We start from the raw sequence: 64,415 nt of genomic DNA, 5'->3' as shown, positions 1-64,415 counted from the left end.
AGTGTGGCTATAGTATGGTTATATAGTGTGGTTATAGTATGGTTATATAGTGTGTGGCTATAGTATGGTTATATAGTGTGTGGTTATAGTATGGTTATATGGTGTGGTTATAGTATGGTTGTATAGTGTGGTTATAGTATGGTTGTATAGTGTGGTTATTGTATGGTTGTATAGTGTGGTTATAGTATGGTTGTATAGTGTGGTTATAGTATGGTTATATAGTGTGTGGCTATAGTATGGTTATATAGTGTGGTTATAGTATGGTTGTATAGTGTGGTTATAGTATGGTTGTATAGTGTGGTTATAGAATGTTGTATAGTGTGGTTATAGTATGGTTGTATAGTGTGGTTATAGTATGGTTGTATAGTGTGGTTATAGTATGGTTATATAGTGTGGTTATAGTATGGTTGTATAGTGTGGTTATAGTATGGTTGTATAGTGTGGTTATAGTATGGTTGTATAGTGTGGTTATAGTATGGTTATATAGTGTGTGGTTATAGTATGGTTATATAGTGTGTGGTTATAGTATGGTTATATAGTGTGGTTATAGTATGGTTGTATAGTGTGGTTATAGTATGGTTGTATAGTGTGGTTATAGAATGTTGTATAGTGTGGTTATAGTATGGTTGTATAGTGTGGTTATAGTATGGTTGTATAGTGTGGTTATAGTATGGTTGTATAGTGTGGTTATAGTATGGTTATATAGTGTGTGGTTATAGTATGGTTGTATAGTGTGGTTATAGTATGGTTGTATAGTGTGGTTATAGTATGGTTGTATAGTGTGGTTATAGTATGGTTGTATAGTGTGGTTATAGTATGGTTGTATAGTGTGGTTATAGTATGGTTATATAGTGTGTGGTTATAGTATGGTTGTATAGTGTGGTTATAGTATGGTTGTATAGTGTGGTTATAGTATGAATGTGGTGTGTGAGTGACTGGTGGAAGTTTCACTTCATTCAGTCTTCTCGGGGCAGCAGAATGGTACTGAATATATATTGGCTGAATAAATAATGTTTTGCAAAGTGTTTTGGGCATCTTGAAAGGCTCTTTATATAATTTCATTTATCATCTTTAAATGCCTTTCAATATAACTCAGTAGGCTTGGATAACCACTGATGTACAAGCTCAAATGGCCCCAATTTTCTGCAGCCAGTTGCTTTAATAGTAGATGGTAAATGTATGCAAACATGGACACCTGTTTTATAACATTAAACATGTCTGGATGTAGTTTTGCTTTCAAGCTTTTACACTGAGTGCCACAGGGCCAGACTGTGGACCAAAGCGTTTGTCTGCACTTCTACTTATGTCTCCATTTCTCCTCATGTCTCCATTTGAAGGCTTGGTGGAGTCTGCTGAGAGCTGTTTTGTTGCATTCAGATGGCTTTATTTTCCATTTTCAATCCCCTCTGAAGGGGAAAGTCAGTGTTGTTATCGCAGTCCGTGTACTTTTCAATAAACTACACAATTTAGCAGCCGTATTCTGGGTTCTGTCAGAAAGTACTCATTACCATATATATGAAATCATGAAAAATAATCATATATGCTGTGAATTTAATCAACAGCAACTTGAGAACCTTGAAATGTGATTGCCGGGCAACTTTGAAGTTTAAGAATTTCAAAGCATAATCATGAGTGTGCTCTGTTTAATCTGATAACATTTGGTTAGGAAGCTGGTTTTTTGCAGTCATACTCAGTATACAGTCTTATTGTGAAGTAATAAGTATGTACACATTGTTAATAATTTATTTAGGTTGCAGTTAATGTGAATAAGAGAGAATAAATAACATGACTTTTTAATCCATTTTAAATTCTGCGATTGTAAAGAGATTTTATCGGTTTGAGTTGCTGTATACTGCAGTATTAATTCTGGACTGTGCCACAAGATCTGGCAAGATTAAATTGCCACAAGATTGTGCCCCCGAGAAAGGGGGGAATTTTTCCCCCCACACGTGTGTGTGCTTGGACAAGAAAATGTTTCCTTCAGAAGCTGTAGTTCCAAAAAGCAGTGTTACAAATAATTACAAATTTTTGAACCAAACCAAACAATTTATGTCAAAATCTCAGTTTGTCTGGTTCTCGTGGACTTTATCTTGTGTCTCATCTTGTGTCTCATCTTGTGTCTCATCTTGTGTCTCATCTTGTGTCTCATCTTGTGTCTCATCTTGTGTTGTGTCCCTATTTTTTGCCACATTTTCACATTCAATCAATTGTGTTTCCATGCATTATTTTAAATGTGTGCAGCAGGTTTAGTGTCTTTTGAGGGACACATTTTCCAGACCAACGTTTGAATAACCTCTTCGGACACATGACTCTGTGCAGCTTATGATATTTTTCCCCTTTTTTTCTTTTCTCCTTCAACCTTTCACAGTAAGTAGAAAGTAAGTAGAAGTTCCCCCACTGAGCTTTGACAGGCAACAGCTGCCTGTGATCCCTTCGAGCGCTGCGGTGAAGGGCCCTTAATATTCATCTGGCTCTGGGAAAAAAGATAATGTACCCTGTCTTCAAGATGGATACTTGAGCCTCGCGTGTGATATAAAGTCATTGAATTAAACATGTGTGAGGAAAAAAACACATGTTCACCGTTGTAAGTGCTAACACTCTTGCACAACCTCCAATTACACAGGCAATCTACAAAAACTGTAATCATTATCTTTGTCTTCCAGCTCTAACGTATTGTCTCCTTTGTATTTCCACTATTATGAAAAAATAAATACATCTTACATTAGAACACTGCAGTCACGATAGATAGCAGGACCAGTGCCATCACCGTACTTTGAGTTTGTACTGTCAGTAATTATTTATCCACTCCAAAACCCTTAGGCAGGTTACACAACAAATTCATCATGTTCTTAATATTTATAGCAACAAAAGTGAGTGCTTATTGTGAGCTACTTCCAACCCACAGCCGACGGAGGTACTGTTTCATACCATTAATGACAGAAAAAAGCCCTTTATGATGTGTTCTTTAACTTGTGTGAACTGCATTGATCATTTTAGAATATATTTGATTATTCACACACAATGGAGCTGGAGCTGCTCTGGAGCTGGCCTGGAGCTGGCCTGGAGCTGGCCTGGAGCTGGCCTGGAGCTGGTCTGGAGCTGGTCTGGAGCTAGTCTGGAGCTAGTCTGGAGCTGGTCTGGAGCTGGTCTGGAGCTGGTCTGGAGCTGCTCTGGAGCTGCTCTGGAGCTGGTCTGGAGCTAGTCTGGAGCTGCTCTGGACCTGGACTGGAGCTGGTCTGGAGTTGCTATGGCGCTGCTATGGAGCTGCTCTGGAGCTGCTCTGGAGCTGCTCTGAAGCTAGTCTGGAGCTAGTCTGGAGCTAGTCTGGAGCTAGTCTGGAGCTGGCCTGGAGCTGGCCTGCAGCTAGTCTGGAGCTGGCCTAGAGCTGGTCTGGAGCTGGTCTGGAGCTGGTCTGGAGCTGCTATGGAGGTGCTATGGAGGTGCTATGGAGCTGGTCTGGAGCTGGTCTGGAGCTGCTCTGGAGCTAGTCTAGAGCTAGTCTGGAGCTAGTCTGGAGCTGGTCTGGAGCTGCTATTGAGCTGGTCTGGAGCTGCTCTGGAGCTGCTCTGGAGCTGCTCTGGAGCTAGTCTGGAGCTGGCCTGGAGCTAGTCTGGAGCTGGCCTGGAGCTGCGATGGAGCTGGCCTGGAGCTGGTCTGGAGCTGGCCTGGAGCTGCTATGGAGCAGCTATGGAGCTGGCCTGGAGCTGGTCTGGAGCTAGTCTGGAGCTCCAATTTTGACACATTGAGCGAAATATTAATTTCAGATGTTTTCATGACACTATTTCTTTCTGATAGAAGAATCATTCATATTTCTTTAAATTAAATTGAATGTCAGAACCCTATTTAACCAATTTAACAATTCAAAATAAATAGGTTTTATAATGCTTTACTGAAAGCAACTTAAGTATTTAGTATTTATTTATGAAACAATCTCTCTTTTACATGAAGACTTCAAACTATCATGAGTTCTTCAAACAAACCCTTTTTAGCAAGTAATAAAATAGACACACAAGACTCCAGTGACAGTCTGTGATTTTTATTCTGTTGTTCCATTTAACATTGAGACAATCTTAACTCTGCAGTTTATTAATCCACAATTGAAATTATTAAGTGCATTTGAAGAAAACACTGAGGTGTACATTTAGCAGGGGACATTCAAATTCATACACATTGACAATGAAATAAATATAGTTTACATCTTAAATTACAGCATTGTCACATATGCTTGACAAACAATATAGTATTTACAATAACACATTCAAGTCCAGTTTGTAACTAGTCCCAGGCTAGCAGAAATAAAGGATTGGGTTGGCAGCAGCATCCCATTGCAAAAACCCATGGCACAGTTGGAAAGTATAATAATATATATATAATACTACTACTTCATACATACTGTAAAATTGTATGTACTAAAAGGATTTTGAACTGACCTATTAAGTCTCCATTTAGCGCACATCGACTATGAAGTCTATGGTCAGCTCTAATAAGTAAGAGTAAAAAAATAAGAGTAAAAAAAACATCAAAGTTGTTAACAGAAAGTGGTCCAAATGTGCCACGACGACTGCCCATCACAGGACTACACCTCCAGTTTATTCATTCTCTCTGGCCAATACTTTAAAGACAGGGCTCAGGTTCTCCTGTTTTTCTAATTAAGAATTCATTTGGAAGGATAGCACATGTGACATTTTTTTTATATTAATTTTATTTCCATTTGATTTGCAGTTTGTGAAGAAGTTTTGAAAAATAAAAGTTTAAATTTACAAGAAGTGGAGCTGACTTCTAAAACAGACTCCCTCTGTGATGTCATCAATATGCGACGTGCCATTGAAAACACAGAAACGATTTGCACTCACTTTTCCAACAGTTTAAACGATCAGTCAACAATATAAAGGCGTTGTATGGTATTATTGTTCATCATAACCTTTCTGTAATTGATATAGATTTAAGCTCTTGTTTACAGTCTTGTTGCTTGGTAATAGTTGTGGAATTACTTCTACCTATGTCTGCTGCTCATGTCACACCTCATACAATTATAAATTTGACAAAAAATGGTCAAACAACAAAATGTTTAATAGAATCTGAAATATAATTGTGTTACGTTTTAGTGAAATGTGTAGCTGCGCGACTTCACGCCTGACGTCACCTGTATCGATTCTAAACAACCAAATTCTGCTGATTGGTCAAGTTATGTTAATCTTAATCAGTTGAGCTCTTTGTTACTAGGGATTCATGTCATCCATAACAACAGATTTGCTCAAGAAAGACCAGACACTATGGTTTGATGAATTACCTGTGTAAATGTTTGCTAACACAAATAATAGGAAAAATGGCAGGAAGTTTGCCAAAACAAACATGTAACATCAGCTTTTAGGAGGGCTAACAACAACTAATCTTACTGCAAGTTTTATTAAATGTTGTTAAATACCGGACTCAGAGATCTTTTTCCATTGGTCACATAAAAATCCAGACTCTCTGGGATAAAAGCACATGAATGCAAACAACACCCAAACGTGAACGCAGCACTATGTGGAAGTAACTGTTAACTAGCAACCATATTTTAAACAATATATAGACAATACTGCATTTTTAATGACATTTTGTGCATTGACGACATAAAGAGATTTCTGTTTAGAACTTAGTGCTTGCTCCTTCTTGTAATTTTCAACGTTTTTCAGCTATTCTTCATGACCTGCCACCTGATCAATATTCAACACATGGCTTTACTTGGTATCCCACCAAACAAAGTCATAATTAGAAAAGAACATGAAAACCTGTCATATGCACTTAAAGCTTGGACAGTGGGCGCTTTCATGAGCTGGACTTCCTTTATGCTAAATTATTAAAGTCACTGAGCTCAGTAAGCTGTCATATTGCATTATTTAACCAATCATGGTTCCCTTTCAATGAAGACATCTTATGAAATTATGTCACTGGGTGAGAAGTGGAGGATGTGACTTTGCTGAGCCACAGTAAAAGTTCCTTTGCTTCAAAATGCCACATCCACACTTTTGACAACTTCAGCAGACCTTCATTTCAAGTCAAGTTCGTGCACCTTCAGTTAAATGTATTACACTGATGGGTCAACACCATCGCTGTTAGCAGTAAAATAGTGAATCATTTAAGTTACAATAAAACATATTTTGGCATTACACTACTTCACTACTTGTTTTGCCCTGCCATGGACAGTCATTTAGGATTTTATTGGAAAGTGATCCATGTTTGTACTGACAAACTCTGAAGATGTTATTTGCTATTTGGCGACAACTTACTGCAAAAGGCAATAGGATAACACATAACAGTAGGACAATAATTACTACATACTGACAACTTCAATGTCCTAAAAAGAAAAACTGGTCTCATCTTTCCCTCTCACTTCTCCGTCCTCCACTTCCACCACAGCCGCCCCGTTGCTGAGTGGGGCCTCGCTCAGGGTGCTTCGGACAGTAACCCGGGTAACGCTGAGGGAGTGTTTCCTTGGGGTCATGTGACGCGCTCTTTTGCACATGACCTCCTTGAACATCTCCCTGAAGCGAGTGGACATCAGGTTGTAGAGGATGGGGTTGACGGCAGAGCTCAGGTAGAACAACACGCCGGAGATGAGGTGCACGTACTGGAAAATCTCCAGATGGCTGTCGGTCCAGTTGTTGATGAAGCTCCACATGAGGCGGTCGGTGTGGAAAGGGGCCCAGCAGATCCCGAACACCACCACCAACACAACTGCAGACGCACAAGACCAGATGTTGCAATCAAAATGGTGCAATTCATCTTCAACACTATTTCAAAGCTGGGAGACTTTTCCGGTGTTGGGTCTACCTGGTGGTCTCCATAGAGATATCATTGTTTTGCCTTAAATGTTCAACACTATGGCATTGAAAATCTTGAAAACCACACATTCTCACTGCGAGTGGTGTGTCCGCTCTGCAGATCTTGTCACTTGGCCTAGAGCGTCACCCGTTTATTTTTAGGTTTAATACCATATACGGGGCGGCAGCAGCTCAGTTAAGTGCTCGTTCTCTGATTTGAAGGTTGACAGTTCAAATCCCGTTCCCGGCATGAAAAGCAATCCTCGATAGTGCCCCCAGTGTCTATGTAGACTGATGAATATGTGTGTGAATGGGTGAACGCTTTAAAAGTGAAAAAGCACTATATAAATGAGATGATTTAGTTACATAGTGAGAAACATGTCGAGGCTACGTTCCCACTGCAGGTCTTGATGATCAATTCAGATTTTTTCACCAATGAAATTTTCAGTTTTTCATGTGTGAACATGTCAGCCAGAAGTCAAGACAAATGTGATCTGTGCGTTCAGACTGCTGTCACTTTGCAAAAGATCAGACTTTAACCAGATTTAGTATCACATGTGAGAATCAGATTAGTAATTAATTAGTTGATAATAATGATAGTGTCTTACTATTTTAATGTGCTTCACAGGCTTGACGAAGCCTCTGAAAGCACTTACTCGGTGACGGTAAGCTATTTCTGTATCCATTAATGCCGGTTACGTGCCATGGTAGATTGACAGAAGCAGGCGGCCGATCTGTGCCATCGGCCCCTCTGACAACCCCCGACCGCAGATCTGTTTGTGTAGCGTTTGTTTGGATTTGTCACCAAATTGACAGCTGTTCTGTATGATGGACGAGCTCTAACATTTGTCTGTTGCTCTTTAATGTTTGTACATTTTCAGCAGTTGCACACGGGGCAGCACGTGAAACAAGCCAAACTAAAAAAAGGAATAAGTTGCAGAGCTGAATGGAACGTTTTACATAGGCCTCATAATTCCTATTGTGCCCATAACTGTTCCCAAACCTAGATTAATGAGGAAGAGTAAAAACATGTCCAAAGTCACTGGCGGAATCACTGCACACAGTAATCTGATTACCATGGCAACTCTGAGCTAATACTATGATAACATACTGCAGCAAAATTTGTGTTATGACGAGCCTCCATTTCAATTTCCGTTTTGCCAAAAATTTTATTAGTTATTAGTATTTTACAAGCTGCTCATTGATCATTATTGCGAACACAGAAGATGGACTTATACATGGTCCTATAAATAAAATCACAAGGAGGGAAGATTAGAAAAGCGACTTTGAAGGTCTGATTATACATTCTTGAGCGGCTTTGGTCAGGTCTCTCAAAGCATGTAAATCAATGTCACAGCTTTGCTTTGAGAGACCTGGGTACCTCATCGTTATGCAGCTTTAAAGTCATTTGCAAATACATGAGAGTTCACCTCGCCTTGACTTGCCCATATCACAAACAGCTTTGATAAACAAGTTGGAGAGACCCAAGGTAAGTGTTGAAGATGATCATGTTTCTAATGATGCCACAAGAGGTGCAAAAAGTACCTGCTTGAATGATTGATGACTATAGCAAGGCCAACAAATTTGATGTAAAGTTGTTTGAAATAATAATGTACACAATTGTAAAGCAACTTTGAGTGTCTATAAGGGCACTGCAAGACAAATGCATTATTAATACATTTCATAAGTTGTAGTAGAAAAAGCTTCAGTTGTAGTCATCTGGACTCAGTTTGAAAAAATAGACGTTTCGACTCTCATCCAAGAGTCATTGTCAATAACAGAATTTAGGTCGAGAACTCCGATATTAATACTGTTCTGTGGTAAGACCCGCCCATTGGGAGGAGCCTTCCTGAAGTAGAAAGAGTTGTTTGTTTCAACAGAAACTCCCCCTTGTATCTACCGAGCTAGCCTATTCAGAATCTTAATGGGCTATTAGAAACCTCTTTGTCTTTGTGAGACCCTGGCTCAACCACCCTGAGTACCTGATTAGCATCTGAATGTCCTTTACCTTTCCAGGGGTTCAGAATCCCATTATAAATAACAGGAAGATGAAACCTAAGCCTCCATTTCTGTTTAAAGAAGGTCTTTCTTTTTTAACAAAAATAGCTTCCTTGACTCCTCTTTCAAACCATCTTTTCTCCCTGCTTAAAACCTTCACCTCACCGTCTTCAAACGAGTGATTAGAGGCTTCAAGGTGGAGATGCACGGCGCTCTGTGGTCCTGAACTTGTATTTCTTCTGTGTTGATAAAGCCTCTTGTGTAAAGGCTGTTTCGTCTCACCTATGTAACGTTCTTTACAACTTTCTTCACTGCATTGGATCGAATAAACTACATTGCTCTGTTTTTGAGTCTGCAACTTGTCCTTTGGGTGAACCAGTTTTTGTCTTAAAGTGTTTCCTGGTTTAAAATAAACAGGGACTTCGTGTTGTCTAAAAATTCTCTGCAGTTTTTCCGACAGGCCAGACACATAAGGGATAGAAACACCCTTCCTTCTCTGTTCAGTTTCCCTTTTGTCCTGCTTCTTGGTTCTCTTCACTCTGTTGAGAGCCCAAGCGGGGTAACCACAGGCTAAGAGGGCATTTCAGACATGTTTTTCCTCTTTCTTCTTGCCCTCTGAGCTGGTGGGCACACCTTGAGCTCTGTGTTGTAAGGTTCTGATCACCCCCAGCTTGTGCTGTAGTGGGTGGTTGGAACCAAAGAGCAGATACTGGTCCGTGTGTGTAGGTTTCCTATATACTTCTATTTGGAGTTTCCCGTCCTCTCCTCTGATCGTGGAACAATCAAGAAAGGCCAAGCGATTCTCCTTAGCGTCTTCTCTTGTAAACCTGATATGTGGGTCCACCGCATTGATGTGATCAGAGAAGGTTTCCAGCTCTTGTTTCTTGATTGTTACAAAAGTATCATCGACATAGCGGAGCCACAGTTTTGGAGCTATGCCTGAGAATGAGGACAGTGCCTTCTTCTCAAAGTGCTCCATGTACAGGTTGGCCACTATGGGAGAGACGGGCGAGCCCATGGCACAGCCATGAATCTGTCTGTAAAATTGTCCCCGGAATTGAAAGTAAGTGGTGTTCAGACAGATGTCCAACAGTTTACATATGTGTTCAGGTGTCAGTTTGGTCCTTTCCTGTAGGGTGGTGTCTTCCTGCAGTCTGATCCTCACTGCTGCTACTGCATCAGTGGTCGGGATGCAGGTGAACAGGGACACAACATCATATGAAACCATGAGGTCATCTGGGTCCAGTTGGAGATGTTTCACTTTATCCACAAAGTTGTGCGTGTTTTCCACATGATGTTCCGAATTCCCCACAAGCGGAGCCAATATAGTTGTTAAATGCTTGGCCACATTGTAGGTGATGGAATCTGTGCTGCACACTATGGGTCTGAGTGGAACCTCCTTTTTGTGTATTTTTGGAAGGCCATAAATGCAAGGCATGGCTTCACCAGGATACAGTCTGTAATACAGAGGCCGGTCTATCGCTTCCTCTTTTTTTCCAGCCTTTGTAAACAGTCTATCACTTTCTTCTTGTAGCCACTGGTCGGATCTCTTTTCAAGCGCTCGTATGTGGTCATGTCCTCGAGGAGGGTGTGGACTTTGGCTTCGTAATCAGCTGCGTTGAGAATCACAGTGCAACGTCCCTTGTCTGCTGGGAGGATGTTGATGCTATGATCTTTTTCCAGTGCTGAAAGTGCTTTCCTCTCTTCAGCTGTGATATTTGAAGGCGGTGGTTTGGCACTCTTCAGGGTCGCTGTGACACGTAACCTCAGGTCTGTAGCCTCCGATTCAGTCATTTTGTTGTTCCTAATTGCAGTTTCAGTGGCTGTGATGTAGTCCTCTGTCGGGACATTCTTTTGAACAAAAAGAATGCAGATGAGGTCGAGCTAGACATTAGGACTGAGACAGACAAATTAGCGACCAGCAAAAACAATTGGATTAAGAACCTATCAGATCGTGTTCTGACACAGGCAGAAAAGGAGGTGCTCTCTAAAAGGTTCAACTTTTCTGTCACCTCTAAACACATCCCTACAGAGGACTACATCACAGCCACTGAAACTGCAATTAGGAACAACAAAATGACTGAATCGGAGGCTACAGACCTGAGGTTACGTGTCACAGCGACCCTGAAGAGTGCTAAACCACCGCCTTCAAATATCACAGCTGAAGAGAGGAAAGCACTTTCAGCACTGGAAAAAGATCATAGCATCAACATCCTCCCAGCAGACAAGGGACGTTGCACTGTGATTCTCAACGCAGCTGATTACGAAGCCAAAGTCCACACCCTCCTCGAGGACACGACCACATACGAGCGCTTGAAAAGAGATCCGACCAGTGGCTACAAGAAGAAAGTGATAGACTGTTTACAAAGGCTGGAAAAAGAGGAAGCGATAGACCGGCCTCTGTATTACAGACTGTATCCTGGTGAAGCCATGCCTTGCATTTATGGCCTTCCAAAAATACACAAAAAGGAGGTTCCACTCAGACCCATAGTGTGCAGCACAGATTCCATCACCTACAATGTGGCCAAGCATTTAACAACTATATTGGCTCCGCTTGTGGGGAATTCGGAACATCATGTGGAAAACACGCACAACTTTGTGGATAAAGTGAAACATCTCCAACTGGACCCAGATGACCTCATGGTTTCATATGATGTTGTGTCCCTGTTCACCTGCATCCCGACCACTGATGCAGTAGCAGCAGTGAGGATCAGACTGCAGGAAGACACCACCCTACAGGAAAGGACCAAACTGACACCTGAACACATATGTAAACTGTTGGACATCTGTCTGAACACCACTTACTTTCAATTCCGGGGACAATTTTACAGACAGATTCATGGCTGTGCCATGGGCTCGCCCGTCTCTCCCATAGTGGCCAACCTGTACATGGAGCACTTTGAGAAGAAGGCACTGTCCTCATTCTCAGGCATAGCCCCAAAACTGTGGCTCCGCTATGTCGATGATACTTTTGTAACAATTAAGAAACAAGAGCTGGAAACCTTCTCTGATCACATCAATGCGGTGGACCCACATATCAGGTTTACAAGAGAAGACGCTAAGGAGAATCGCTTGGCCTTTCTTGATTGTTCCACGATCAGAGGAGAGGACGGGAAACTCCAAATAGAAGTATATAGGAAACCTACACACACGGACCAGTATCTGCTCTTTGGTTCCAACCACCCACTACAGCACAAGCTGGGGGTGATCAGAACCTTACAACACAGAGCTCAAGGTGTGCCCACCAGCTCAGAGGGCAAGAAGAAAGAGGAAAAACATGTCCGAAATGCCCTCTCAGCCTGTGGTTACCCCGCTTGGGCTCTCAACAGAGTGAAGAGAACCAAGAAGCAGGACAAAAGGGAAACTGAACAGAGAAGGAAGGGTGTTTCTATCCCTTATGTGTCTGGCCTGTCGGAAAAACTGCAGAGAATCTTTAGACAACACGAAGTCCCTGTTTATTTTAAACCAGGAAACACTTTAAGACAAAAACTGGTTCACCCAAAGGACAAGTTGCCGACTCAAAAACAGAGCAATGTAGTTTATTCGATCCAATGCAGTGAAGAAAGTTGTAAAGAACGTTACATAGGTGAGACTAAACAGCCTCTACACAAGAGGCTTTATCAGCACAGAAGAAATACTAGTTCAGGACCTCAGAGCGCCGTGCATCTCCATCTTGAAGCCTCTAATCACTCGTTTGAAGACGGTGAGGTGAAGGTTTTAAGCAGGGAGAAAAGATGGTTTGAAAGAGGAGTCAAGGAAGCTATTTTTGTTAAAAAAGAAAGACCTTCTTTAAACAGAAATGGAGGGCTTAGGTTTCATCTTCCTGTTATTTATAATGGGATTCTGAACCCCTGGAAAGGTAAAGGACATTCAGATGCTAATCAGGTACTCAGGGTGGTTGAGCCAGGGTCTCACAAAGACAAAGAGGTTTCTAATAGCCCATTAAGATTCTGAATAGGCTAGCTCGGTAGATACAAGGGGGAGTTTCTGTTGAAACAAACAACTCTTTCTACTTCAGGAAGGCTCCTCCCAATGGGCGGGTCTTACCACAGAACAGTATTAATATCGGAGTTCTCGACCTAAATTCTGTTATTGACAATGACTCTTGGATGAGAGTCGAAACGTCTATTTTTTCAAACTGAGTCCAGATGACTACAACTGAAGCTTTTTCTACTATGGAACACGCCTGGACGAATGAGGGATTACACCGACATTTCATAAGTTCATTTTTCATACAGAAGTTTGAGGACTCTTTCCACCACTCTTTCCAGCTTCTGTTGGTTGAAATATTATTGAAGAAAAGTACATTCGAGACACTTATAAATCACTACAGGAGTATGACTCCTGTAGGAGATGTCTTTGTACAAACTGTGAAAACAGCGAAATCCCATTAGGTTTAATAAAAAACATATTTCATAAACCATACATGAACTCATACCGTCAATATTTGCACTGTTTCTTCCTTTATATCTCAAGATTATCTTTCCTCTACACATTGTGTTCATCTTCAAGGATTTGTCTTTTTAACAAAATAACAAACAGGAGCTTGATTATAACACCGTAGGAGCTGATGTATCCTTTCTAAAACAGGCAATGGATATTTGATTGGAGACTCTTGGGAATCACTGTCGACAGGAAAGAATGAAATAACTTGATAAGGATGGATACACCCAAGGTAAGGTGTACAATAAGCATGCTATTCATATGCTAATTGTGTGCAAGTCAGTACATCACAACAAGCCTGGAAATGTCTTTTCCAAAAAATAAAGGTAAAGATCCTAAATAAGGAGCTAAAATGTTTAATTATGTATACATTTGTATGTTTTGTCTTATAAATAAGAGTTTGCTCTCAAGGGCCCTCCTTGTATAAATAAAGGTTAATACTATTTTATTGTAGGGTCTCAAACTACATGTATTCAGTTTATGATTAAGGAAGATTTCTTAGCAGAAATGAGACAAGACGGGGCACCAGGGTAAAACCCAAAGAGCTAAGATACGGTCCTTAATCGCGCTCGTTAAAAAGGTCTGAAGGGTGTTTCACGATTCAGGGACTTACACATAGTCTAATCAAACAAACAATAGTCAATTACTCTTTCGTGTAGTTTATTTATCAAAAGGGTAATCAAAACACCGGAGCAGAAATGCGCACAGGTAAATCACAGGTGACGTTATATCAGATTGAACAGCAGATTTCATGCAGATAATGTTAAACCAGGGTTTTGCCTTTGATAACCAAACGTGTCTATGCTAATCTATATCAAAAAGAGGGAAAGTGAGAAGCTAAAGGGAGGAGGAACAGCTGAGCTCTACCCAAATCACGCCACAAAGACCGCACTCTGAACTCGGCTTACGGTTCTGTAGAGACTCGGTCCGACTGGTCCTTGTCCGCGGACGAGGTCGGTAGCGAGGCGTCGCGTGGAGCGGTGTGGCGGCAAAGGTTCGTGAAGCGGGCGGCGGCCGTGGAGCTGTGTGCTGGCCGTGGAGCTGTGCTGTGACGTCCTTGAAGCGGCGGCGGCAACGGAGGCGATATCCGAGAGTTCCTTAGCGGTAGAACGCTTTAGCGGCGTGTTAGCTCCTCACGCGGCCTTTACTCAGATGAGGACGTAGCGCTGATCCACGTAAACGGCGTAGATTACTTCAAAAAGAAAAGAAACGAAGTAGCAAAGAGAGTCTCTGTCCGGTTTAGCGCTTAAGCGTAGTTCCAGGTAGTTCCAGGTAGTTCCAGGTGGTTTCAGAGTCCAGGGCTGGCATGGCCTTGTCGACCACGTGACGGACGGATTTTGTTGAGACAAAGGAAAAAGTGAAAGGGTCGTCCGTGGAGACGGCTTCCAAGAGAGAAGAGAAGAGAAGAGAACAAGAGCGTTTCTAGCTTGGAGCGTCCTTTTGATACCTGGCCCGCAGGGCATGCTGGGAGCGAAAGGGGCGGGCGCTACTGCGCAGACTTCCCGTTTAACATTTCCTGGTCGAGAAAATAAAGCTAGAGTAACGTAAATAATGGCAAAACATTTAAACCCTGTTTTAACATTTACACGTTAAACACTTTTGGGCAGTTTGTACACATTATTTCTTGAGGTAGATACATTTTACATCTTCTTTCACTTGTGAAAGCATTGGGAATATGAAACCTTAAACAGTGGAAAAATACGTAACACAAGGTGAAACATGCGGTGTACGGAGTTGATTCGGACAAACATTCATGGCATAATCACATAAAACATAGTTCATCGGGGCGTCCTCCTGTAAGACTGTGGGGAGAAGATCATTTATCACACAAGTCACAGCGGCTCCCCTGCGGTGAGGGACAGAGGGAGAACGAAAAACCCCCAATGTTCAAAGAGAGATTTTCTGTTATCTGGCCGTGGAATGTCCATCTCCATTCCCCTACATTATATTATATAGTTTATATTAAGTTTACAAACATGTAACAATTGTCTGATAATTAAACCTCAATTAATATGTTTGAAGACGTGGTTTAACATATTTCTGTTGGATTGACATAATATAGTCGGACTATTATTATAAGGATATTTAAGAAATATAATGAGATATTCATTTTTGTCAATTTTGCCCATTCCTACATACATTAATTCCTTTTTCAAGTGGATTAGTTTACCTCTCTTGATTATTTGCAGTACAGTGTAATAGATTGGTCTTTGTCTGTGTTTGGGCGTGAACAAAAATGAAATACTTACACAACATTTTGGTGACTTGCCGCCTCCGTGCCTTCTGCTGCTGGGAGCGAACGTTACAAAAGCTGTCCTGCCCAAACCCGGACTTGGCCTCCAGCGTCTGCCTCAGCTTCTCCCTCTTCAGCTGTAACCCGATCAACAGGTAGAGGATGCTGATGGTGAGCATGGGCAGGCAGAAGAACAGCAATGTGGTAATTTGGATGGTGAGGTTGTAGATCCATCGCGGTTTGACCAACGTGCAGATCGCAGAGTCCAGCATCTCCACGTCTACGAAGCCATTGCCGTCCGGGCTGAGCGACGGTCTCTGAAGAGCGGCCACTCCGTGAAGGCTGGTGTTTGGTATGGCACTCAAAATGGACACGCCCCAGACTGTCAGGATCACCCTTTTGGCGTGAGTGCGCGTTACGACATATTTGGCACGTAACGGGTGCACTACCGCGATGTACCTCTCCACGCTCAGGGCTGTGACATTCAGTATGGAAGCGAGGCACACCGTCTCGAAGAGGAACGTTTTGAAATAGCAACCGCCTTTCCCCAGGAGAAAAGGGTAGTTCTGCCATAGTTCATACAGTTCGAGGGGCATGCCGAGCAAAAGCACCAGCAGATCTGACACTGCCAAGCTGAAGATGTAATAATTTGTCGGCGTCCACATCACTTTGTTCCGTACAATGACGGTGCAAGTGAGCACATTCCCGACTACGCCAATTAAAAAGATCAGCAAGTAGACGAGGCTTACAGGCAGAAACACCGAGGAACGGCGGGGACCAAGATATTTCTCAAGATAATTCTCTTCGGACATGCATACATCCTCCACATCGATATGGCTGCTGTTTAATGTCAAATTGTGACAGGCTTCTCCCACAGGGCAGTGGTAATGGCCTTTGTCAACCATTAAAGGTAAGGTGCAGTTGAACATGGACATCTTGGAAGTCACCGTGGAATTGACTGTCAAAGAAAAAGAGTAAGATTATAGATTCAAGAAGTGAATAGTGGTAGTTCATTTTATATCACACACATTGGGATTTTAATTTATAGTCTGTTTCGTGAAGGTTAGCTTGCTGTTTAAGATCATCCATGGCACTGCTGCTCCTCTGCAAAAAAAACACATTTATTTCTCTGAGCTCTGAAACAACATCTATCACACATTTTCTGGTCATTGTAGTATCATTTCCTGGAATGTCTTTTTTGTTAACTATAACATCAGATGCCCAGGGACAACTGTTTGCATTTAACTACAACCTGGTACAATGCAGCTCCCATTCTGAAGTTAATGTATATTGTGCACTTTCCTTAAAGGTGCCATAACATGCTTTTTTTCACGTTTCGTAGTCTATCCTAAGTGTATAATTGATAATAATAAGGGTTGTGCAACACCCTTAACATAATAGTTGAGAAATATCACCCAGACCTTGGACCCCCTCACCAACCCGGAAATGCAAACGGCTTGGTTTGATATTCGCCCCCACCCTTGCGAAGAGCGATCTGGCTCCCCCGTCCAACCCGTGACGCAGTCTTAGAGCGCCTGTGTGCCCCGCCCACCCGTGACGTAGTGTGTCCCCCACAGCTGTCTGCTCCGCGATGCGCCGCTCCTGCCGCGCGACTGAGTGAGAAACGATCGACGATGAACGAACTTCAGATCAACATTACTTTGAGCTGAAATAAATCTGGTGTTTATTCTACAGCGTGCGCAGAACAGATATATCTATAGATCTATATATATATATATATATATATATATATATATATATATATATATATATATATTATGTCCATCGCGCTCTTATTTCCTTGTTTTTTGGTATCGGATAGAACTTTTCTCCGTTTATTTTCACGCAACTGCCACATAAACCTTCACCATTGTGATAATAGTAAAGAGTGTGATATCATTAATGAAGTTTGGGCCTCTTTGAACCGTGTTTCGTCGTAAATCGAAGCAGAAAAACTCCGGAATGGGCTTGTGGGGAGACAGCAGCGCGGAGCCGGGGGGAAGGGGGCGGGAGGCGGGAGGGGAGGGGGGTGGAGAGAGGGGATGATGACGCGTGCCTGTGGTTATGACGCGGTCTTGTAGACACCCCCCGTTAGTTTGGAGATTCGAGGAAAGGAGATAGTCTGTACTATAGCTAAACACTGCGGGAATCAATCAAAAAAACACTCTGGGTACATATATGAAGCACAAATAGCAATGCAAGAAGGTTAAAAGCTCTGAAAAGTCGATTTTGCATGTTATGGGACCTTTAAAATAAATCAATAAATAAGAAGTTGGCCTAACTAATTAATGAATTGGTGTTAATCAGGTCTTAATTAAGACTAGCCTTAATGACAACTATAGCACTAAGGCTTCTCGCCGTGTTCTCATCTTACTTATTTGAACAGCACTTGGGCACTTTTTAACTTTTTGTAACATATGATTATGTAACCTATGACGTCTGTTTTCATTGTTTGTATAATGTATGTATGGAAGTCAATTCCAACTGCAAACAAATTCTACCTGTGGATATGAACAAATGTACCTGAACCTGCCAGAGGCACAAGCACCACAATTTGTGAACCAACCAAGAAAAGCCAATTCTCAACTTCCAAATGCTTCCGATCTGTGTGATTTCCTCAACACTAAACTGAAAAAGCTTTCGCTGCCAAAGGCAGTCTAATTGTCCTCAGAACAAAAAGCAAATGATTGAAAAGCCATCTGCTTCCCTCTCTCAGAATTTGATTCCAGCCATTTTAGTCTTGGCTCAAATATGATAAACATTCATATTTACAATTGCAACAAAGTTCAATATTCCTAATTCTCATACACATTGAGTAAAAACAACAACATGTGTTTAGTTCAAAGTCCATCAGTGTCGACGTAGTAAATGACTTAAATTACATTACATTAAATTATTTTGTTTCTGTTTTGGTCCACTGTGTTACAGAAGATTATCACAGAAACTATAGGCCTGAAGTGGGTTACATCCTGGTAAATGCATAGTCAGGATGGGTCAAATGCATAGGACATTTCCTTCTGGGAATTAACTGCACTTTGCCATAGATTTACATATGAGAACAGGAGCCCAGTTCTCTAATAAAAAAATAAAGACTTTACTACTGTAAATAACAAGGCTATATTTTCCCATGCCTTTGTCTGAAAGGACTTTAGATGCGTACATATATTATTTTATTATACTGGAAACTATAGGGCCTCTAAACAAGTAATATAATTTTGTGCATGGATTGTGTTGTACAAAAACGTTGTGGAAGATTAATTTCATTATTATTATTCTTTTGATTTCTCCTTGAGCAGATTACTGTAGTGGTGCACTGTTGCGCTGAAATAAGGTCAATACATCCCACTGTAAAGAAGCTGGGAATGAGAACAAGGTTTCAATACGTCCAATTTCCTTGACCCATTCCAAGCGTGGGTGCTACATTTGCTCTTACAGGCGAGTGAAATGAGCAGCACTGCTGGAGAAATTAGTTGGCTTTGTGTAGTGAAAGGGCTTCTTTGTGTACATACAGGCCATTATGTGCCTTTTACAGACAAAGGTTGTGGACTAAGTGTGAACTACACACTTAGTTTTTCATTGTTTACGCAGGAAAAGCCAATCACCTGAATAGATATTTAGTGTGCCCTTGATGCCGATGTCAGCGGATAGAACCATGTCAATAAGAACAGAGTATAACTGAAGCTATTTCTCAGAATTTTAGAACATTAAAACAATTGTGTTACAATTGCCCATATCGTTTTGTGCAATTATGGGGAATTGGCTTTTTTCCAAATTGGCAGTAATTGCATATTATTTGGCGAAGACTGGAGACTCTATTTGTCGTACTGTAGTATTTTGACAAGGTACGAGTGGTGCACGTACATTAAACTTGGACATACTGCTGACCCTTGTGTGACATTTAGGCCAAAGCCAGAGACGATCAGCACAGTTCAACATGTTGTTCAAAGGGACACACATCAGTCAGTTGTGACGTGTTTCCTCTGAAATCTTTTCCCTGAACTTTTGATCATGTGTTGAAGGAAACAAATGTTATTGTAATTATATTTGGGGATTAAGGTATTTTCTAAGCCACTCATTGGTGTCTTGTGAAGTTGTCAATTATTCTAATTTATACCATGATCAGTGAGAATTCTTATGCCCAATGGAGTGCGTTATTTAATTTTCAATAACAACACAGGTAGTTCTGGCAACAGTTTATCACATTCTATCCATGGTTTTCAATCACATGACTTATTTGTTGTCGCCTATCACAACCTCACGAGTTTCGGGTTTTGATCCTTATGAACTGCCTGGAGAGTGATCCTGACACTAGAGATATTTATACAAGAAATCCTCTATCTCAGCTCATTGCTCAGACGCAACAGCAAAAAATCTCTGATCAGCACCAAAGTCTAACTAAATCCATTGAGCTATACAAGCAGTTAGATCAGGGCTATTCAACTTAAATGGGCCTGATTTCTTGGGGGGCCGTAGCCTCTGGGCCGGATAGGCTACGGTTTGAACCAAGGCTAACCCAGAATCTAACCAGGTCTAAATCAGAATTAGATAAGGACTAAGCCCACTCCAATGGTATATAATTAAACATTACAGCATTAATATCGAATATATACGGTAATCAGCCAAATCAAAATATAATTATATTTATATGTTATTTATATAACTTCAATTGTATTGAAAGTATCCACAATACATGTATCGCTATAAAACAAACGTGAGTAAAGTGGCCATGTGACTCCCAGAGAGGTAGAGAAGAAAGTCAACTAAACAACAGGAGTAAACTAGATAGACTAAGCTGCAGGAATACTGCAGGCTACACTCACATTTGTCACTGATACAGACTTTTGGGATCACACACTGAACTTTCTCTCCATTGCTGAGGAAAACAATTGTTGTGCGTCCGGGGGAATTAGTCAAGAGATCGAGCGATCGAGATTCAGCGATATCTAGTCGTCAATTGGAGTTAGGATTTCTGAATCGAGAGGTGCACAGCCAATAATCTATCAGTAAAACATGTGGTTTAGAATAGAGGTCAAACATTGGAGGAACAGTTATTCAGTGTTTTTGAAGAGAACAAATAAACCAGTCCTGCACTAGATTATTTTACACTTGTTTTTTGTCTCTTTCAACTTCTGACTGCTGCTTTTACAGTGAATAATCTCTGTAACGCCTCATTTTGTGGACATTTGTGTCTGTTGTTGTAAATCTCTAATGGAATGTCTTTTTTACCTGCCTTAGGACATGTACTCGTTATCGACATATTTATATTCAAGCTGTTGCTGACACATTGATTAACATGCACTTTTTAATTCAAATAGAAAAACAAAACATTAATTTGAGTGAAACAACAGCTTTACGGACAAAAAAAACAAAACAAAAACCCTGATAACCTCTATACATTGAAACTGGGACAAAACGTTCTGGTTATTTGACAATTCATTATAACATACTCTACTGTAGTGCACGGCACTTTAGTCATCGCCCACCACTCCTGTCACATCTCATGACGGCATGTGTGTATTCTTCCTTGAAAATAGTGAATAATAATAAAAATCCCAGGAACAAGATGGCAGTGTTTTTCAACTTTTCTGTTTTTGAGTCACAGTACACCTTTTTTGTTGTGATGCCAAAACATCCACTAAAACATTATCAAATGACAAAAGACATTTGTATTCCCTCAAGGCACACTAGTCTTACCTGGCACACTGGTCTTCACCACATTTGATATTCATTCATATTTCAAAATGTTTGCATATTTTTTTCAGCCCAATCTGTGGCTTTAACCTATACATAAAACACGCATTATTTCTCTTACCCCATGCTCTGACTGAACACGGTTCATCATTCACACTTTCATAGGACTAAAGGAGGAGGACAACAACTAGACTTTTTTATGTCATGATCGTGCTGCTTTCTCATATTTTAACGGAATGAGATGAAAAACATGTACAGTGAATTGATGCTATTGTAATACTTTTATTGTATACTTTTGTTTTGATTGTATTTCCGGGTCCATCTGAAATGTGCAGTAGTTTACATATTAGGTTTTACTCCATAATTATTTCTACCATTTTATCCATCCATCTTTTATTCAGGCTAAGCTTTATTATCCAGGCTGCTTCTTTATAATGTCAACAAGACTCCAAGAATCCCATCTGATCATATCCTTTCATTACAATATCCATTTTCACATAATCCAGTCTAATAAACTTGCTTGGCTCGGAGCACTCAGACAAATGAAGGCGAGGGAGAGAAAATCACAAATTAAGTCCAAGTCTGGCACCTACATACCTACCATGCATGCAATCAAAGACAAAAGGTACATTACAATACATTTCATAACATTACATAGTCTTTTGCCTGAAGGATTAAACCTTTACTTGCGTTGTATAGAACAGTCCTCTTCAGTTAAATTATAGGTATTCAATTTATATTTCATCTATTCAAATCAAAAGGGGGGTTACCGGTCAGCAACACAATCAAGTACTGTTTGTGCCACAAAAGGTTTAATTCAGAGCATCTAATGTATCATCTGAAGTTAAATTAAATGTTGATGATGACTTCCGATGCATGAGATGCAAATGTGCAACACAACGAGCTTCCAGATGTCACGCTTCAACATCCCTGTCATGCAGCCTTTCCTTCCTACAGCCTCAGTAGTCTGAACTGCACCCCCAGGCTCATGTGGGTCAACTAACTGTAGCCTATAGTGTATTATGGAGCCAGCTCCTCTTCACCGGGCCAAACCAAGTCAAAGCCGATACGTGAGAGCGGGACCATTGGAGTGATAAATGGGCCGTGACACTTTGTGCGTAAGCTGCTGCTGCGTAATAAAGCTGGTCGACCTAAGAAGACTAAACACATCAAGATCCTCAACCAAAGGGGTGTTTTGAAGCAAAGACTGCACAAGGCTGCTCAAGAGCTTTCCCTCACTTTTTATCTTATAGACCTCATATTGTAACACAGCCAGAATCTGTGTTCTGTCTTTACTGAAAAATGCCATTCATTTCTATGCGGCGGGGTCAAGCGTTTTCCCATGGATGAAATCTGCACATTTTCCTCATAACCATGATATAGGCAACTTAACAGTGAGATTAATCATGAGTTCCAGACGTCCTGATCAAACTTTGAGGAGAGTGTTTTGTTTCAGACGAGCCTCTATAGTCACTCACAAGCAATTAAGGCCATATTCATGTGCATATAACTGATGTAAATAAGAGTGTTTTGTTTACTTACCATTAGTTAAATTATTTAGTCTTATGCTAGCTATTTTTTTCATTATTATTATTTGTTTTACTTTACTTTATTTTATTATTTTATTGTATTATTATTTTATTTTATTTTTTATCTTTTTTTCCCCCCTCCATTCCCTATTAAGATATGAGAGGAGTTTTGTTTTTTGTTTTGTTTATAAGAGTTCTTCTATCAAGACTGTTTTCTTGCTATAAGTAATCTGTCCTTTCCCCCTGTATCTACTGCGTTGTAACAATGAAATTTCCCCATGTGTGGACAATAAAGGAATATCTTATCTTATCTTAGTCCACTGTGCACTGAGCATTAGACAGTGACTCGATCTGGGCTGAGAAGTCCAGGGGCAACAGACGGGGGGCTCGGCAGGAAAATAATAATTGTATTGTTATTAACCTCAATCAAGGAAGTAATTCAACCAAGATTTACCACTGGGAGAAGCTTGTATGTATGGTTGACGTGGCAATATCTCAATAACTACTAAGTCAAAGCTAGTTTTGATTTAAAAAATAAGTTTCAAGTTAGACATCAATACAAATTATCAGTCTAGATCAAGACAGTTCATTCGCTAATGCCAGGGCAATGACAAGTCAATATATGGTCAATGATAGTAAAAATATGAATGTAAATGATCTCATCCAAAGACAAAATCCATAGAAAGTAATATAGATGATCTCACCTTAATATGTGTTGCTATTCCTGTGTTGTCAGTAGAGTGTCAACTGTGAGCTGCCCCGTGAGTCCGCTCCGGCGCTGCTTTGTCGCTCTTCTACAAGATTCACTCGCGTCTCCTCCTCCTGCTCCTAACTGCTTTCTCGCCGTCCTCACCTCTCTCTATCTCTACACGTATACCACCAAGCCAGGAACACACAACCTGCATTTACTGCTTGATCCCATACTCCCACAGTGCAATTACTCTGTATTAGTGATAATCATAATAATAACTAGATAATTTGCAATGGCTGAAGCCATTGCTGGAGTGTCTGCGTCTCTCCCTCTCTCTCCCTCCCTCTCTCCCTCTCTCTGTCTCCCTCCCTCTCCCTCTCTCCCTCTCTCCCTCCCCCTCCCCCCCTCTCTCTCTCTCCCTCCCTCTCTCCCTCTCTCTCTCTCCCTCCCTCCCTCTCTATCTCTCTCCCTCTCTCCCTCACCCTCCCCCCCCTCTCTCTCTCTCTCTCTCTCTCTCTCTCCCTCCCTCCCTCCCTCCCTCCCTCTCTCTCTCTCTCTCTCTCTCTCTCTCTCTCTCTCTCTCTCTCTCTCTCTCTCTCTCTCTCTCTCTCTCTCTCTCTCTCTCTCTCTCTCTCTCTCTCTCTCTCTATCTCTCTCTCTCTCTCTCTATCTCTCTCTCTCTCTCTCTCGACTGGCTCCGTCACAAAATTCTAAAGAATAAAGCCTAAAGAATAAAGTCTAAAGAATTCCGCAGACACTCAATGCCCAAATTCATTTAAATGGGGAAAACTAATACTTTTGAAAATTCGATAATTCTGCAAAAAGTGCAAGTTGTTCAAATGTCAAAAGTAATAGCACACGTACTACTGTGAAATCGATCGTAATGAGGTATAACATGTTGAAATCGGTTCAAGCGTTAAGGAGTTGAAACTGGCTAAATGGAGTACTAATACTTTTGCAAATTCTTGCAAATTCTGTAAAAAGTACAAGTTTTTCAAATGTCAAAAGTAATAGCACACGAACTACTGTGAAAGCGATCAGAATGAGGTATAACGGTTGAAGCATTAAGGAGTTGAAACTGGCTAAATGAAAAATCATAAAATAAAATATATAATATATATAATAATAAAAAATACGTGAAATACAAGAACATATAGTGCCTGCGTGACATCACGCAGACACTCAATAATGGTACAGCCTGGTCGTCACCACTCCTCTGCACTGACACGGATCTCTGCATTTGTGCTGTTTGGGCTTATTTTTCTATTATTCATTACCCAATGTTCTAGTACAATATGAGAGCTTTCTTTGAACCACGAGGGGCCGTCAGAAGTGGTTTTGATGTCTTCATTCTGACATTATAGCTACATATAAATTTCCAGAGATTAGGTCTGGTTGATATGTTCCTGTTCAGGACTGATGTTTCAGAGCCACAAGGGAGAGAAAAAAAGAACACAGTGTATAAGAGCAGGGCTTGTCGCTGCGGCTCTTTGAACAAAACACACCCATAGCGAACATGATTGTCGGGGTTAAAAATGCAATAAAATGTATGAACCCACCTGTAATGCATTCTTGCTTTCTGTTTCTTACAAACCAGCTAGCAGGAATGAATGTCCCTCCTTCTCATGGAACATCTTCAATTTCTGTGGTTAATATTTGCAGGTCATTCCTTCTCTTGAGTTACTTTAGGCAATCATTCAGCCCCCAGGATTTAGAAATGAAAGTGCACCTTTAGGTCTGAAATACTTGTCATAAGACTCTGGGATTGCTGGGATGCATGGTCTCAATTTCCAAAGGGAATAACCCAGAAAAGATTTAATGCATTTTATTCAGATTCGGCTGGCTATCAACAGGTGGTTAACTGGTGGTCACATTGCTGTCATTGGCAACTGCCAAGAGGAGAGCAGACTATAGAATTAAACATAATGTATTGAGCGCATTTCTGAGTAGCTCAAATTGACGTCAGGATGTACAAAAAACAGTTGTATCAAAACTGTTTCTTACAATGTTGGGAATTCTTAATTTGTATATCGTAAAGAATATGAAATGCACATAGCACAAAACAATCAATGTTATGTAATGCGCAAATGTGGGTAACGTTCTAAAATAAATTATGGAAACCCCTTGTGACTCTGGGTGTGTTCACAATTGCACATTCACCACATCAAAACCAGGACTAAAGTCAAAACAACACCTGGACTAGATCTAAACTAGAACTTGAACAGGACCAAACCTCATCAGAGCTAAAATGTTCCTTATGACTAAAAAGCGCAGGCGAGTAAATCAGAGTGTTGTAAGAATGGAAATGGAAATAATATAGGACCAGGGCAAAGTGACATGGAGAAAAAACAACTTGCAATCCAAAAATAATAGATATGTGCAAAATAGCAGTCTGAGGCACTCTGTTACCCTGATTAAAAGACATGCAGTGTCTTCTTCAGGACAAAATGTCCTTTCCTCCTATCCTCATCATCGTGGTATCAAGATTGGTATCGAGAATCGAGTATATTCTTTTGTATCGTATCACATATATAAGCATAAAGCATTTTAAAAAGTTTATTATTTATTGACAATATATAAGCATTAAACGTTGAAGGCGCAATGGACAATTTTTCGGCGATTTGAGAACGCAGGCGGAAGTGCGCATGCGCACTCCCCCGTGCGGACCGATACAACACACACGTGCGTTTGTTTATTAGCGCAACGGAGCGCATCGCATCTCTCGTCTCCCGTAGATTTCTGTCCACTTCTGAGTCAGCTCGAACTGTCTTTCTCCGTCTTCATTTTGCCCCGTACACTGAGGGAACTATATTATGATAGATCCATGCGCTTAGGCACGCGGAAACGTGGGGACGAACCGCACGCGGCTGCAGGTGAGCGATAGGTGCGTTTTATGTTTGATACGTGGCAGGACAAATGAAGCCTGCGTAAATTCAGCCTGGAAGACCTAACTCCATCCATCTACGTCAAGTCCACCATGGAAGGACCCCTCTCCCCAGCGCCATCATCGCACTCAAGCGGCGTCCGCCTGTCCGTCTGTGAGAGTCAGATCCCTCACTTCACCATGGACTCTCCCAGGTTTCTGCGCTTATCCCAAAGAGGTTATGCAGTTTTTCCTGGCCAAAGAAGTAGGGTGAAAGGTCAGGGGGCGTCTGTACCATGGCCCTCGCACCTGCTCCTCATCCCCAATCAATGCTCTCAAGTGACTCCTCCCTGCTCCCAATCAGCACCAGGCGGTCACATTTAAGCCCTCAGGCTGATGGCTCGGCCGCTCAAACCGTACTGCGACCCACCACCTCCCCTGCTCCTCTAATACAAATAGATCATGGAGTGCCCATGATTGCAACGTCTTCCGCCGGGGTCTGAGCGCCAAATAACTCTCGAATAAAGCTTGCTCAACAGTCCATTCTCGTGGTCTCTTTGTCTCTCCAGGGTGAAATGATTTATTCACGCCACGAGGAAATATGATAAAAAATTTGCTTTAACAATAAACATATACACATACAAACTATTTACTAGGGTTAAAGTGCATATGACTGATTGTACATGTCACCAAAATTGTCCAACTGGAGAAAAATAAGACAAATTGTGTAAAATCTTAAAATTAATCTGAGAATACACTACACAACTTTCAGCCCAATTTTCTTGTTTTCACTCACACAAAGTTTGGTCCGCGGAAAGACACGGCAAAACTCCAGTCGTTGTCATTCAAACAAACATGTTGAATTTGAAGACCAATTTTGGCCATGCTCCAGTACAGCTGACAGCTGACACTACAGCCCAGCGGCCAATGAAAAGGAGCTGGAAACAGCTTCTGGACTAAAAATGCCTATTTTCATCTTTACAGAAAGAACAATGTACAAACAATGACAACAAGGTGTATGATTATTATTCCTGCCTAAACATCAGATTAATAATACAGAAAGGGCATACGCACTACTTTTACACTTAAAACCAGAACTGAAGAGCTGATAATTAAACACTCACGTGGTTCAGCTCCTTCTCTTTATCTCTCGTGCAGCTAATGTTAGCCTCATATAAATAATCCAAATGACAATCCACAGGAAACATGTCTCACTGTGGTCACGCACATTACAGTCGTGAACCCTCCAAAATGTTCTAAATCTCTTACAAAGGGGAAAGTCATGTAATGTGTCCCCTTAACCTGTCATACGCACTTATTGATTTATTATGATTTTGTTTAAGATCATCCATCCATCCATCTTCTTCTGCATATCTGGAGTAGGGTCGCGGGGGCAGCAGTATAAGCAAGGATTCCCAGACTCCCCTCTCCCCAGACACTTTTACCAACTCCTCCGGGGGGATCCCAAGGCGTTCCCAGGCCAGTCGAGAGACATAGTCCCTCCTGGGTTTTCCCCTAGGGCCCAGAAGGCATTCGGAACAGATGCCCGAGCCTCCTCAGCTGGCTCCTCTCGACTTTGAGTAGCATCGGCTTTACTCAGAGCTCCTCCCGTGTGACTGAGCTCCTCACCCGATCTCTAAGGGAGTGTCCAGCCACCCGGCGGAGGAAACTCATTTCGACCGCTTGTATCCGCGATCTTGTCCTTTCGGTCATTACCCAAAGCTCAAGACCATAGGTGAGGGTAGGAGCGTAGATTGAGCGGTAAATTGAGAGCTTTGTCTTTTGACTCAGTTCCTTCTTCACCACAACAGTCCGATGCAGCGACCGCATCACTGCAGCCGCTGCATCAATCCAACTGTCAATCTCACGCTCCATCCTTCATCACTCGAGAACAAAACCCAGAGATACTAGAACTCCGCCACTTGGGGCAAGGACTCCCCACCCACCTGGAGAGGGCTGGTGCTGATTCTCATCCCAGCCGCTTCACACTCGGCTGCAGACCGTCTCAGTGCATGTTGCAGGTCCGGGTTTGATGGAGCCATCAGGACAACATCGTCTGCAAACAACAGAGATGAGATCCTGTGGTCCCCAAACCGGACACCCTCCGACCCCTGACTGCGCTTAGAAATTCTGTCCATAAAAACAATGAACAAAACCGGTGACAAAGGGCAGCCCTGGCGGAGTCCAACATGCACTGGGAACAGGTCTGACTTACTGCCGGCAATGCAAACACAGCTCCTGCTCCGGTCATACAGGGACCGGACAGCCCTGAGCAAAGATCAGATAATGATTATTTTTGTAGATGTGCCTTATTGTGTGTGTGATTAGATCAAAAAATGTTCTCCAAGAATATTTTGTTTATTCTTTGTCCGATAACATCAAAAATATGTATTTTACCTTTTTAGGAGGATAGACATTGTTCATGGGTCTCGTTTTGAGAGCCATATTTTTGCGAGCACCACTGCCAGTTCTCTCACCCCAGCATCACACAGTATCTCAGCAGGAGAGCGTGTATGAGGTGACCAAGGGCAAGTGGAGCTCTATTGAAGGACCTTCTCTGCTGGGGGTCTGTGGCTAAAAATTGCAATTGCACTTCATCATTTAATGTGAACCAGACAGTGCCAGGAGCTGTTTGTGTGGGGAGGGCTTTTCGATATGATTCACCATTGGATTTTTTTGCACTGATTTGTGCAGAACCCACTGTGATGCTTTCATTTGCAGGATTTCCCCATAGAGGAGCTGGCCGTGGTGCTGAGAGCCAGCTGCTGTTACCGATTAGCCATTAGCGCTCCTCACTTAAGCGAGTTGCACTGTATGTTCTCCACACACGCCCGGAAAATAGGTCACAAAGTTCGCACCAGTCAAGTCTGATGTTAACTTTCTCTTCTCTGTCGCAGTGGACGGCAGAGACTCCTCAACAATGACGCAGAGACAAACATCTGATAAGAGCATATGTGAGAATTCACAGAGGCTCAGAGCAGCTGTGTGAGTCAAGAGGAATTCTTGAGTGCTCTTAAATACATTTAGAGCGCCATGAACAGAAGTGATTTATTATTATTTTTTTCTTTCCGCAATAGCCTTGGGGTTGTTTTACAGCAAAGGAGTTGTCACTGGTAATTTAGCCTGAACAACAGTTAGCATTTTATACAGAAATAAACTGTTATAGTTGGAGAAGTTTACCTAGAAGCAGCACTATAATGACCAAACCTTTCTCCACTGAACAAACTAATGAGTCCACGTGGTTGTTTAAGTTGGCCCCAGAGATCTTCAAAGAGTGTGGTCTATACTCGGTGTTTGAATAGAGAATACATGAATGAGGGATTTTTGTGTCTTTTTCAAGGGTTCATTGTCCATGATGAACCTGTACTCTGCTTAAAGGAGAACTGAATGACATATGTATTAGCTTCTGTGCCTAATTTGTGTTGCAACACTGAAATTTCCCCATCGTGGGACAAATAAAGGTTATCTTATCTCATCTTATCTTAACTTATCGTATCTTGACCTTAATAAACATATTGTAAGTCCCTGTCAGGGTCAAGTATTTTTTTCTAAATTTCTATAAAAAAGAAAGAAAGAAAGAGAACGTGTCTTTTTTCCTTTTACAAGGAAGCTGCAGGGGGAACTCTATCACTAAAAATACTTTAAGGCCCAAATCACAATAAGCCTGTCGGGGAGTAAATTCATGTTAATTCATCATTGATTCGTATGATGAAGCAGTCGGACATTTTCTTATGGTATAGTCAATCAGACAACAGGTTATAGATCATTTCCATACATATTTCAATACTTCTTTCTTTGTCATTGGTTGGTGTGACATGTGTTAATAAGAGCTGTTGTTGACCACGCCCTTTGTTGGCTGCTGATGGATGTTGGTGAAGTGTGTCCCATGTGCAGGAAAGTTGGAGAGCTTCCTCGTCTCAATTCAATGCGCAACTGCTCTCGATATAGAAGAAACTACAAAAATATTCTGCTTGATTCTGATAAATAATATTCATCAGAATCAAGAATCAAGAATTAAGAATATTATTCTTAATCTACATTCTTCGAGTAGTTGGAGGTCTTTATGGAGATGTTACAGCTTTGCCCCTGAAATGTTCCACAGTATGGCCTTAAACATAATTATCTCCAGACAAGGAAGTGGCAAAGTTACAGGTCAGATCTGTGGAGAGGCGGACACAATTACTGTAAAAATGCATAATCTTCAGACTTTTCAGTTTGGAAATGGGATCTATGGGATCTGTTTTTAGGGAATAAACTCTTGTGATTGTCTAAATGTATGTTGATGTTTTGACTGAAATGTGCTGCGATCTTGGCTCATTTATAAAAGAGTTTAGAAATCTAAAAAGGACTTTCCTGGAAAAATGAAGGTTAAATAAACAATACATGAATTAAATCTATATTTTGCCATATTGTGCAACAGTCAAGGGCAACAAAAAAACATCCCCATGAGGACAATGCAGGTTGCAATTTTGTGATGATGTTCTAAATGAAAAATGTGTGGTTGTTGAAATATGAAGAAAAAAATAAACACCACACACACCTTTCAAGGTCTGTGTATGAAAGGAAACAGCAATGCAAAAAAGAAAAATATGTAAGCTTTGAGCCTTGTTACAAATGCCATCTTCTGCACAAAACCACATATATTTACATTGAAGTCCTGAACAGAGCAGATGGTGTTTAATGTTCTGTCAATTTGAAGTGTTTTTCAAGCTCAGTGTTGCTCGCTCTTTTTTGTGGTAAACAGGGCATTTGTATTCAAAACGCTTACACTATACAATAAACGTACAAGCTCCTACACATGTCAGGAGTCCTTTTCTCCCAGAGCAGCTGCTCCAGCCAGTCAAAGCTCAAATGGCTCTGACTCATTGGATGGACCTGCGTTTGTGTGATGTAGAGCACTTAAAAGCTAACATCAGTCCCCCAAAGCAGTAGTTCCCATTAGGGACCAAATAACGCCACAGCACGTTTAATTGTGGTGGAACACAACAGTGAGTGAAGTCAATCATCCTTAATAAAATTTGGCAAAAATACTAAGGTAGAAATTGGACTTACCGCTGCGTCATGCTGTCACCAACACAAGCAGCATGTGAAGATACAGTGTGTGGGCTGCGGACGTAGGGACTCAACAATTGTAGAGGGTTATTAGAGGCATCCGTTGGCTATAGGTTTTTTGCTTGTTACTGCGCTGCATGATCCCAATGACTCAAATGTCCTTCCGCCCCTAAGTGTGATAATAAAGATCACACAGAGTACAGTGAGTCACAGTGGGATATGTATACTTCACTGGGGAATAAAATAAATAAAATAAATAAAACAAATGTTTTTTTAATAAAATATTTTTTTTAATAAAATATTTTTTAAATAAAATATTTTTTTTAAATAAAATATTTTATTAACATTAATAAACATTGAATTGCATTATACTACAGTTTAAAAACATGAAAGATTAAAACTGCTTTTTCCCCATCATTTACTTTGCATTTACTTATAAGATAACTTTAACCTAAAAATGGTTTAAATTAAAACAATAATTAAATTACATTATATTAGATGACATTACAATAAAATAATAAAATACAGCTACTCTAAATCAATATTCTGTGTATTTTCTGTACAGGTATTAAGTTACTTTCCAACACTGTATTCTTTAAATCCTAAATGACAAGTTTGTGATCCTGGACTATTGAATCTTGTCAGATTAAGTCCATCTTCCAGCTTTAAATTATACCACACATGTCATGAAAGTGAGCTAATCTTTGTATTAATGAATTGTGACTAAAGACGGCATGCGCTTGCATCTCATTATCATTTGTTTTCTGTAGCTTGTTTGTTGACATACAGTATTTGTGGACAATGTTTGCAGATGCACAAGGCCAGGTGATGTCTGTGAATAATGCAGTGGTGTCAGTAGTTTCACATTGCAGTTTGTGTTAATGATGAATGATGAGCTTTGCCTCAGCAGATGTTTGCCTAATCTTTTAAACCATTGCATGTTAATAAGAGTTTGACCTCAGCGAATTACTGTTTTGTTTAAATATATTTTGTTTCTCATCCACCTTTGGCATTTTTGATAAAAATTTAAATTAGGGGTTGGCAATATTGACAAAAATGTATTGGATTTTTTGTTGCATGCATGCATATAATGTATAGCAAAAAACGTGGACCTTAAAATAATTCACAATAGGGCAGACATATTGCTTTATACCGTATCCTTGTTTGGGAGATGACACTAGACATTCATGTATCTGTTTGGGTTTGCCATACTATTTAGATGTTCTTATTTTGCATTTCTTCAAACACCAATTGTGATTCCCCCCCTCCCATTTTCCAATATATCTCCCATCTCTAATTTAACTTTAATTTAAAATAGTTTGTGGCTGAAGCTGTTTTACATAAATATTGCGGTTTACAATTAAAAAGAAAAGGGTAAAAATAATGATAACTTCTTATGCTAAAGTTCAATATTAAATACCTGAAAAAGGAGTATTTTTACAACATTTGTCCAGATGACACAATTCAATATTCGTTTGCTGTATATTATTGCATTTTGGAAATTTCACTACTGTACCAAGGACAGCTCCAGCTCAGTCCTTGTTGGTGGCTCTGTCTGAACAGCGTCATCAGAAAGGAAACATGGCCAGACTTGAATGGACGATTCTTCCATTGTATATTACCTCTCATGATGTACAGGCAGCGCTATAAACAAAGACATGTCAATAACAATCGATCTGGAGGTGCACAGTATTGCAAATTCCCTCTCAATTATACATATTTATAGTGCACTTGTTGGTCTTCATTCTCTTAAGACAAGGTTTGCAATGATGGCATAATTGATGTATTCCAAATAAACACATCTAAATGCGTGCATGCTATTCAACTGGCATGCACCAGAAATTGTAAATATCCTACATTTCACAATGCCATGGTTTAAAACTATTTTTCCTTCAATGATTTATACCTTTATTGAAAATCCAGGTGATGCATTCATATATGAAAAGTTCAGTGGTGAGATGACAAAAAAATTCAACTGTTATTCATCAGAGGTGAACGAGGGAACAGCAGCAACAAGGATTTGAGAACGGGAAATGCAATGCAATTCAAGCTAATGTATTCCACTACTATTTGAAGAAATCTTCTCTTATGTCTCCCTGTAAGGCCATAAGGGTTTGGTGAAAAGCAGGATATGAAGTATACGTATTATAATCAATTTGAAATCTCAATGTACAATACTTTATTTAACCAAATTTAAAGGGAAGATTTAACTTTCTGCTGTTCCGTCTACATAGGCCTAGGAATGCAAAACAGTGGTACTACAAATTGTATTATGCATTTTTTAATACAAAAGGTTATCTATTTATTAAAACAAATTGTTCACTGTAAAATAATAAAATATTGCTTACATAAATAAATTTGGTGTCGGAGGAACTTATGCAGTGCAAGACCCTCGGTTTAAGCAGCAGCCATGACTTAACTGAAGAAATTAGTTTTAGATTGATCTGTTGATGGACTCTAAGAACACGCAACTCCAAATATGTTGCACCTTGATAAAAGGATGGAGGGTTTGAAATTGTATTTATCTACAGTATATCGTCTGAGGAAAAAGTGAAAACAGGCATCCTGCCACAAGGATTACCTTGTTGCTGTCACCTAAGCATGTCTACATGTTGTTATGTTGTCGGGGGCTTCAAGCCCCTGGTAGGGTCTCTCAAGGCAAACAGGTCCCAGGTGATGGGTCGGCCCAAGAGCAGTTAAGAAGTCCCTTATGACGAGTGCTACAACAAGGCCAGTTATGTTGCCCGGAATGGCATTACCGGGGGCCCCATCCTGGAGCCAGGCCTGGGGTGGGTGCTCGACGGTGAGCGTCTGGTGGTCCGGCAGAGCCCCAACTAGCTACATGGGGCCCTCCTCCCCTCCCATGGACCCACCACCTGCAGGAGGATCTTTGAGGGGCCGTTATAGAGAGATCTGGACGGCAGTCGACGGGAGGGGCATTAACGATTAGATCTCCAGACACAGAGTGATTTTGGGGACATGGAACGTCACCTCGCTGGAGGGGAAAGAGCCTGAGCTTGTGTGGGAGGTTGAGCGGTACCGACTAGATGTAGTCGGCCTCACTCCACGCACAGTTTGGGTTCTGGAACCCATCTCCTCGAGAGGGGCTGGACTCTCCACTTCTCTGGTGGTGCCCGCGGGAGAGGTGGCGGGCTGGTGTGGGCTTGCTTATAGCCCCACAGCTCAGCCTTGAGCAGAGAGGACCTAATCTCTGCCATCAAACCCGGACCTGCAACATGCACTGGGACGGTTTGCAGCGGAGCATGAAACAGCTGGGATGAGAATCAGTACTTCCAAATCAGAGGCCATGGTTCTCAATCGGAAAAAGGTGGCTTGCCCTCTCCAGGTGGGTGGGGAGTCCTTGCCCCAAGTGTAGGAGTTCAAGTATCTCGGGGTCTTGTTCTCGAGTGAGATTGACAGGCGGATCGATGCAGCGTTTGCAGTGATGCCGTCTCTGCATCGAATTGTTGTGACAAAGAAGGAGCTGAGTCAAAAGACAAAACTCTCGATTTACTGGTCAATCTATAATGATCCATCCATCCATCCATCCATCAATTTTCTGCCGCTTATCCGGGGCCGGGTCGCAGGGGCAGCAGTCTGAGCAGGGACTCCCAGACTTCCTTCTCCCCAGACACTTCCTCCAACTCCTCCGGGGGGATCCCGAGAAGTTCCCAGGCCAGCCGAGAGACATAGTCTCTCCATCGTGTCCTGGGTCTTCCCCGGGGCCTCTTCCCGGTGGGACATGCCTGAAACACCTCCCGAGGGAGGCGCCCAGGAGGCATCCGGAACAGATGCCCGAGCCACCTCAGCTGGCTCCTCTCGACGTGGAGGAGCAGCGGCTCTACTCCGAGCTCCCCCCGTGTGGCCGAGCTCCTCACCTTATCTCTAAGGGAGCGCCCAGCCACACGCCGGAGGAAACTCATTTTGACCGCTTTTATCCACGATCTTGTTCTTTCGGTCACTACCCAAAGCTCATGACCATAGGTGAGGGTAGGAACGTAGACCTTTCGGCTCAGCTCCTTCTTTACCACAATGGTCCGATGCAGCGACTGCATCACTGCAGCCGCTGCACTGATCCGCAGGGATACAGGGACCGGACAGCCCTGAGCAAAAGGGCCCCGGACCCCGTACTCCCGGAGCACCCCCAAAAGGACACCCCGAGGGACACGGTCGAAAGCCTTCTCCAGATCCACAAAGCACATGTGGACTGGTTGGGCAAACTCCCATGAACCCTCGAGCACCCGATGGAGGGTATAGAGCTGGTCCAGTGTTCCACGACCGGGACGAAAACCACTCTGCTCCTCCTGAATCCGAGGAGTATCAGTCGGATTCTCCTCTCCAGTACCTTGGAATAGACCTTACCCGGGAGGCTGAGGAGTGTGATCCCTCTGTAATTGGAACACACCCTCCGGTCCCCCTTCTTGAACAGAGGGACCACCACCCCGGTCTGCCAGTCCAGAGGCACGGTCCCTGACCGCCACGCGATGTTGCAGAGACGTGTCAACCAAGACAGTCCTACAACATCCAGATACTTTAGGTACTCAGGGCGGATTTCATCCACTCCCGGAGCCCTGCCACCGAGGAGTTTGCAAACAACCTCAGTGACTTCAGCTTGGGTGATGGATGAGCCAGCCTCTGAGTCCCAGGTCTCTACTTCCTCTTCGGAAGACGTGACTGAGGGATTAAGGAGATCCTCAAAGTATTCCTTCCACCGTCCGACGACATCCCCAGTCGAGGTCAGCAGGCCTCCACCCGCACCGTAAACGGTGTTGGTGAGGCACTGCTTCCCCCTCCTGAGGCGCCGGACGGTTTGCCAGAATTTCTTTGGTACCGACCGATAGTCCTCCTCCATGGCCTCCCCGAACTCCTCCCAGGCCTCTGCGACAGCACGAGCCGCGGCTCGCTTGGCCTGCCGATACCTGTCGATGACCTCCGGAGACCCGGAGACAAGCCAGAGTAGCCTGATAGGCCTCCTTCTTCAGACTGACGGCATCCCTTACTTCCGGTGTCCATCAGCGGGTTCGGGGGTTGCCGCCACGACAGGCACCGGAGACCTTGCGACCACAGCTCCGAGCAGCCGCATCAACAATGGAGGCGGAGAACATGGTCCACTCGGACTCAATGTCCCCAACTTCCCCCGGGACATGGGAGAAGCTCTCCCGGAGGTGCGAGTTGAATACCCTACTGACAGAGGGCTCCACAAGACGTTCCCAACAGACCCTCACAATGCGCTTGGATCTGCCAAGTCTGTCCGGCTTCCTCCTCCGCCAGCGGATCCAACTCACCACCAGGTGGTGATCGGTTGACAACTCTGCCCCTCTCTTCACCCGAGTGTCCAAGACACGCGGCCGGAGGTCTGATGACACGACAACAAAGTCGATCATTGATCTCCGGCCTAGGGTGTGCCATTTGCACTGATGAACACCCTTGTGCTTGAACATGGTGTTCGTTATGGACAATCCGTGGCTAGCACAGAAGTCCAATAACTGAACACCGCTCGGGTTCAGATCGGGGAAGCCGTTCTTCCCGATCACCCCTCCCCAGGTGTCACTGTCATTGCCCACGTGGGCGTTTAAGTCCCCCAGTAGAACAACGGAGTCCCCGGTCGGTGCACTGTCCAGTACTCCTCCCACGGACTCCAAGAAGGCCGGGTACTCTGCACTGCTGTTCGGCCCGTAGGCTGCCACAACAGTGAGAGACCTGTCCCCCACCCGAAGGCGGAGGGACGCGACCCTCTCGTTCACTGGGGTAAATTCCAACACATGGCGGCTGAGCTGAGGGGCTATAAGGAAGCCCACACCAGCCCGCCGCCTCTCCCCGCAGGCAACACCAGAGAAGTGGAGCGTCCAGCCCCTCTCGAGGAGTTAGTTCCAGAGCCCAAACTGTGCGTGGAGGTGAGGTCGACTATATCTAGTCGGTACCGCTCAACCTCCCGCACAAGCTCAGGCTCTTTCCCCCCCAGCGAGGTGACATTCCATGTCCCCAGAGCTAGTCTCTGTGTCTGGAGATCTGGTCGCCGAGGCCCCTGCCGTCGACTGCCGCCCAGATCTCTCTGCACCGGCCCCTTATGGATCCTCCTGCGGCTGGTGGGCCCACGGGAGGTCGGCCCCACGTCGCTCCTTCGGGCTGTGCCCGGCCGGGCCCCGTGGGGTAAGACCCGGCCACCAGGCGCTCGCCATCAAGCACCCATCCCAGGCCTCGCTCCAGGATGGGGCCCCAGTGACGCCGATCCGGGCGACGTAAACGACCTTGTTTTTGTTGTCATCGTAAGAGGCTTCTGAACCGATCTTTGTCTGACCCGTCACCTAGGACCTGTTTGCCTTGGGAGACCCTACCAGGGGCTTGAAGCCCCCAACAACATAGCTCCCGGGATCATTCGGGCGGTCAAACCCCTCCACCACGTTAAGGTGTCGGTTCAATGATTATTTCAATAATTGATTAGCTGTGATTAATCAATTAACTGGTATCAGCCCTAAACTAGACTGAAAGCAGTGTCAACCTCAACCTGCGCCATCGGACCACCATATTCACTAACTGACTCACATGCAGTAATAATATAATACAATAATAATAAATAATGCATTCTCACATTTGACATTATAATCCATTCATTATAGCCCCTGCTGCCCGGTGCAGAGTGAAGGCCCGTACAGACCGCGGCGGCCGAATCGCGCCCGTCGCAGAATTTGAGCGTGTGTACATTTGAAAGACAAACGCACCGGACACGCGTTCTCGACGCCCCGGACTCATGTCCGTAAAATACACTCAGCAGCAGACGTGCGTCCGAGTCGTCCTGCACATGCGCAGTGGAGGAGTTGTGCTGTGTTGCTTTTCTCGTGGTGTAAATGGAGTTTAATGTTGGACCATGGCTTTGGTTTATTAACTTTACAATGTCCAAAAGCGGAGGCGATGGGCTCCGGGGCCCGTCTGGGATCCGCATATGCAGGGCCGGCCCTTCCACTAGGCCGTATAGGCGGGTGTCTGGGGCGGCACTGCAGGGGGGGGGGCGCCCCCCTCTGGATTTAAAAAAAAAAAAAAAAAAGTTTTTTTTTTGCTTGGCGGAGTTTTTTGCGCCCCCTTCTATGTATCCAAACACTATTTTGGAATTGACAAATAAGTCCAACGAAAATTGTTATATATGTTTTTTTGCTTGGCAGGGGGGGGGGGCGCCAGGGGAGTAGCTCGCCTAGGGCACCAAATATGCTGGGGCCGGCCCTGCGCATATACTTCAGAGCTGAGCAAAGTTTAGTCAATATCATTATTTGCTCCAAGAGCTGCGTTTTGAGGATTTTTTTTAATCTTGCGGGGTTTGTTGTGGGTCTTTTTCCGGGTCGTGCGTACGTCATCTCTGATTGGCTGCTGCGGCACTTAGCTGCAGAAAGCTAAACAAAGCTGAACATGTCGCACCGGCTGCTTTGGGCGCTTCAGGGCGCCTCATACGCGAGCTCAAAGCGTCGAGAGCGTACAAAAACGCACCAATCGCTCCGCAAAAACAAAAAAAAAACGTGCTCGACGCGCATTTAAATAGACTTTGAATGTAAACTGGATGCTTCGGCCGCCCAGGTCTGTACGAGGCTTGACAGTAACTTACAGAACTGTGGCTGTGCCTACGCCTCTCACATAAACACATAGTAAAGGAGGGCAAAGTATCTTGCCCGAAGCCACAATGACAGTGACTTCTGAAACAATGTCACACCATTAACTGTCCTTTTTAGGCCTACTGACACCTTCATCTGATGGTGTAGGACAGGGCTTTTCAAATTAATTTTCCTGAGGCCTCAAGGCCTTTGGGCTGGAGGCACACAATACGCCACTGTAACTACTGTAATTTTGGTCACACAAAATGTCCCCAACACTGTCTTAATAAATTTAGTTAATACAATAAAAAATACAGATGGATTCAATTTTATGAAACAAAAAAACAATGCTTTGCACACAAAGCCCAAAGATCTACCTATAGATTTAAATTATTGTACAATTTGTTATAATTTTTATTGTCAGTCAGTGGCGGCTGGTGGTGCAAAATATAGGGTGACTATTTGACATGTGTTTTTTTCTTTTAATGTCCAAAATTTTATATTTTACATTGACTGTATGAATACATATTTTAAATACAATCTTACAGTAGTAATTAAGTTAACACACTTGATTTCCACTTTTGGTAATGACAATGATTTAGAGGTGCATACCATTTTTGAGAATAATACATTTTACATAAAATGACATTTTACACTTGTGAAGGGCAAAACAAAAATCTCAGTGATACTGTAACTTATAGTGCATGGTAGCAGTTACTATATTAAGAGAAAATAAAAACATAAACAATTGTTGGTGCCTGTTTCATAAAACAGCTTCTAAGTGGCATTACCCTGAACTACATGTGTAACATTACATCACAATTTTATATTTAATCATCACAGACATTATTGCTATATAGAAAGTTGTCATTTATAGCATTTTTCATGGGTTTTCTAATAACCAAAGCATATTTTTATGAATAGAAGTTAAGCAATACTTATCCAGGTAATAAACTAAACACTTAATTTAGCCCTTAATGGACCAAACGCCGCTGGTTAATAATATTTAAATCATCATAACCGTTTAATAAAGTAACTTGAACAAGCTAAACTTTTTGTATGTTTTATTTCGAAAGATCCGACTGGATTGGAAGTGGTATCGACCCCCACACACGCTAATTTCTTAACGTGCTTATGACCATGTTGTGACCGATCGAAATTTGGAGGGAAATGAAGTAGGAGAGTGATGAGAGCGAAATTCAAAAATAATCGGAAAGTAAAGAGAAAAGAAGCAAAAAGAATTTGGATGTCAAATGAAACATGTAGAGGAGAAGAAGCATTTACGGTCGGTACGATGGCAACTGATGCAACTTAGGGAATATTTAATGACCCACATAAAGTTGGCACAATTGTGGGTAAGAAGATTCATAATAAAATGTAAAACAAAGAAGCAGCAGGCAAAAGTACTGGCTATGAAAAGCTTTAAACATTGGCCTGTTAGACGCTTTAACTGGATGGAGTTACGAGGATGAAGGGTGTCATCAGTGGAGTTCCACTTTCATTTAATTAAAATAAGGTCCTCAATGTTGGTGGTGTTTGTGGAGTACGGTGTATGAAGCGTTTTGTGGATGGAACGAAGCAAGATAGCACATCAATCTGCCTGACATTTCGAGGTGAACTCCGGGGAAAGAATATTTTGGATTATATCTGCTATCGAATAAGACCTTTTGAAAAGCCTCCTTTAAGATGGTTTGCTTGAAAAATGATGTGCAAATTGTGGAAAGTATGAATGTGAATTTGAGTGTAGAGTGTTCCGTGAGGTAGAGCCAACATGCTGCCATTGTAAGGGGAATCCTAGAGTCAGTTTGTCCAAGAAGAAAACTGGAAAGTTAGATTGATAATCTCAGGTAAGAAAATAAACTCTCGCATTCTGAAGCTGTGAAGAGTGTCAAGAAAACATGTGAGGAGACGGTGAATGGGGAAAGAAGAAACGGGGGCTTTATCAATCTGGAGAAAATGTATCACTATGATTCTTTTTAGCTCAGTTTGCCTGAATAAGATGTCAAACCTAATTGACATGGTCCTTTAGGCTGCTAAAGGATTCCTAAAGGTGGATGATTTTTCTGGGTAAGATCTAGACAACACACTTAAGGAGATCTTTTGTGAACGGAACTGATCAGAGGATATGATGAACCACATAAATCGTTTTGTTTTGCTTTGCTTTTCTTTCTTGTTAGTATGAGCACATGGAACTAGCATATTTGCTTCAGCAGGTGGAGTTAATGCACTTTTTAAAGTTTGCCAAACGCCATAAAACTCCAACAGAAGAAGAAGAAGAAGAAGAAGAAGAAGAAGAAGAAGAAGAAGAAGAAGAAGAAGAAGAAGAAGAAGAAGAAGAAGAAGAAGAAGAAGAAGAAGAAGAAGAAGAAGAAGAAGAAGAAGAAGAAGAAGAAGAAGAAGAAGAAGAAGAAGAAGAAGAAGAAGAAGAAGAAGAAGAAGAAGAAGAAGAAGAAGAAGAAGAAGAAGAAGAAGAAGAAGAAGAAGAAGAAGAAGAAGAAGAAGAAGAAGAAGAAGAAGAAGAAGAAGAAGAAGAAGAAGAAGAAGAAGAAGAAGAAGAAGAAGAAGAAGAAGAAGAAGAAGAAGAAGCTGTGACTGATCACTGAGTCCGAACGAGCGGGCGGATAGGTGTCTCCAGCTTTGATTCCACTTACAGGTAGGTGCAGGTCCGCACTTAGCGCTCATGTAAGAAGAGTTATTGGCCTTGTGATTTTTTTACAATTAATAGCTGCATCCCTCAGGCTACAGGAGCACATTTCGCAGCACACACAAAGCTCTCTCCTTGTTCAGTTGGCTCCAGGGTGGATACAGTCTCCTCTAGTGCAGCAGAGCACCGCATAGCTATTTCTGGGTAGAAAACTTGTAATAATATTCTCTATGGCTACGTTCACACTGTAGGTTATGAGGCCTAATTCGGATTTTTTTTTTTTTAATCAGATTTTTTATTATGTGGTCGTTCACATTACAAAAAAATGCGACCCAAACCCATTTGTGTCTGGTGGGAACAGAATGTAGTTAGATGTGGCCCACATGCACACAGAAGAACACAACGTCACGCATAGCGCACTGTGTTTATGGAAGTAAAAAAGGCACGTTCCCCGGCCGCTTTCACTCCTTTTACTGATGTCTTTTTATTTTTCGCTGTCATTGCAGCCAAGAGCACTTAATCCATCGCTCGGCCAACTCCTTCGCAATGTCCTCAAATACCGCCTGATTACGATACAAACCTTCTATTTTTGTCTGACTTGATTTGTCACCCCGTATAGTGATTAGTTCACAAACCTTCCATTGACAGTTTTTGGCTCCTTAATCTGCCATCTCTCCACTTTGACTCAGAATTGTGACGTTTATCCTGGAAATGTTACCTATTGATGACGTTCAGGTCGGATTTGGGGACCTGAGTTTTCAAGTTGCATTCTAAAAGTGTGGATACATATCGGATTTATTTCCTCGTACAAAAGTGCTGTTTACACTGCCCTGAAAAAATCGAATACAGGTCACATACGGGCAAAAAAATCTGAATTGACCTGCAGTGTGAACGTAGTTTATGTTTATCTTACTTTTGATGTAATTCTGAAATAAAAACTTATTTTTTATATTTCAGAAAATATGGAAAAGCATGTAAAGCCTAAGTTGAGTCTGGCTCAGGTCTCTGACGTACTTTCTAAGCTGTATGACCTAACGACCTCTCAGATCGACCCGCTGCCCAGTTATGATGACCAGAACTTCTACGTCTTATCCACAAATGGAAATGAGTATGTTTTGAAAATTATGAACTCTGAAGACAGCAAAAACCAATCCCTTATCGAAGTCCAGACCTTTGCCATGTCGTTCCTGCTCGAGAATGGGATTCCGGCTCAAACTGCCACACCGACAGTCACCGGACAACTCATGAGTCTTGAAGACTTGGGTAAGAGACTTGTTAGGTCTTGTTAGGTAAGAGACTTGTTAGGCTGTTGTTTGTCATTTGGGAGTGTCTCATATATATTACACAAACCAATGGAATGTTGCAGTACAAGTCCATGTGTTAGTCCAAATAATAACTCCACTTTAGGTTTGGTTCATTTATTTAGCGAACATAACACACAACAACGTCTACCTCTGTCCCACCCAGACACGTAACACAGGTGGTCAGAACAGTATTGTCCCCTGTCAGGCATGAGAAGTGAAACATAACTAACAAACTCACTCTCTTTATAAAAAAAAACAAAAACAACACACAGCAATACAACATAACATGAGTGTAAGTGTTGTTGTTGAACAGGTCATTTAACAGTCCAATGTCCTTCATGGAGAGCCTTAAGAAGCATGGCAGAGGAAGCTCCCTTTTTTGTAAGGCAGTCTGCAAGCTGCTCTTTAGTTTCAGACAACAACACTTGAAGGACCTTTTTAGTTTGAATTAGTTCTTTGATGGAACTGATTTCTAAGCGCAGTCATTTTTCTGTTACAAACTTGGTAGACTTCAGTGCATCAACAATAGAAAAGTTATCAGTGACACAGATTATTGGTACAGGATGATCAGTGCTACCTGCATTAAGTTCAGAGAACAATGTTGAAAGAAAGATTGCATTTGTCGATTCCCTCTGACATTGCTAGAGTTTCACCTGCAAGTGTACTTCTAACAATTCTCTTGATTCTCTTTGACTGCCATGAGATAGGAGAAAAACATCCATTGTCACCCATCAAAACAATAAAGTGCCCATCTTGAGTTCCTCCATCTGACAGATTACCAAAAGATGCATCAGTGAAAGTAACCAAGTTTAAGTTACTGTCTTTACCAAGATGCTGGAAATTCAACTCAACAGACTTAGCTTTCAGTTTGCACACAACTCTGTTTGCTTCATTAATAGTCTGTACAGTAGCCTGTTTAAGATTTGATGCTAAGTTACTTGCATCAAACATGGCATCAGGTCTGCTCTGTCTGCCAACCCACAGAAGTTGCCCTATCTTAGATCTGAGCTGATCTTGCTCTGCTTCAGTGAGGGGTGAGCCTGGCTCTGCTGCCCGTGAGGGTGTGAGAGGCATGGGATGTAAACGTTGAATGTATGTCTCTTGGTGTATTTGTACCTTTTTACCCAAAGTAACCAACTCCACACCCACATAAGAAAAGATATCCTGAGCTTCACAACCAACATTGAACTTTGATCTGAGATAAGGCATGACAGTCATAGAAAACGTTTGTGTACCTCCCCAAATGAAATCATCAACATGACAAGCTAGTACACCAGTTACATTTTTGTCCTCATCTAGCCAGTAGAAAACTGCAGGGTCAACTTTAGATATGACAGCTCCTGCTTCAATCATTATGCTTTTCACTCGGTTATACCAATAGAGTGAGGCATCAGCTAAACCATACACACATTTTTGCAGTTTCCAAAGTACACCAGTGCTATTGGCTTCTGGAGGAGGTCTGATGAAAATGTCTCTAGATAGTTCCAGTCCTTGTAAGAAGGCAGATTTGATGTCCATTGAACAAAGTTGCCATTGTTTCTGACAACTGACTGCCACTAAGAGCCTCAGGGACTCTGAGGCACAGGTTGGAGAGTCCTTTTGTAGCTCAGAAACCTCAAATCCTCGCGCAACAAGCCTGGCTTTTGGTACTAATCCGTTCTCTGTCTCTTTTAGAGTGCACACCCACCGAGTGGAAATGCAATTTTCTCCTTTGTCCTCAACTTCCTCAAACACGTCGTTTTGTATCCAACTTTTTATTTCATTGGACTTGGCTTCATCAAATGACAAATCCTTAGTGACAAAAACATCCTTGCATGTGTCACAACCAGGAGCCTGAACCTGGACTTGAAGATCTTCCAGCTGTAACAGATCCACTGCTTCATTGTTTCCCGCCACCTCAGCTCAAAGTTACACCAGTTTTTATATTTTCCAGTGGCTTTTCCGGCACGTCCTATCACTTTAGCAGTACATGAAGCACCACTCTCTGTGTTTCTGAATGTCACAATTTGACCAGTCTTTATGTTTCCAGCACCCCGTCTCTCTGCCCCAGCATATTCATGAGCGGGTGGAGGATCATTGTCATTGTTTTCTGCATTTGTCTCTTCGGTATCCTCATTTATGTCATATGAGTGTTGTTTGTCCTCATTGTTTTCTTCATCACAGCTGGTCTGAGGTTCCTCATGTTCCTGATTGGCTTTCCTCAGCCTAAGTCGGTGAACTCTGACACAGGTGCCACCGTGTCTAACAAAAACAACAGCACCGTCCTGCCCAATGACCACCGCAGGCCCTTTCCACTCTGGACAGTCCACACGTTTGTAAAACACTTTGTCTCCCTGTTCATACCTCTTATCGTTGTAACGTATCTGTTTCTTTAGCGCTCTCCATATTCGTTCGGAGCATTCTGCTTCTGTAAAGGCCTTCCTTCCAGTGTGCGGAGCTGAAATGTGTTTGGCAACCCACTCACTTTTAGTGGTGCCCTCTAGAGCAGGTGGTCTGTCAATCAACACCGAAGGTAGGTTAGGATTCTACCCAAACACAAGCTGATGTGGGCTGTAACCATGGACACTTTGCATACAGTTCTCTGCCATAAGAGCCCAGTCCATGGCAGTGCTCCAGTCACATCGTGTAGTAGTTTTCACTTTGATGAGTATGATCTCTGTTAAAGTTCGGTCTGGCGTTCTAACAGCCTATTACTCCACGGGCTGTATGCTGGTGTGGTCTTTACTTCAATATTAAAGTTTTCAGCCATGTCTCTCACTTCTTCATTATTAAACTCCCCACCATTGTCACTGAACAACTTTCGTGGTGGGCCGTGCACACTGATCCAATCATGAATAAAATGTTTAACGATCTCAGAGGATCTCTTGGTGGTCAGAACACTTCCTGCACTAAATCGAGTGAACTGGTCAATGATATTTAGGTACCACACCCCTGGCTCAAGCTCGTGCAGATCTACAGCTACAGTCTCATTATACGTTGAAGCCAGTGGCAGGCCAGCCGCAGGTTTGGGTTTGGTCTTACAGTACTTTTGACATGCTTCACACTGACTTACAACCTTTTGTAGTAAGCCAATGCATTCTGTGTCTTTGTTTCCAGAACTACTTAAAAGCCTTTGTAGTTTGTCAGCAGACGCATGCCCAAACTGCTTATCAAGTTTCTCTAAAACTTTTGTCTTCTCACTTGTGTCCATTTTGTCTGTGCTTGTCAGCACTTCTTCCTCAGTAGTTGTTAATATCTGATCAGCATTAACAAAACATTTATCTTCACTGTCGTCTTCAGAAAATGTTAGTATCAACCCGATCGGGAGACTAAATCTCACGATTTTAAGATATTTCAATCGACCTTTTGTACGCCGCTATCCTTTATTTTGGTAGCGAAGGCGAGCGGGGGGAACATGCGGGGGACATGGGCGCCGCCATGTTTGTTGTGATAACACTGCTGGGCGTGTTTCAACCCTGAATGCATTGCGTAAGTCAAATTTCACACCCTGATAGAGAAACACATGTCCTATGGACACTTCAGTGGTGCCGACAGAGGCAAACTAATTTTAATCAAGCAATGTATCAACCTCATGCGCGCTCTATTTTGTTACAGAAGCATGTGAAGGACTGAATAAGAAAACACATGTGTGGCGCAGTGCGTTATCAGTCTTTTGAGATGAAAGACAGGGTTAACAACGTGATTAAAACATTCGACACAGCGGTTTAGGAAAGACCGGTCGGTGAGTCGGAAAAATAATTGAAAAATAAAAGATTTGGACTTTTTTCATCAAAATGCTGATATTTGTTTTTCAGTCGGCTAGTTTCGTACCGGGTCGGGAGGGTTACGGCAAACAGACATATTATTTTTCTCAGCCTCATTGAGGTTTTTCCCCCTGTATCAATATATAAAATGTCCAACCAGGAAGTAACATCGTAAACATAACCAAAATTGTTAAAGTGGGTGAAAATTGGCCAGATACTTAGTAAAATATTAGATTTATACGTTGAGTAACCCTGTCATGCACTTTAGGGGGCAAAACCGAGTATTTTTTCCACCATGGATTGTGTCACACCTCCACTTTACTCTCTGTGTCATTATCAGTGTTGTATTTGACTAATACTAATATCTAGAATTGTCCTTACTTCTGACAGATTGTGGTTTTGGTCACCAGAAATACCTTGTGCGACTGTTGAGTTATTTACCTGGAAAAAACATTTCCAAAATCCCTCACACACCACAGATATTATTTGAGGCTGGTAAGATGGCAGCTAAAATGGACAAAGTTCTGCAAAAGGTATTTAACACACACATTTTTATTCATAACAAATATACAAAAAAAAATATTTACAGATGGACCACCCTCATATTGGGGAGTTGAACCGAGATGGATTCATTTGGAGTTTGTCAAACCTTCTAGTGTTGGACAAATATATGTATGTATTAGATGGAAATCCACTTCAAGAGGTGGTCAAGTCGGTTATTAATCTCTACAAGACTTCAGTGGTCCCCAAATACCCACATTTCCGCAAATGTAAGTACATAGTGTATCTTTCATGTAATATTGTGGCAAAAATCAAATTGTGATCTATTTCCTGATGATTTTGCTGTTTTGGTAAACATATTGTAATTCTTAGAAACAAGTGTGTCGAATCCCTCATTCAAGTGTTCCATTGTAGAAAATTATTCAGTTATTATCTCTCGTGAACAATACCCCGAGATACTTGAACTCGTCCACTTGGGGCAAAGACTCCCCACCCATCTGGAGAGGGCAAGCCACCTTTTTCCCGTTTAGAACCATGGCCTTGGATTTGAAGGTGCTGATTCTCATCCCGGCCGCAAACCGTCCCAGTGCATGCTGCAGGTCCGGGTTTGATGGAGCCATCAGGACAACATTGTCTACAAACAGCAGAGATGAGATCCTGTGGTCCCCAAACCGGACACCCTCCAACCCCTGACTGCGCCAAGAAATTCTGTCCATAAAAAAAAATGAACAGAACCGGTGACAAAGGGCAGCCCAGGTGGAGTCCAGCATGCACTGGGAACAGGTCTGACTTACTGCCAGTAATGTGGACACAGCTCCTACTCTGATCATACGTGTCAGCCAAGACAGTCCTACAACATACAGAGACTTTAGGTCAGGGGTGTCCAAACATTTTTCACTGCATTTTTAAACTTATAAAGAGCAAAGGGTCACAAACAACCCAACAATTAAGTGAATCATTTGACATTTTGAATTTGACGTTTTGATGAGCCTCCACACCTTTAATAAGACTTGGAACATTAATATTAGATTGGTAAAACATCAAAATGCTTGAATTTTTTCCAATTTTGCAGTAAGAAGTACTACTTTTTGTTGTTTGGACCAACTTAGCAAATTTGTCACAGGCCGCACTTGGCCCCCGGGCCATAGTTTGGACATGCCTGCTTAAGGTATTCAGGGCGGATCCCATCCACCCCCGGAGCCCTGTCACCGAGGAGTTCACCTCAGTGACTGCAGCTTGGGTGATGGACGATTCAGCCTCTGAGTCCCCAGTCTCTGCTTCCTCTTCGGAAGACGTGACAGTGGGATTCACCGTCCAACGACATCCCCAGTCGATGTCAGCAGGTCTCCCCCCACACCATAAACCTTCTAGGTAAAGCACTGCTTTCCCCGCCTGAGGCGCTGGACGGTTTGCAAGAGTTTTTTTAGGGCCGACCGATAGTCCTCCTCCATGGCCTCCCCAAACTCCTCCCAGCCCCGGGTTTTTGTCTCTGCAACAGCACAAGCTGCGACCCGCCTGGCCCACCAATACCTGTCAACGGCCTCAGGAGTCCTACAAGCCAAAAAGATCTGATAGGCTTCCTTCTTCAGCCTGACGGCATTTCTTACTTCAGGTGTCCACCACCAGATTCGGGGGTTGCCGCTGAACAGGCACCTGGGACCTTGCAACCACAGCTCCAAGCAGCCGCATTGACAATGGAGGTCGAGAACATGGTCCACTCTGACTCAATGTCCCAAGCCTCCCCCGGGATCTGGGAGAAGCTCTCCCGGAGATGTGAGTTGAAGACCCTGCTGACAGAGGGCTCTGCAAGATGTTCCCAACAGACACCCGCAATCCACTTGGGCCTACCAAGTCTGTCCGGCTTCCGCCAGCAAATCCAACTCACTACCAGGTGGTGATTGTTGACAGTTCTGCCTCTCTCTTCACCCAAGTGTCCAAGACACGCTGCCGGAGGTCAGATGACACGACAACAAAGTCGATAATTGATCTGCGGTGTCCTGGTGCCACATGCACTGATGGACACCCTTGTACTTGACCTAGGTGTACGCTATGGACAAGCCTTGGCTAGCACAGAAGTCCAATAACTGAACACTGCACGGGTTGAGATCGGGGAGGCGGGTTGAGATCGTTCTTCCCAATCACCCCTCTCCAGGTGTCACTGTCATTGCCCATGTGGGCGTTGAAGTCCCCCAGTAAAACAAGAGTCCCCAGTCGGTGCATTGTCTAGTACCCCTCCCAGGGACTCCAAGAAGGCCGGGTACTCTTCACTGCTGTCTGCCCCGTAGGCCGACACAACAGTGTGAAACCTGTCCCCAACCCGAAGGCATAGGGACCCTCTCGTTCACTGGGGTGAACTCCAACACGTGGCAGCTGAGCTGTGGGGCTATTAGCAAGCCTTCACCAGCCAGCCGCCTCTCCCCGCGGGCAACACCAGGGAAGTGGAGTGTCCAGCCCCTCTCGAGGAGGGGGGTTCCAGACATATAGTCCAGATAACATTGTTATTAGATAACAATTACTAAAACATTGCTTTAACAGTAGACTCGTTATCACGATTATTACAATTATTTGTTGCAGCCTTACAATTACTACAATTACAAGTGTGATCTTTCAGAAGCAGCCGATTACTGTAGTGTACCTCTTGAAGGTAATATGACGATACACTGCCTGTCTGAAAAAAAGTTGCCTCTTGGATTTAACTAAGCAAATACAGTAAGTACGAGCCTCCAACTGGATAACTGCTGCATGTGTGATGATCTTTCAGCAGCAACATACTGTTTGAATCCAACTAATGCAGTCAGGAGCTTCACATTTCTGAAACAACCATGTGGAAAGACAAATCTCGTGGTCATGGAAAATTTGTCAGTAGAAGGGTCAAATTATTGGCACTAAGCAGAGAAAACATCTAAGGAAAAGGAAATCCCTAGATCTGAACCCCAGTGAGAGTCTTTGAGCTGGAGAAGGCTTTGTGCAGTTGTCACGCTCTCACATCATCAATAAAAGATCAGTTGGTGAAAAATAATGCAACACTGGAAGGAAATATTCGAGAAGCTTATTGAAATATGCCAAAGCAAATGTGTGCTGTGATCAAAGCTAAAGGTGGTCCTATGAAATATAAGACTGTGTGCCCCTTTTTACAAATTGTTTTAGCAATTTTGGCCAACCCCTGTTTTCATGTATTTTTACACTATATTTAAAATCATCCTTGTATTGACTGTACAATCTAATCTGTGGATATGTTTTTTATGCAGGCATAAATCACGGAGACTTCAACAACCTCAATGTTCTTGTCCAACCTGATCATGACGGCTCTCACAAGATTTGTGGCATCCTTGATTTTGGACACATGAACAGTGGATTTTACATTCACGAGCTGGCCATCACTATAATGTACATGATGATAGAACATCCAAATCCTCTAGAAGTGGGAGGAGCAGTGCTGGCGGGATGGGAGAGTGAACTTCCCCTCAATGAGGCCGAGAGGGACTGTCTGTTTGTGCTGGTCCTGTCCCGCTTCTGTCAGTCCATTGTTTTCGCTCGTCATTCTATTCTTATGCAACCGGAGAATGAGGAGTATCTGATGATATGGTCGAGGAAAGGCGTCCACATTCTTCCGGACATGTAGAAACTTGGCAAGCAGCATGTGGAAAGGGTTTGGTTTGAGAGTGCAGCGCAATATTGTGCTTCAAAATGAGATCCTACTCTGGGTAGGCCCTGCCCACCGGGCATTCGTGGGTGGAAAAGCACTTTATAGCTTTTCTAAACGCCACATATGCTGATTATGTGACGTGGGCCACACATACAGAAAGAGTGACTAAGGCAAAGAAGATAGGAAATGGCGACGTAGTAGTAGAAGTAGTTGGATCGGAAGTTTTCTATGTGGGAGAAAATAGAGAAAGTTACCAGAGAGGTTATAGAGGACATGGTGGTTGTAAAGGAAGAGGAAGGAGTTGTGGCAGAGAGAAAAACGAAAGTGACAATAATTGCTGGTATTGTGGTAAACCTGGCTTTTTGCGATTTAAGTATAATGGAAAGCAAGACCAAAACAATACTATCAAAGTGCAGGAATTAAGAAGGCAAAATTAAAATGTGCCTTCTTAATTCCTGAATATTGCTTTATAAAAAAGAAAAGAAAAGGTCAACGAAACCCCCGAAAAGAAAATTAAATATTGCGGTAAAACCTATTGTTCAAAAAATGGGTCAGCTAAAAAAGTAAATGGGTAGTCAAAGAGTAATTTAAAGGAAATCTGAAAGTACAAGCTTACATTTTGTAATGAGATTTCAATTAAAAGTCAATAAAAAAAGAAAAGAATAAGAACTTCATGGGTTTATTGTTCAAAGAAAAAAATAAAGAAGAAAAATCCAAGACTAAAAATTAAAGAAACTGTTTGTTTGATTAAAAAGTGCAATGAAAGTCTTAATTTAGAATCAAAATCAGAAAAAGGCCATTGTCAATGAACAGAATTCACAATATAGGAACGTGTCTTTGTGATTTGGTGCAAATAAAACAACCTACATAAATCAAAAAGAGAAACTAATTAAATCTGATATGGGATAATTGGTTATCAGTAAAAAAAAAAAAAAGAAGGAGTTTGGAGTTTTCCGTAAATCTTTGTGGTGGATAGCAAGGGCGAAGGTCGTGGTACATCTGGACTCTACAGAGTGACAAGTTTATCTTACACAGGACAAAGAGAATAAATTGCGAGACGTGCCTGACTCACTGTGGTCAAATGAACCTGTGGATGTAGGTTTAATAAAAGGAGAAGATTATAAAGCTCTTATTCCTCTTCCTAGGCAGGCCTGAGCACATGGTGGTGACTGGTGAGCAAACGATTGATCTTGATGTTTTAACCTTTATGTTTGTAAAAAGACTTATTTGTAAAATTGTGTAATACATTTTAAAGGGTCTCAACAGTCCTGCATTTCTAAAGGTACTGCGTTTCTAAAGGTAAGCTTTTGGATTTGATTTTATTAATTTATTCATATTTAATTTAATGAAACTGTTTAATGCATTGCATCCCCATTTTGCTTACAGGCTAAGTGCTGTTTGCCGTTTGATATAGTTTGTTTTTATACAGTTTTATATTGCTTATTTTAAACACGTTTTAACAGTAGTTGGTGTCGGTCCTGAGGTTGCTGGGGAGGATTGGGGCTCACTTTAGTGGGTGATTGTATTTATAGTTATTGGTGATGGTGGCACTTGTTTGGTGTTTTATGTTATGGTAATGGATTTGTTTGCTTTAATCTTGTTTGTTTTTGTCACTTGTAGTATGTCTCTCCCTCCCCAGCTAAAGTGGACCCTCACCAATTCTTAATCAAAACTTTTAATATTTTGTTGTAAATAAAGAGAGTAGAGTGTCTACAGAGCCACGGCGCGCAGCCAAAACTGCTAGGCTATTTTGTGCCACGGCTCCTGAAACTGTTGGGCTATTTGACCGCGCCGGGTTGGACCGCGTCGGGTTAAGGTTAGGGTTAGGGTTAAGGTTAGGGTTAGGGTTAGGGTTAGGGTTAAGGTTAGGGTTAGGGTTAGGGTTAAGGTTAGGGTTAAGGTTAAGGTTAAGGTTAAGGTTGAAGTTGAGGTTGAGGTTAGGGTTAAGGTTGAGGTTGAGGTTGAGGTTAAGGTTAGGGTTAAGGTTAAGGTTAAGGTTAAGGTTAAGGTTAAGGTTAAGGTTGAGGTTGAGGTTGAGGTTGAGGTTGAGGTTAGGGTTGAGGTTGAGGTTAAGGTTAAGGTTAAGGTTAAGGTTAAGGTTGAGGTTGAGGTTGAGGTTGAGGTTGAGGTTAGGGTTGAGGTTGAGGTTGAGGTTGAGGTTAGGGTTAGGGTTAAGGTTAAGGTTGAGGTTGAGGTTAGGGTTAGGGTTAGGGTTGAGGTTGAGGTTAGGGTTAGGGTTAGCCATGACGCTATTTGACCCACATTGACTGGCTTGCTTTGTTGTTAAAGCAGACTCGCACCTCCGGAACACTTAACCAGTGTTACAATAAGATCATTTCGGGTTGCTAACTGCCTTAAAGCATGCACCGAAGTGATATTAGCTGCTGGAGCAAATGTTTTGTGATAATCTATTCCTTCTGGTCGCCCCTACCTTCAGGTCAGTTCAAATGCCTTGTTTTCTTTGAGAGAGTTAATCTCTTCTGTCATTGCTTGTTCCCACTTAGAAACCTCTGGTGACATCAGGGCCTCTTTAAAGGTTTAGGGGATCCCACACTGTAACAATAATCAACACTTACAGAGGTTACAGGCTCATCTTTACAGTTTGAAGTATTTTGGAAGGTTTGTTTTTCTCTGGATAGTGTCCTTGTTGACATTGCTCCTCAGTCTCTTCTGTGTCTGTTGTGTCACTGTCCGGTTCATTTGTTTTCCTCATTTTTGTGTAGTGGTTCTCCAACATGAGCATTTACAGGCGCTTTGTAGTTGTCCACTTGTATGTCTGACTCACTTTCATTTTCATTTTTCACTTTCAATTTGTTCAGCTGTGTGATTTTTAATAAACTTGACCAGTCTATGCTTTGACACTTTTCTTGTGTGTGGGTTATAAACTAGGTATTCAGGGCTATTTTTGTAGCCCACAAATATTCCCTTTTTCACATTTGGGATCAAGCTTCTTGTGGTCATGAATGTACGCTTGGATCCAAATATCCAGAGTTCAGAGAGATCTGGTCTTTTGCCTGTGAGTATCTGATATGGTGTACTTTTACTTGTATTATTTTAACATCTGTTGCGAATGTGAGCAGCATTTTGAATGGCTTTGGGCCACAGTGCTTTAGGTAAACCTTTGTACAACAGTAGGCACCTTAAACATCTCAAAGATCTCCACTGTTTCTCAGCTGTGCCATTCTGATGAGGAGAATATGGTGCAGATGTTTCATGTTTCATACCCTTTTCTCTTATGGTTTGAAAGGAGCTAAATTCCATGCCATTATCAGATCTAATGCACGTCTGCTAGAAACAATTCTGTTGCCACTGTGATTTCACTTTTGCATTAACAATTTGTATAAACAACTTGTTAGAACAAAATTACAACAAGTTGTTTACAGGGCAAAAGTCACATGATGAAAATACTTTTTACTACATTTTACCCAGATGAAGCATAATATAAGTGAAGCCGTTAGAATACCCTGGCACATTTATGGACAAAAGTCTTTTCATTTTCATTGAACTACAGTTCAACTTCAGTAAGTAAAACTTTCTTTTCTCAGCTCATGGCATGTTTTGGGACCTTGGAAAGTTAACGATTATTTAATGACTAAATTAGCTGCCGATTTATTCAATTATTGATTAGCTGTGATTAATCAATTAACAGGTTGCAGCCCTAAATTACTTACAGCCACAGGTGTTGTTAAGTCTGAAAGAAGTGACAACCTCAACCTGCGCCATCGGACCACAACAATTCACTCTGGCTACACCACATGCAGTGAGCCAGTCACACTTGATAATAAATGGTAACAAAGGGTCACATTTATATAGTTCACTCCAGATGTACCAGACACTGAGGGCGAGTTAGGTCAGCGGCTTGATCAAGGACACAACGGCAGTATTCACAGGAGACAGACGGTCCCTCTTCTGCCTGGAGAGTGGGTCCAGCTCGCCTCTAGACGGTCCCTCTTCTGCCTGAAGAGTGGGTCCAGCTCGACTCAGACGGTCCCTCATCTGCCTGAAGAGTGGGTCCAGCTCCAGTCTCCCTTGTGTCCGTCTGTCCGTCTGTGAGAGTCGGATCTCTCCTTCACTGGAACTCCTCCAGGTTTCTACGCTTTTTTACCAAAGAGGTTTTTTTTGTAGTTTTCCTGGCCGAGAAGGAGAGTCTAAGGACAGAGGACCCTGGGACATCCTCCCTCGCCACCACAGACATTGTCTGACTCCATCGCCACCACAGACATTGTTGATTCATTTCTCCCTGTGGCCCTCAGAGGCAACTGTTGTTGTGATTTTGGGCCTTACAAAAATAAATTGATTTGATTTGACAGCTGTGCCAACCTGCGGACCAGGTTGACGCTCTGGCCGAGCGGGGAGTCGAACCGCCGACCTTTGGATCAGAAGACGAGCACTCTACCACTGAGCTATAATAAATTATGAAAAACCCACTCAATTCCACATAGCAGAAGCCTTATGTTCCCCCTGGTTACAGGCATGTGGCCCGTCCACAAAGACAATATGATTACGTCCAGGTCACGTGGCTCTACGTGCGCTATTATTGTACCAACACCGCGACAGCTCCATGACGCGGCTGCGGGGCGCTTTTTCTGTGCGATTTACCTGTGCGTTATTCGTGTGCCAACACCGTATATAACATTAAAAATGTGGTCGGTCTTGACCTGAACATGGCATTTTTTTTTCCTGGCCCGTTTAATCAGCTGCAGCAAGAGGCGGAGGTTTCGGCCGACAGCTTTATCACCGCGCTGCATTATTTAGCGGAACATTGTGGATACGACCCACTACACATGAGATGATAAAGAGACAGGCTTGTGGTCGGACTCCGAGACATGCGTTTATCAGAACTGTTGCAAATGGATCCAGAACGGACACTTGAAAAAGCAGTCACTAAAGTAAAACTAAGTGAACAAGAAGCAACAGGAGATGTTGAAAACTTGAATGGAGACGTTCTTAGCACTCAACTCGACAGTGTGCAGTCAAGGCCACAAGGGGGCGCCAAAGTCAAACATAACAAGTGGCAGCCCAAACAGCCGTTTAAAAAAGACAAACCTGCCCAATGTCCAGCAAAAGACGTCATATGCAATAGTTGCAACAAGAAAGGACATTTTGCAATGTTGTTTAAGTCTAAATAAATGCATGAGGAAAATGTTGCATTAGTAACAGAGGATAAGCCTATTTTTTATGTTTATTCTTATTTTCTATCTTATAACTTATTGTTATTTTTATCCCATAGCAGATTTAGATTGTTTCTCTTCTGACTTATTCATTGTTTTATGTTGCACCAAATCACCAAGACAAGTTCCTATGTGTGTAAATTCTGTTCATTGACAACGGCAATAAATGTTAAATGAAATCAAATGAAAGACAGCCATTGGATGACAGAAATAAAAATGGACAATAGCAATGCAGTTTTCAAAATAGACACTTGTGCTGATGTAACTGGAGTCCCAACTCACATGTATGATAAAGGACCTTGAGAAAACAAAAAAGTACTGATAGGGCCCAGCAGGTCGCCAGTAAAGGTCAAAGGCACCGACTCCAGATGCAATGTGGCGCTGGGTATACTTCTTTTCCACACACTTCAGCTTCCATCCAAACAAGTTTTCCGTTCTGGCACAGCCCTTCAGATAAACCAAGCTTCTGACTTCTTCGCAGTTGGTCTTTTACCTAAGCTAGCATGCTAAAGAAGTGACGTAATACTTTTTGATTGTATATTATTCTAGCCAATGAGCTAAGTTTTTCACGCATTTCATTAGATAGGTATTATTATACCCCAAATAATAATAATAATAATTATACATATATATATATATATATATATATATATATATATATATATATATATATATATATATATTATAAGATAACATCCACACAATGGGGACATTTTTGGTGTTGCAAGGCAAGTAGGTACAGAAGTAAAAGAACAGATAACTTATAGAAAGCTTTAAAAAAAACAACCTTAACAGAAAAGCTCTTATAAACAAAACTCTTATAGACAAAAACCTCTTGTATTTTTAATAAGGAATAGAAAAAATAAATAAAGATAAAAAAGTAATATATATATATATATATATATATATATATATATATATATATATATATATATAAACCTGGTGGTCTCTATTTATCTGCCTTCAAGCTCGGGTCCCCTACCAGAGGCCTGGGAGCTTGAGGGTTCTGCGCAGTATCTTTGCTGTTCCTAGCGCTGCACTTTTCTGGACGGAGATGTCCGATGTTTTTCCTGGGATCTGCTCAAGCCATTCCTCCAGTTTGGGGGTCACTGCCCCAAGTGCTCCAATCACTACGGGCACCAGCGATACCGTCACGCTCCAGGCCTTCTCCAGCTCCTCTCTGAGTAGAGCTGGGTTTCGATTCAAATTTCAAGAATCGATTCGATTCCGATTTTTACGTTTCAAAAGATTCCATCCGATTCGATTTGATTTCGATCTGATTTCCGATTCGATCCGATTTCGATTCGATCCGGGGGTTAATGTTATTAAAAATTAAAAATGTATTTGAACCGTTTCCTTCACTTCATGACTGTGTAGAGAAGCAACATATTAAAACTAGTATTAAACAGCAAATCTTACAAGTATTGGTAGTTACTGATGGCTGAAAAGGTTAAGGGTTAATAAGGACAATAAATGGAGGACATCATTGAGGTGACTACATCTGCAACAGTGGATTCCTACTGGGACATTAACCAGTGCATTATTATTGTGCATGAAAATAATTAAGAATTCACCCAAAAGCATTTTTATTTTAAAACTGCTCACACACTGCCAGTACTGAAACTGGAAGTATAAAATGTAAACGTTGAACATTTTCAAAAAAAATTAAAAAAAAAGTTTTTTTTTTTTTTTTAAATCGATCTTTGGACGTACGAACCAATAATCGGTCATTAATATGTGAATCGATTAAAAATCGGAAAATCGATTTTTTTCAACCCAGCTCTATCTCTGAGGCCTTGGTATCTCTCTAGTTTCTCGTGTTCCTTATTCCGGATGTTACCATCCCATGGTACTGCAATGTCCACAAGCCCCCAGCAGCCAAGATGGCCGCCCATTCAAGTCAATGGCAGCTGCTCAGTAGCGCATGTCGCCAGTTAGCCTTTAGCTCTCCGGGCAATACGGCCCGGAAGTTACATAGCTTTGCGTCAGGTTTGCGTACCATGTGATCGTGCTGACCAATCAGAGAGAGTTACTAGAGCAGCGCAGAGCCCAATGTGAGATAAAGATAAATATTAAACTGCTGGTTTTAAGAAAACTGTCAACCCGAGCACGGGGCGAGGAGTTAGCACGGAGCACGAGGCGAGCAGAGAGCTGCTGCCACTGTGTCGTCATAAAATCAAGCCGTTTTCACTCATGGATCTATTAAAATATGAGCTTTACCTTAAAGTTCAGATCATGGTTTAATGCTGGTGTGCTGCTCCTTTACTTTTACAATATATCAGAACATTTGCTCATTAATACAATTTTGTTTTTATATGCCAGTTTAATTATATTATAAACATAGTGCTAAACTGTACATTTTGTATTATGTTATGTACGTGCTCCCCACTCAGTGTTGCATAATGGTACAGTCCAGTAACACCGCTGTGTTTTGTATGTTTAAAGCTATGAAGCCGATCGGCTTCATAGCATTACACAAACACACCACCACCAGGACCCAAATGGCGCTTGGTTAAAAGTGAATACAAATGCCCACAATAGATGTCGATCTTTATAATGCAGGTCTTTTAGACATTACAAACAATAATGTCCCCGGTGCAGTGTCACATGTCAGGTCCCGGACCTGTAACATGACGTACCACAGTGTTGGTGCTCGCGTGTGTTGGAGCTGCGCTCATCCATATTGTATGGATGATGTATGGAGGACGTATGGATGTTGTATGGATGTTGTATGGATGACGTATGGATGACGTATGGATGATGTATGGATGACGTATGGACGACGTATGGATGACGTATGGATGACGTATGGACGACGTATGGATGACGTATGGTTGATGTATGGATGACGTATGGTTGATGTATGGCTGACGTATGGCTGACGTATGGATGTTGTATGGATGATGTATAGATGACGTATGGATGACGTATGGATGACGTATGGACGACGTATGGTTGATGTATGGATGACGTATGGATGACGTATGGTTGATGTATGGATGACGTATGGTTGATGTATGGATGACGTATGGATGACGTATGGTTGATGTATGGATGACGTATGTATGACGTATGGTTGATGTATGGCTGACGTATGGATGACGTATGGATGTTGTATGGATAATGTATGGATGATGCGTGTGCGTAAAACATATCGCTTTTTGCCTGTGCCAAACACGATCCGGGCGTCAGGAGGAGCTGAGAGGAAGCGCAGACAGATGTTTGTGTTCTGTGTGTTTTACTGAGTTTGTCCAAAGGATCACAAAAGGTTAGAATCCGGGCATAAAACTTAAGTGCACACAATGAGCACGTGAGAATAGTGACTGTGCTCAAAGTGCCCACGTAGACAATCAACTTAGAGGAGCAGAGAATGTGTGAATATAACAGCGAGGCTGCTCCTGTCTGCGGGCGGCTGTGGCGCCGAGCACGGTAAAAAATATTTTTTTCTCATTAATTAATGACTTTATTTTCTTGGTTGGCCCTTATACTCCATCGTAGTTTATCGCAAATACAATATAAAACCTGAAAAAATGTCTAGTTTGTAAACTTTTTCACTGACAATGGAAATAATTCTAATTCTTATTAAATACATGGAATGTATGATCTAAAATGTATTTCTTAAATTACGGATTTTTTTAAAATCTGCCAAATGCCTATCATTCTGCCACATGTCAAATGTATTCAGAAGTTTTTCTACAAAACATGCAAAAGTCATGATTAAGTCAGTATTTAGGCTGCTTGTATGTGTAATACAGATAACAACACTGATGGACACGAAACGTAACATCGATTAGTTTATACCTGGCAAAACATTCCATTTCCTCACTTTCTTTCCGTAGCATTTCTCACGTTTTTTCAGTTTTTTAGGCATAATAATTTCAAGACATTGCTTCTGAGTAGTAGATCCACGGTCCTCCGATCTGTGGTGGTCATTAGTTCCATGATTTTTCTCTTATTAAACCTATGGATCCATAGTTTTACGCCTGTAGCTCATTTGTAGCATTTGGACCCGCTCACGGCATCTCGGCCAAGCCCCCAGCAGCCAAGATGGCCGCCCATTCAAGTCAATGAGAGCTGCTCAGTGGCGCATGTCGCCAGTTAGCCTTTAGCTCTTTGGACACCGCAGCCCAGAAGTGACGTAGGTCTGCGTCCGGTTAGCGTACCATGTGATTGTACTGACCAATCAGAGAGAGTTACTAGAGCAGCGCAGAGCACAGTGTGAGATAAAGCGAAATATTAAACAACTGGTTTTAAGAAAACTGAAGGATTTTGAACCGGAAAAATAAATCTATTTATTGCAATGGCTCAATAGTTTAGAGTTATTATTCAGTGTTTTGTGGTTTATCGCAAATAAAATATAAAATCATAAAAAAATGTCTAGTTAGTAAACATTTTCACTGTCAATGGAAATAATTCTGGTCCTTATTAAGTACATGGAATGTATGATCTAAAATTGATTTATTAAAATAAGGATTTTTAATCATATCATTCTACAACATGTCAAATGTATTCAGATGACATCTACGTGCAAAACATGCTAAAGTCATGATTAAGTCCGTATTTAGGTTTCTTGTCTGTGTAATACAGATAACAACACTGATGAACACAAAACGTAACATCGATTAGTTTATACCTGGAAAAACATTCCATTTCCATAGCATTTATTACGTTATTTAGTTTTTCAGGCATAACAATTTCAAGACATCACTTCTGAGTAATAGATCCGCGGCCCTCAGGTCCGTGGTGGTTATTAGTTTGATGATTTATTCAGTTATTAAACTCATGGATCATAGTTTTACGCCTGTAGCTTATTCGAGGCATTTGGGCACATCCACGGCATCTCGGCCCGTTCACTTCACCTACACGCGCTCTGATTGGTCTAGACGGTCAAGAGCTGGGCTAGAGCGGCGCGCTAGAGCATAGCCAAAGCTAACAGCTTAAAATACGTTTTAAAGACACCTGAAGAATCTTAAAATTGGAAAAAGTCAATGACCCATAAATAAGTAAGAATTGCCGCCATATCCGACTTTTTTGAAAGCTCTACGTGCCCTGTCAGCCGAACACGAGCAGTTTGCATTGCATGAACATTGCGCTCTAGGGAAAAAAAGCTTTCTGGACGCACGATGCAGTACCAATGGAGTGGCCACTACGGCAGTCTGCGACATGCTGCGGCTAGAGCCATACCCTTCCAGATTTTATAATGGATCCTTGATCTCGGCCCGTTCACTTCACCTACACGCGCTGATTGGTCTAGATCGTCACCACTCTGACCAATCACCACACGAGCTGGGCTAGAGCAGCGCCCTTAAGCGTAGCCGAAGCTAACAGCTTAAAATGTTTTTTAATGACAACTGAAGAATCTTAAAATTAGAAAAAGTCAATGACCCAAAAATAGGTAAGAATTTCCGCTATATCCGACATTTCTGAAAGCTCTAAATGCCCTGTCAGCCGAACACGAGCAGTTTTTCATTACATTGCGCTCTAGGGAAAAGAAGCTTTCTAGGCTGCGCGATTTCTTTGGCTGCAGTACCAATGTAGTGGCCACTGGGGGCGGGGGCGACATGCTGCGGCTAGAGCCATACCCTATCCAGATTTTATAATAGATCCATGAATGTCCACCACCACAGCTTTCCTCTGATCCTTGTCAACCACCACTATATCCGGTTGGTTCGCCATTACCATTACCATTACCATTACCTCTAGACATATATAAGGTATGTCTAACTATTGTGCACAGGGCAAAATAGGTGGATGTTAAATCCAAACATTGTAGACATTTTATTTTGAAATCACTGACCGGATGCAAAGGGGTATCAACCCCGACGACCCGATGCTGTGACACGGATTTATTATATCTTGTGACCGATCACTGAGTCCGAGCGGGCGAATAGGTGTCTCCAGCTTTGCACTTACAGGTAGGTGGAGGTCCGCACTTAGCGCTCATGGAAGAAGAGTTAGGGGCTTTGTGTGTTGTTTACAGTGCATAGGAGCAGCCCTCTGTCTTCAGGAGCACATTCCGCAGCACACACAAAGTTCTCGCTCTTCAGTTGGCTTCAGGGTGAATAGTCTCCTCTAGTGCAGCAGTGCACCACGTGGCATACTAAATCACAGCGTTGTAACGTTTGTAAGTTTTGTCATGTTAGGTGAGGCTATCAACTGGCAAACGGGAGTGTCTGCAGAGCCGCGAAACTGCCATGTTATTTTGTGCCCCGGCTCCTGAAACTGCTGGGCTATTTGACCGCGCTGGGTTAGGGTCAGGTCTTGGGGTTAGGGTCAGGGTTAAGGTTAGGGTTAGCCATGTGGCTATATGGCCGTGCCGCGGCTCCTGAAACTGCTGGGCTATGTGACTGCGCCGCGGCTCTGCAGCCTCGGCCATTTTAAATAAAGTATGATGCATTTTAAGGGTTTCTCTTATATATCATGTTTATTAACAAAAACAACGTATTCATCTGTTGTATGCACAAGCTCTTCAGAGATAAATGTTGCCATTTGTGAAATTGTGAAAACTACTAATAATATGCTCTATGTTTATCTCACTTTTTATCTAAATGTGAAATCACATTTTTATATTTCAGAAAATATGGCGGCAAAGCATGTAAAGCCTAAGTTGAGTCTGGCTCAGGTCTCTGACGTACTTTCTAAGCTGTATGACCTAACGACCTCTCTGATCGACCCGCTGCCCAGTTATGATGACCAGAACTTCTACGTCTTATCCACAAATGGAAATGAGTATGTTTTGAAAATTATGAACTCTGAAGACAGCAAAAACCAATCCCTTATCGAAGTCCAGACCTTTACCATGTCCTTCCTGCATGAGAATGGGATTCCGGCTCAAACTGCCACACCGACAGTCACCGGACAACTCATGAGTCTTGAAGACTTGGGTAAGAGACTTGTTAGGTTGTACTTTGTCACTTGGGAGTGTCTCATAATTATCACATGAACCAATAGAATGTTGCAGTACAAGTTTCATGTACACATAATAAACACAGTACACGAGGGAACATTCAGTTGGTTCAGGTTTACCCAACTTTGGTGAAAAGAAACAAAGTGCAAAATAAATAAATACTTTTATTTTATTACACGTCAGAGTAAGTACTTTCTACTACACTTCATATTTTAAATGGATTGAAAAACATAAATTATTAGTGCTACATTTAACTTTCTGACAGGTATTGCGCTTGGGATCTGAGTTTGTATTAAAAAGGACCCTAACCCTTCTGTTCTGTAAGGATTCTCTAAACAACTCCAAAAGCTTTAATATTTGGGAAAAGTGAATTCTGAACTGCTGAACTAATACAAGAATGTTAAGAATTTCAGAGCATGTTTTTACACTACATATTACATCTAATATAGCAAGATCAAGAGTTCTGATGTCAGCAATCATGAACTCTTCCCCACACAAGGAATTTCCACTCTCTTGCTACAATAAAGTAATTCAAACTATGGTGTGCAGTTTTTAGAGATGGTTGACTTTTAGGGTGTTTTTGTCATCTTATTAAAATGAAGCAGTCTCTATCTATTCTCTTTGATCTTTCATTCAAGCCTCCCGAGCACTGCCAAAGTTTTATTCATGATTTTACTGAGACGCTTTCTATCATATGCATAGAGTTTGATGGTTTGGTCATTACAAGTGATTTTAAGGTGTTTTTTGTTTCACATTTTTAAAAAGAGAATAGGCTAAAGGCACAGAACAAAAACAAGAAGATGACAACTAAGCATAACAATAAACTAAATGAAGAAATGTCCTTTTATAGTGAGAGATGTGAATTCTGAATTACTGTTTTTTTTGTGTTTTTTTTTCAAAGTAACAGTCTAAAAAAGTAGTGTAATTTAAGCCTCACACAACTTATTACTGCTCCCACCGTACCTGACCCTAAAGACCCACTTAAAGCCTCAGAACTATCATTCTAGTGGTGACTTTCCTCTTGATTTTAGTGACCACTGTCTTATTGGGTGTGTGCGGAATTAATTAAATCCAAATCTACTATAACTGTTAAAAGGTCCAGTATAGGCAATTTAATGAACAAGCATTTCTGTCTGATAAAACATTATTGAGTCTGATCAAATAAAACAATACAAATTGCAACTATGTAATTGCATATTAGACTGAAATAACGGTAATAATAACAGTTCTGGCTCTTCTCCTCAGAGAGAATTGGCGCTTCACTGTGGTGAATGAGGCGTGTCAAGGAAGAGACGCACTTTAATTACTTCTCGTTACTGTGGATCACTGTTACCACTGCAGGTCCACGACTTCACACACAGACTGCTTTTTGCACTTATGTTTCACATTCTACACAAAAAGCACACTCTAAAAGTCTTTATTAAGTCAAGTAAAACAAAATGCTGTTCTTCAAAAGAAACTAGTGAAAATGTATGTATAATGCTCAACGGTAACGTGCCCTATAACATACTCGGACGTCTGGATCGATGATAAACTCGCTTTCAACAAACATGTTCAAGAGGCGGTTTTACATAGATTTTATTCCATATTGTGTGTTTTTATAATTGTGTAATTGTTTT

At 42.0% G+C, this 64,415-nt stretch overlaps 3 protein-coding genes across 3 annotated transcripts in view; 2 read left to right on the top strand and 1 right to left on the bottom strand.

Annotated features, from left to right (window-relative positions):
• Positions 1–6,235: 6,235 nt before the first annotated feature.
• Positions 6,236–16,431, bottom strand: nmur1a (neuromedin U receptor 1a). Its single transcript, XM_072438656.1, has 2 exons — positions 15,494–16,431; positions 6,236–6,717 (listed from the first exon to the last, which is right to left on the bottom strand). The coding sequence occupies exons 1-2, from the start codon at positions 16,410–16,412 to the stop codon at positions 6,338–6,340; spliced, it is 1,299 nt and encodes a 432-aa protein (XP_072294757.1). The 5' UTR covers positions 16,413–16,431; the 3' UTR covers positions 6,236–6,337.
• A 26,054-nt stretch (positions 16,432–42,485) lies between these two features.
• LOC140353817 (hydroxylysine kinase-like) lies at positions 42,486–50,765 on the top strand. The gene is made up of 4 exons (XM_072438565.1): positions 42,486–42,787; positions 46,962–47,104; positions 47,161–47,341; positions 50,321–50,765. The coding sequence occupies exons 1-4, from the start codon at positions 42,487–42,489 to the stop codon at positions 50,692–50,694; spliced, it is 999 nt and encodes a 332-aa protein (XP_072294666.1). The 5' UTR covers position 42,486; the 3' UTR covers positions 50,695–50,765.
• Positions 50,766–61,780: 11,015 nt separating this feature from the next.
• LOC140353816 (hydroxylysine kinase-like) overlaps positions 61,781–64,415 on the top strand; it is a 5,034-nt gene continuing 2,399 nt past the window's right edge. Inside the window, exons 1-2 of the mRNA XM_072438564.1 lie at positions 61,781–61,804; positions 62,465–62,773. Coding sequence (XP_072294665.1) covers positions 62,470–62,773 — 304 coding nt within the window. The 5' untranslated portion in view covers positions 61,781–61,804; positions 62,465–62,469. The remainder of the gene's footprint in view (positions 61,805–62,464; positions 62,774–64,415) is intronic.

This window comes from Eucyclogobius newberryi, unplaced genomic scaffold, assembly GCF_026437365.1.
Source record: "Eucyclogobius newberryi isolate DKJ021-1_F unplaced genomic scaffold, fEucNew1.0.hap1 SCAF_9, whole genome shotgun sequence".
Lineage (NCBI taxonomy): Eukaryota > Metazoa > Chordata > Actinopteri > Gobiiformes > Gobiidae > Eucyclogobius > Eucyclogobius newberryi.
The sequence above is the reverse complement of the archived record's forward strand: the minus strand, read 5'-3'. Positions and strand labels throughout refer to the sequence as shown.

What these genes read in the sequence shown, in the direction of transcription:
- nmur1a (XM_072438656.1), bottom strand. Translation starts at nt 16,412, where the DNA reads ATGTCCATGTTCAACTGCACCTTACCTTTAATGGTTGACAAAGGCCAT. An exon ending in GCAAGTCACCAAAATGTTGT is followed by an intron (nt 6,718 to 15,493) that starts GTAAGTATTTCA and finishes GTGCGTCTGCAG; the next exon opens with TTGTGTTGGTGGTGGTGTTC.
- LOC140353817 (XM_072438565.1), top strand. Translation starts at nt 42,487, where the DNA reads ATGGAAAAGCATGTAAAGCCTAAGTTGAGTCTGGCTCAGGTCTCTGAC. An exon ending in CATGAGTCTTGAAGACTTGG is followed by an intron (nt 42,788 to 46,961) that starts GTAAGAGACTTG and finishes TACTTCTGACAG; the next exon opens with ATTGTGGTTTTGGTCACCAG. An exon ending in ATACCCACATTTCCGCAAAT is followed by an intron (nt 47,342 to 50,320) that starts GTAAGTACATAG and finishes TTTTTTATGCAG; the next exon opens with GCATAAATCACGGAGACTTC.